Below are 72,089 nucleotides of genomic sequence, written 5' to 3'. Positions count from 1 at the left end.
GTCTAATAAGCCTTGTTTAAAACCGTCTTTAGTACCGCTGTCTATGGGGATCCATGACTATGAACAACTGGGCGATGTGAACCTTTTGTTTCATTCTTTATTCTTTATTTTGTAACTTTGCAAATAAACAATAAGGAGTGATACACTGCAAAATAAATAAATACATATGACCCCCCTTTTTTTGTGTTTCTTTTATTATCATTTGGTCTCATTGTTGATTTTGCGCAATGGAATGTATAATGTCAAACACGTTGGCTAACTGGCTATTAGTATACTAGTGCACTGAACGTTATTCCTTTTTATGGATGCATTGTCCGTACTATTTTTATTTACAAAAAAAAAAAGAAAAGAAAAATGAGTGTTTAAATTGTGAGTGTGTTTCATTAATGAGTTGCAAGTCACTGCAAATGTATATAACACAAGCACTTTAATATTCGGCGCGTAATTGATAAATTAGAATGTGATTCAACGTAAGCACTTTAATGATTTAATGACTTGCAGTTCATATGTGCACAGCACTTTCAAAATCGTTATAAAAAAATTCAAACAGGCGGCGGGGCCTGGCTGCCGAACAGGAAAGACGCACAGCTACATAGCTCCTGACCACAGCGACATATTCGGGGACAAAACCCCCCAAAATCGGAACAAATCACGTCAGAGAAGGCATGATGCAGGCAGGGGAAACCCGGGGGTATCCAATGACCCCAAAAACGAGACACACACCCCTCGGGAACCCTCAAAAGCCACTGTGGCCTACTCGAGACCGCACTGGGGAGAGGCGGACGCTCTCCTTGGCAGCAAAGGCACACACAGACCTCTCGGCGTCCTTGCCTCCTATCCCCCCCCCCTATGGACCGGAGGGGGTTATCCCGGTCCCCCCTGAACAACGGGGGCAGCTCAGCTAAGCCACACCGCAAGACTAAACCTGTAACACAGAGGGGCGACCCGGCACACGATGCCTCCAAGATGGCGGCGGACTGGGAGGCCTCCCACATCGCAGCGGATACAGAGCTCCGACTGGCCGCAATCTTTGACACTTTTTGGGAGAAGCTGGAGGCTTATTTGCGACCTTCCTACCCAATGACTAACTCAAAAGGCAAGCTACTAAGCTCAGACCAGGTGGCTGCTCAGCGGAAAACGACCGCGTCCACAAGTTCCATGTGCCCGGAAGGCCTGCGCCGCAGGGGCGCCATCCCGGAGAAACACCCAGGGAGACCCATTACCAGCAAAGGCATCCAGAAACCAACCCACAGGGTCAAGAAAGTGACTGAGACAGACCACGCAGGCCCCACACGCCGACAAACACTGGCCAGCAACAGACCCAGCAGGAACATAGCGACACTTGATCGGCAATGGAGGAGGAGAGAAACGAGGCCCAAAAAGGCGGCAACACCAAACCAGTCCAACAAAGGTACACAATCACGGAAGGGGGAACCTCCCGAGCACAAGCAGCGCCCGAAAACAAGACACGCCTGGGTACCTAACCGGGACCGTGAAATGCCTCCGGCAGGAGTCGGCTGACCGGGACACTTATCACTGCAGATGAGATAATTGTTTATACCTCATACTGCCCCCATCAGTGACTGATGACTATGGCCTATTGTTTCTATGAGTGTTTTCAGCAAATCTTATTCCAGCATGTTAAATGCTAGCTGTAGTGGTAATTATAACTCAGCAATCCATACATCAGGCTACACAGTAGGATACCACTGCTACAACACACTACTTGTAACTTAACACACACCTAAAGAATAGCGAGGAGATATACCCACATACCAAAGAGTTAGTTAACGAAGCAATTGTTTAATAATTTACCATTTAGCCAACGCATTACTAGCACTGAAGCGATGTAACTAACTTTAACCTACTGCTAATCAATGCATGCTTATTGCCTACTCATAACGTTTAATACCAGAATTGTTAATGCCTAGATTATTTTCACAATATATATTGTAAGCCAACACTGTTAAGATATCAAAAGCGTTGCCAACGCATAGACCTAGCTTAAATTAATCATATAGCTACTTATACCAGCGACTGTTTCTACTAATTGTTGTTATTATTATAAAATGTGCTTGTCCATCTTGTGCCCCGCACGTTGAGCGTGGGAAAAGCTGGAGGAATGCTCTTGGGGCACCTCTTACCTGCCTGTGATATATATATGCACAACAAAAATAAAGAATTCAAAAAAAAAAATTTCAAACAGAGCACTCCTCTCTAATTTTTATTCTATTTTTGTTTTTGATAATACTTTTGGTTATACACAATGGTTTTTGTTTATATGTATGTTTAGTATTAGAATGCTAGTGTTTATCTTACTATCCCCAAACTCTACTTTTTAGAATTCCAAAATTATCCTAAACCTAAATGTAGAGTAAAAATGGGTCGCAAGAGAATCTTGCGACCCATTTTTTCTCTCCACAAGTTTAAGGGATAATCCAGACGTGGACCCCTTGCTCACGGTGCCTAGGGAGATATCAGCTATGCCTCACTGATGATGCCTTACAAGGCTGAAACGATCGTCTGGGGTTGCTGTGTCTCTCGTGCAGAGGGAACTTGCTGGCATTTTGGATCTGGACTGCCCGTATGGGTGGGACCAGTCTGAGATGTTTCAGAGAAGTTCTCTCTGTAATGGCACAAGATGAGCAAAAAACAGCTTGAGAACTGAGCGGTGACCGACCGAAGGGCAGGCTATTTCAGTTGCTGCCCGTTCTCAGTATTCTCTTGCGACCCATTTTTTCTCTAAACCTAAATGTAACACTAAGTGTCACAAATCTCCAAAATTAAAGCTCTCGAACCATTCCAATATAATTTGTCAAACCATTTTAGTTTGACGCTTACTGGGTCAGCCAGGCACCTGCAGGGATTCCAATATTCTCTTTATCAGAGAAGCTAGATGTCAGTTTTGTTCAATACAAGAACTCACTTGACTCATTCACCGGCTGAGACAATACGAACATTCTTAGCCATTGAATGGATGCCTCCATTGGCATCTAGTTTCTCCTGCATGAGAAAAGCAAAAGAAGCGCAGACCCTGGTAAATGTCAAACTATCAACCCCAATATATAGTAAAAAACAAAGAAAAAACAAGTTACCTGTGCTCTCTCCTTAATCCCTATGTATTTTTAAAACAAATGGAGGTTTTTTAGTTACCTCCAATGGCCATGAGAGGATAAGCCAACCTGCCAACGTCAAGCCAGAACCAGGCTTTGGTGCTTTTGGCAGTGTGGGCAGGTGCCAAGTCTTGCTGGAAAATGAAGTCAGCATCCCCATAAAGCTCGTCTGTGGTAGGAAGCATGAAGTGCTCCAAAATCTGCTGGTAGACGGCTGTGTTGACCCTGGACTTAATGAAGCACAGTGGACCAACACCAGCAGATGACATGACTCCACTAATCAACACAGACAGTGGAAACATCACACTGGACTTCAAGCATCTTTCAGTGTGTGCCTCTCCATTCTTCCTCCAGACTCTTTGTCCTTGGTTTCCAAATGAGATGCAAAAGTTGCTCTCATCAGAAAAGAGGACTTTGGACCACTGAGCAACAGACCAGGTCTGTTTTTCTTTAGCCCAGGTAAGACGCTTCTGACGTTGTTTGTTGTTCAGGAGCGGCTTGACAAGAGGAATACGACATCTGAAGCCCATGTCCAGGATCTGTCTGTGTGTGGTGGCTCTTGATGCACTGACTCCAGCCTCAGTCCACTCCTTGTGAAAGTCCCCAACACTTTTGAATGGCCTTTTCCTGACAATCCTCTCCAGGCTGCGGTCATCCCTGCTGCTTGTGCACCTTTTTCTTCCACACTTTTCCCTTCCACATAACTTTCTATTAATGTGCTTTGATACAGCACTTTGGGAACATCCAACTTCCTTTTGAGGCTTTCCCTCCATGATGGTATTCTGCACAATTGTCAGGTCAGCAGTCTTCCCCATGATTGTGATTCCTATTGAACCAGACTAAGAGACCATTTAAAGGCTCAGAAACCCTTTGCAGGTGTTGTAGCTTACTTAGCTGATTAGAGTGGGACACTGTGAGCCTAGAATATTGCACCTTTTCACGATATTCTAATTTACTGGGATTGTGGATTTGGGGTTTTCATGAGCTGTAAACCATAATCATCACACTTATGACAAATAACGGCTTGAACTATCTTGCTTTGCATGTAATGCTTCTATCTCAAATATTAGTTTCCCCTTTTACGTTGCATTACTGAAATAAATGAACTTTTGCATGATATTCAAATTTTTCGAATATCACCTGTATATTGCAGGTACACACATTACTTTACACACACAATGACACACACAGTATATAGACACTTATGCACACAGTCAGACACAGAATACATACATTGTTATACACAAACTCAGACAAAATATACACACAATGATGCCCACACCCTCTCAAAGAGTCGAAGCTCAAGGCCAATGGTTAATCTGGCTCTTGTTAAACTTGGGGGGAGGGCATAACCAAAATGCAATGCTTCAGTGATGTCAGGATCGGGACAGGGATCCAACACGCAGAGTACAAAGAGTAGAGAGATACGTATACCGGACCTTAGAATGGCCGGACTTAACGTAAGAACTACGAATAGAATGGTCAGAGACAAGCCGAGGTCGAGGGAACGAGAAGACAGGTAAGCGAGAGACAAGCCGAGGTCAAAGGATAACAGAGAAGCAGGAGAGTAATAACAAAGCCGGGTCAGAACCAAAAGACAATCAGGATACAAGAGCACTGTGTGACTAGACTGGCTAGAACCACGACAGGGCAATGAGCAAATGCGGGAAGCTCCATTAAATACCCTGGCTCTAGAGAGTAATCACGCCTCCGACGAGTCCTGATTCGTGTTCCGGACTTGAGTGGCAGGTCGGACTGGATTAGCGTTATGACGTCGGCTATTGAGCGTCGCGTCATAAAAGGAAGTAGCTCCCTCGCGGCCGGCGTGTAAACGACCGAGGGAACCGCGAGGAACGGGAGAAACAGACCTTCTGGAAGGAGAAACGTCTAAGTCTCTACCCCTCTCAGAGGTAGAGACTACAGGTACCCTGACAGTACCCCCCCTCTCAGAAACGCCCACCGGGCGGAAGGAACCGGGACGAGACGGAAAGCGGGAGTGAAAAGCCCTGCGAAGACGAGGAGCATGGACATCCTCCTGAGGTACCCAAGTCCTCTCCTCAGGACCATATCCTTTCCAGTCCACCAGGTATTGAACCCTCCCGCGGGAGATACAAGAATCGACGATGGAGTTGATCTCGTACTCCTCCTGGCCCTCAACCTGAACAGAGTGAGGAGATGAGACCTTGGAGGAGAATCTGTTACAGATTAACGGTTTCAGCAATGAACCATGAAAAGAATTAGGGATATGCAAAGCAGGAGGAAGCGCTAAGCGATACGCAACTGGATTAATTCGAGTCAGAATCCTGTAGGGCCCAATGTAGCGAGGAGCGAATTTCATAGAAGGTACCTTCAAACGAATGTTTCTAGTGCTCAACCATACCCTATCCTCAGGCACAAAACTTGGAGCCGCCCTTCTGCGTTTATCAGCGTGTTTTTTGTACAGTAAGGAATTATGTAGGAGAATTTGTCGAGTCTGATCCCACAATTTCCTCAGATTGGCAACATGAACATCAACCGACGGTAACCCCTGGGAAGAGGGGACCGAAGGAAGAATGGAAGGATGAAAGCCATAATTCATGAAAAAAGGGCTAGAGTGAGTTGAATCGCAAACGAGATTATTATGTGCGAACTCTGCCCAAGGAATCAGACCAACCCAATCGTCCTGGTGTTCAGAAACAAAACAACGCAGATATTGCTCAATTTTTTGATTGGTATGTTCAGCAGCTCCGTTAGACTGAGGATGATAGGCAGAAGAAAAATTCAATTTGATGCCTAGTTGAGAACAGAATGATCTCCAGAAACGTGAAACAAATTGGGAGCCTCTATCAGAAGTAATTTCAGAAGGAATCCCATGTAAGCGAAAAATTTCTCTTGCAAATATTTCTGCCAATTCAGGAGAAGTCGGAAGTTTAGGTAAAGGTACGAAATGTGCCATCTTAGTAAACCTATCAACCACCGTGAGGATAACAGTCTGTCTTTTAGAAGCAGGCAAATCTACAATAAAGTCCATAGCTAAACAGGTCCAAGGTTTGTCTGGAATCTCCAAGGAATGTAAAAGACCATATGGAAGCGAATGAGGTAGTTTGGTCTTAGTACAGACCTCACAAGCTCCGATGAAATCCTTAACATCCCTCCGTAAAGAAGGCCACCAGAAATCCTTAGAGATCAAGGAATATGTTTTGCGAATGCCCGGATGACCAGCTACCTTACTCTCGTGAAGACACTGTAAGAGCGCAGGAGTCTGTCTAGGTGCCAGATGCTGCAACTTCATGATCTTGGCAAGCAGCGGAGAATGGATTTTGAGAGTTGTGTTAGCGATAATATTACACTTGGGTACTATAGAAGACAAAACCGGCTCCGATACTGCAGAAGGTTCATATTGACGAGACAAGGCATCGGCTTTAGAATTCTTAGAACCAGGTCTATATGTGAGTATGTAATTGAAGTGAGTGAGAAATATAGACCAACGAGCCTGCCTCGAGGATAATCGCTTAGCCTCCCCAATATAGGACAAGTTCTTATGATCCGTTAAGATAGTAACAGGATGCAAGGTCCCTTCCAATAAATGCCTCCACTCCTTTAAGGCCATGATAACCGCTAGAAGTTCCCTGTCACCAATGTCATATCTGCTCTCAGTACCGGACAATTTTTGGGAAAAATACCCACATGGATGTAATGGTTTATCCACACCTAACCTTTGGGACAGGATAGCACCTATCCCCGTCTCAGAAGCGTCAACTTCGAGTAGGAAGGGCAGAGTAGTATCAGGGTGAACTAAAATTGGTGCGGAAGCAAACAGTTCTTTGAGAGTCTTGAAAGCAAGGAGTGCTTCAGTAGACCAATTCTTAGTGTCAGCCCCCTGTCTGGTCATATTGGTGATAGGAGCAATAATTGAAGAGTATCCCTTAATGAAACGTCTATAGTAATTGGAGAAACCAATAAACCTCTGAATGGCCTTGAGACCCTTAGGTAAAGGCCAATCTAAAATGGACTGGAGTTTCTCCGGATCCATCTTAAACCCCTCCCCAGAAATTACGTAACCAAGAAAGTTTGTCTGGGATTGGTCAAAGCTACATTTCTCCAATTTACAGTACAAGCCGTGTTGAAGGAGTTTGCGCTGAACCCTTCTGACCTGTCCGTGGTGAGTCTCAATTGCTCTAGAATGTATAAGTATATCATCGAGGTATACAATAACACAGTCATGTTGAAATTCCCTTAGAACTTCATTAATTAGGTCCTGAAATACTGCCGGTGCATTACAGAGACCAAAGGGCATTACTGTATACTCATAGTGCCCATAACGAGTATTGAACGCAGTCATCCACTCGTGTCCCTGCTGAATTCTGACCAAGTTATATGCCCCTCTGAGATCTAACTTAGTGAAGATCTTGGAACCCTTTAATCGATCAAAGAGCTCAGTGATCAAGGGAATCGGATAGGCGTTTCTAATGGTAATTTTATTCAAACCTCGGTAGTCAATGCAAGGTCTCAAAGTACCATCCTTCTTTTTAACAAAAAAAAATCCAGCCCCAGCACGGGAGGAGGACCTCCTAATGAATCCCTTGTCTAGGTTTTCACGAATATACTCCTCTAGAACTAAATTCTCTTTCGTAGACAAAGGGTATACATGACCCCTAGGAGGCATAGTACCAGGAAGTAAATTAATCTTACAGTCAAAGGACCTATGTGGAGGTAAAGTATCGGCTTTTCTTTTGTCAAATACCGCCCTTAAGTCCAGGTACAAGGACGGTATTTGTACTTCTGTAGAGTCGGTAGAATTAGTAGGTGTGTTAACTGTGCAAAGCGGTGACACTCTCTTTAAACACTTCTCCTGACAATTCTGGCCCCATGAGACTCTCTCTCCTAATTCCCAATCAATAATAGGATTATGTCTCTTAAGCCAGGAGTATCCCAGGACTATGGGAACAGAAGGAGATGAGATGAGTAATAGAGATGTCTCCTCCTCGTGTAGGATACCAGTAGTTAAATTAAGAGGTATGGTTTCACGAAAAATCACAGGCTCAACTAAAGGTCTACCATCTATGGCCTCAACGGCCAAGGGTGTGTCCCTTAACTGGGATGGGATAGTGTGTTTGGTGACAAAAACTTGGTCGATAAAGCTTTCAGCAGCTCCAGAGTCTATCAATGCCATAGTCTCTAGAGTTCCCTTCTCCCAAGTTAAGGAAACGGGTAATAGAAGCCTGTGATCTTTGTAATTATGAGTAGAGGACAAAATAGAAACACCCAAGGCCTGTCCTCTAGAGAAACTTAGGTGCGAGCGTTTCCCGGGCGATTGGGACAATTCAAACGTAAGTGACCTCTGACTCCACAGTACATACACAATCCCTCCCTTCTCCTGTACTGTCTCTCCTCCTCTGAGATACGAGTATGGCCTATCTGCATAGGTTCTGGAAAAAGTGGTGTTTTGGCCTCAGGACTTTGAAAAGATGGAGCTAGTCTAAAAGAAGATCTACAGGTTCTATCTCGAGTGTTCTGCCTTTCTCTTAGACGTTCATCAATGCGAGAGATAAACGAAATTAAATCCTCCAAATTCTCAGGAAGCTCTCTAGTAGCTACCTCGTCAAGTATTACATCAGATAGTCCGTTTAGAAACATGTCTATATAAGCCTGTTCATTCCACTTAACCTCTGCCGCCAAAGACCTGAACTCTAGTGCGAAATCCACAAGTGTTCGGTTATCCTGTCTAAGGCGCAACAGTAATCTAGCTGCATTGACCTTTCTGCCAGGAGGGTCAAAAGTTCTTTTAAAAGCAGCTACAAAGGCATTATAATTGTATACTAATGGATTATCATTCTCCCCCAACGGATTAGCCCATCTCAGAGCTTTCTCAACGAGTAAGGTGATAATAAATCTCACTTTCGCTCTATCTGTAGGATAGGAGCGGGGTTGTAATTCGAAGTGGATACTTATTTGGTTTAAAAAACCACGACACCTCTCAGGAGATCCAGCATAACGTACAGGTGGGGTAATTCGGGAAGAAGCCCCTACAGTAGCTACCTCTAGACCTGAACCCACAGGAGAAATAGAAGTATTACGCATCTCCTCTGGTGGATTATTAGGACGAGATAACAACGCCTGTAGCGCTAGTGCCATCTGATCCATTCTGTGTTCCATGGCGTCAAACCTAGGATCAGAAGAACCAAGCTGACTGTTTGTACCTGCAGGATCCATTGGCCCTGTCGTAATGTCAGGATCGGGACAGGGATCCAACACGCAGAGTACAAAGAGTAGAGAGATACGTATACCGGACCTTAGAATGGCCGGACTTAACGTAAGAACTACGAATAGAATGGTCAGAGACAAGCCGAGGTCGAGGGAACGAGAAGACAGGTAAGCGAGAGACAAGCCGAGGTCAAAGGATAACAGAGAAGCAGGAGAGTAATAACAAAGCCGGGTCAGAACCAAAAGACAATCAGGATACAAGAGCACTGTGTGACTAGACTGGCTAGAACCACGACAGGGCAATGAGCAAATGCGGGAAGCTCCATTAAATACCCTGGCTCTAGAGAGTAATCACGCCTCCGACGAGTCCTGATTCGTGTTCCGGACTTGAGTGGCAGGTCGGACTGGATTAGCGTCATGACGTCGGCTATTGAGCGTCGCGTCATAAAAGGAAGTAGCTCCCTCGCGGCCGGCGTGTAAACGACCGAGGGAACCGCGAGGAACGGGAGAAACAGACCTTCTGGAAGGAGAAACGTCTAAGTCTCTACCCCTCTCAGAGGTAGAGACTACAGGTACCCTGACAAGTGATTATTGTGCTTCGCATATTTTTTTTCACCTTGGATTGTTTGCTGTCATTTTAATAAGCTTGTAAAATGCTTTGGTTAAAGGGACACTATAGGCACCCAGACCACTTCATCTCATTTTAGTGAAATTCCAACACAGTCTAATGACTATTTCATAAAGATTCCATCTTTATAAAAGTCAATTTTCGGGAGTTGACAGTGCCGCTTTAACCCTGCAAATGCCAATTTGGAGTTTTAGAGAAACTGAATGTATAAGGAGCTTGGAGCTTGTTCATGCTCTAGTAATCTCTTGCATCGATTACTGTAATTCTCTCCTAATTGGTCTCCCCAGAAGCCGTACTGCCCCCCTACAATCTGTGAAATGAATGCTGCTGCCAGGCTGATCTTTCTCTCTTGTCGTTACCTCTCACACCTCACCCCTCTGTTGACCCTTACAGTGGCTTCCTGTACCCTACAGGTGTCAATTCAAAATACTAACCCTTACCTAAAAAGCTCTAACCAACTCTAACCCCTCTTACATTTCTTCACTGATTCATAGGTATGCCCCTTCTCTGTCTCTCCGCTCTACTGGTGACCTTCTCCTTTCTGCTGCTCACACCCTTACTGCAAATTCATGGCTGCAATTATTCTCGCGGGCGGCTCCTTTCCTTTGGAACAGACTCTCCCCTAGTCTTCAATCCTTTAAGAAGTCCCATATTTTCAGGAATGCTTATGGCCTCCAGGAGTAAGTTCTATCTCTCAAACCTTCCTCACGCTCTCTCCTATAGGACCACACTCCACTCTCACCTCCAGTTCTGCTACTTTCCCACCATGTCTATTTGCTGTCTCTCTCAATACCCTTCCTATTGTGTTTTTTATACCCCACCTCCTCTAGACTGTAAGCTGATTTGAGCAGGGTCCTCAACTACCTATTGTTCCTGTTACATTTTGTTATTGTCTCATTTGGTAAATTACCCTTTTTTTGTAAAGAGCAGTGGAATAAGCTGGCGCTATAATAATAATAACTAGAAAAGCTACAATTTCTGGGGAAATTGTGTGAAGTGTTCTTGCCTCCACCAGTAGTCTACAACTGGAGTGGGCGGAGTAACTGTTATTATTTATTTATATAGCACATTTAATTGCAACGTTGTTGCCCAAAGTGCTTCACAGTTACATTAAAACATACATTTATAAAAACATTAGCAGGTGTACAAAAGGCCCTGTCTATGACATCACTTGCTGCTCCAGCCTGGCACAGGTCAGAGTATTTTGGCTGTTGCCATCTTCAAACGGTTGTATTTTAAAAACTATACATCCTACAGCGAAGAGCTTTATATTGTGAGAGTTGCAAGAGTTGCAAACAAATGGTCATATTGTGAAAACTATCTGGACTATGGCTTAGCCGTGGACATTTCTAGTGGAAGCAGGAATAGCGGAACGTTTTGATATAAGATTTGTGTAGTTGGGCTTGAAAATGAGGGAGTGGTGGCAGTTTAGAAATCATGTCCTGATTTTTCAGCTTTTGCCAGCTCCCACTCTAGTTTTGAACATTTTGCCATTCATTCCTATGGGACCAATTTCGCCACAAGAACGAGGATATTCCGTGAACCATTCGGCGAAACGTTCCACAAAGTAATAGCACACCAATCGGGAACAATCCGCACGTTTCGGTATATTACTGTAGTGTAAAAACTGTGGGAGGAGTTAGGGTGGTAAATTTGGCTATAATAAGAATAATAATATATATGTGAGATAACATTAAGTGGTCTTGCTATGCAAGAACACTTAATAATATATATGTGAGATAACATTAAGTGGTCTTGCTATGCTATTAAGTGGTCTTGCTAAATTTTAGGTTTAAGACTGCCTCTAGTGGCTGTCTACCAGTAAGCCACTATAGCCGCTTCCTGAGTTTGACTCAGTGAAATCACACTGGACTCCCTCATGCTTTGCAGCTGTTCAGCATCTTCAAAAAAAAAAACATAGGAAAGTATTGAGTCAATAATTTCCTATGGGGAAGGCCTAATGCACTGACTAAGGGGTTCCTTTAAGCATGCCAACTATAGTGTTCCTGTAAGCTTGCCAAATAGAAAAATGTAAACACCATTACTGCTGGTCACAGTGGGATCTCAGTAGTTTCTAGCCTTGTAGGTGCCTGCTTTTAGTGTTACTATAACCCTTTTAAAGCAAGAGGTTATTTTTAATCTCAAAATGTCTATTGGGCATTTCCATCAAATCCCCTTCTATGCATAAAAAAGTACAAAAAAAAAAGTTTTGCTTACCTGTGATCCAGTACTGGATAAAGTTGCTAGTGCTGATCTCCCTCCTTGATATGATGTCCTCCTGACAGCCCTTACACGATCCAATCACAAGCTTGTCATAGAGAAGACTATGATTGGACCGTTTCACAGGCTCAGATCGCAAGCACCTGCCATAAGCCAGCAAAGGAAAGGTTGGAGGGATTGAAAAACAACTGTAATAAAGTGAAGCGGGAGGTACAGGTGAGAATAGCGTCCCCCTGCAGGATCTGCCTCCGAAGGGATAATTTACTTATGTCTGTCACCAGCGTGCTGACGACAGCTGTAAAATATTCACAGAATTTACATTTGGCAGTCTGGAACTGAGTTCTGGGCTGCCAAAGTAAAGTGTGCCGGGGATGTAACTAGCCCCCAGAGCATAGGTGCAAATATCTCTGAATGTACAGTGTTTCAAGCAGAAACACTACACATTCTGCCTTCAGCCACCATGATTAATTAAAGGGAAACTATAGTGCCAGGAAAACAAACTCGCTTTCCTGGCACTATAGCTTTCCTCTCTGTCAAGGCCCCCTCCCGCAGCACTGAAGGAGTTAATAACCCCTTTAGTCACTTACTTGGATCCAGCGCCGATGTCCCTCGGCGCTGGCTCAGCTCCACCCACGCTCCTCCCCCGCATTAGGATTTCCCCATAGGAAAGCATTATTTAATGCTTTCTTATCGGGATTCAGGTGCCTCATGCATAGCGTGAGGACGTCCAGCGTCGTTTAGGCGACCAAAAGTCGTCTAAGAATTCAGAAGACCCTCTAGTGGCTGTCTGGGAGACAGCCACTTGAAGAGGAGTTAACCATAGCAGGTAATTATTGCAGTTTATAAAAACTGCAATAATTACCACTCTAGGGATAAGGGTGATGGGAATTTGCACCCAGACCACTTCCCTTTAAATCAATGAATTAGTCATGGAGGCTGGAGTAACCTTTTACAACCAATAGGTGAGAGACCTGAACGAGGGGACATAAAAGCTGCCTGGAGTGTGATCAGAGGGTGTAAATAAAATTATTTAACATTTGAACACCTAATTTTGATTCCGGTGTCCTAGCTCCCTCTGCTGGGCTTTAAAGCGCATTAAGATCCGGAACGAATTCCGGTAACATGTGAAAACTTACAGCTGCTTGGACCCTGCATGAGACGTGGAGAGAGAGGCCCATACTTTATTTGGGATACTGTATTGTGTCCAAAGATGGACAACCTGCCCCCTTTATTATGTGGTGATATGATGCATGGCTTTACATAGTGCATGGGCCACATTGTCACAGTGGGAAGCTAGGATAGCTGAGGGGAGGGTGAGAGGTTTGGTCAGGGTGGAGATACTGGTGACAGGAGATCGTGGGGGAAGCCCAGACACGTGGGACTCGGCGCTAAGGGGCAGGATGATGGAACTCAGACCTAACTCCATCCCAAAACTGGGTGTGACCAGGGTTTGGTCTCTAGAGGGTGTGTGACTATCCACCCCTGGCTTCCCGCCCAGGGGGCATCCCTCCAGAAGGGTGGGGGGAGAAGGGGTGCGGGGCGTGCAGCGGGGCAGGAGAGGGAGGTGATGAGGATTCCACGTGAAGAACTTGGTTCGTTCCATTCATCAGATACAGTGTAACACCGCATGCACTCGGCTGCTTTCCTTGATGGCGATACACATTGCGTGGGTGGAAATCAGAAAGGAGGCCTGATTACAGTGTTCAGGAAATCCCACTGCTTTTTATAATCCAGACTCCTCAACGAGATTTGGGAATTGACCCCCCATAGGGCAAAGTGACAGCTCTCAGTTATAAGAATCCTCCATGGTAGATATTAAACTAATTCTCTATGCTAGGGCTGGTTTTACAACACTTGCTAAGTGGATCCTTTCAGTTAAAGGGATTATCACCTAACTAAAAAAAAAACAAAAAAAACCTGCTCATTTTTCTTTCTGTTTGTTAGACTTAATCTTTTCTTAAAGGCTATTTACAAAGCTACCATGGCGTATCACGTTGCTGTATCTAGGTATTCTTTATTGACATGCATGATTTATGAAGATTTAGATCAAGTGTTGGAAGCCCTTTGTTTAGTTTCTCTATTGTCTTTTCGTCTCTCTGAAAATGAGCTCACAGATCTCAGAGAATTATTTTACATGAGAACTAAACAGTCACAGCAGTCCTTTGCGGTTTTGTTATACACCTCCAACTCAAGGTGATTCGCTATTATTATTATCGCCATTTATATAGCGCCAACAGATTCTGTAGCGCTTTACAGTATTATGAGATGGGGAATGTAACTATAACTAGGACAATTACAAGAAAACCTACAGGAACGATAGGTTAATGTGAGAATTGCTAGCAATACAAAGTGAATTTTAAATGTAAGGCCAAAATATTCTAACTGAACACAGAATTAACTGCGTGATTTTTAAATGAAAATGTTTGTTGAGTTTTATGCATTAAGAAAAAACAGCTTGCAATACACAAAGTGTAATGACATTACGTAGTCGTGTACATAGAGATCACTATTGTTTGTAAAAGATAAAGTAAATCAGAATAAATTAAATCAAATAACAACAATAGTGGGTAACAACAATAATAGAGATTTATGAAGGAGAAAGGAGAGGAAATTAACTACTTTTACATAGAATTTGAGATGGTTCCCTTTATACTACTAGCCCATAATCGTTGTAATATAGACAGACATACAACAATACTGGGTACAAAGGTTTTGTTTCGGACATGAGCTTTTTTTTTTTTTTTATATATAAAAAGGATGCATATTTTAGTTGTGTCATGGATGAAAATAATGTTAACAAATAAGGTTGATGAACAATACATTTTGGTGAGTGATAGTAACACACAAGTCTTACATTTGTTGATGGAAGAAAGTGACCCACAAGTCTCTTTTTGTCACCCTAGTTCTACCCCCTTGTTTAAACGTCATATTATTTGTAAGAGCAGTTTAGAGAAACCTGCATTTCTATATCTGTTTCTACAGACACTGTAGTAGATCTCCAGTTCCTAAAGATCATCATATTTGCAGCCATTAATATTAAAAATATAAGTTCAAAGTATGTTTAGGAAGGTTATTAGGCAACATAAACAGTCAATAGGTCTCAACCATTAGTGGCGCATTCACCTCGTTGCTCTAAGTAACAATGTATGTACTTTAGACCAATATGTGGATATCATTGACATTTCCACCACACATGTAGCATTGAGTCCGTGTCTGACAGACACCTCCAACACTTTCTTTTTTCAGTATATATTATGTGTTAGTCTAGCCGGGACCAAATACCATCTGTATGCAATTTGTCTCATAATGTCTACATGTCTTGCACATAATGTGAGCCCATTCTGAATCTAAAATGCCCTATTCCATCGATCTAAATAATTGTTATATCCCAATTCCTTGTGCCACGCTGAGATGATTCCTGGAGGTTGTGTGTACGTCCCATTCTTACAAAATCATAACAAATAGAAAGTACTTTCACAGCCGGTGTTACAAAAATTTGCTCCAATATTGTCAATTGTCCATTCTCCCCTCGTACAAGCTTAGATGCTGAGGTATTGTTTGTATTCCTAACGGTATAGTGTTTCTTAAGAAAAAAAAATAAATGTATTTATTTTTAAATCTAGAGTATTCAATTTTAGATTTTGGGCCTCCCTGTTAAAAATGATAAAAGTTAAAAAAAAAAAAAAAGCGTCATTAAAGGGACACTATAGGCACCAAATCAACTTTCGCTTAATTAATTAGTTTTGGTGTATATTTCATGCCACTGGAGTCTCACTGCATAATTCACTGCCATTCAGGAGTTAAATCACATTTGTTTCTGTTTATGCATCCCTAGCCACACCTCCCCTGGCTGTGCATGACACAGCCTGCATGAAAACAAACTGGTTTAATTTTCAATCAGATGTAACTTACTATAAAGGTTTTTTATCTCCTGCTTTGTAAAATGAACTTTAATTACCTACAGAAGGCTAATGCAGGTCTAGCAGGCTATTAACAGTGCAGAAGATAGGATATTATAAATTAGACAGGATTTGCAATAAAAGAAGTGCAAACATTAGATGACTCTTACAGGAAGTGTTGAAGAAGGCTGTGTAAGTCACATGCATAGAGGTAGGACTAGAGCAGAGATGGCTAACCTTGACACCATAAATTGTTTCTGGACTACATTTCCCATGATGCTTAGCTAGTTTTTAGAGTCTAAAAGCTAGCTGAGCAACATGGAAAATGTCGTCTAGAAACAATTATGGTGTCAAGTTTAGCCATCACTGGACTTGAGCAACATAAGCAAAGTGATTTAACTCCTAAATGGCAGAGAAATGAGCGGTGAGACTGCAGGGACATGATCTATACACAAAAACTGCTTAATTAAGTTCAAGTTGCTTAGGTGACTATAGTGTCCCTTTAAACCTATCTGTAATCCATTGCTGATACTGTCTCCTTGATGCTGCAAGTCTACCTATCTTTAGGTCCGTTGGATACCTGCTAGAGGCAGTTCAGGCAAAATGTATCTCTGAAAAGGGCCAACCTAAGCACAAGCACCAGTACATCTTAATGTAGTGGTTTTGTTGCACAGAGGTTGTCCCTTTGCTCAGACAATGTAAAACATTGCCATTATTGAGAATCGACAATGTTCACTTTTGTACCATAAATTGCCTCCTGTGGCTTCCAGACAGACATCCTCTATAGCCACTACTTCTTTAAGACCTTCAATTTTTGAAAGTCTTCATATTTAGCATCATCAATCACAGCATGATAGTGCTGAATACTGCTTCTCCTCTACGCGACAAAATGGGATTCAATGCTTCTTTGTGGCGTAATGGAGTGCAAGTATTGTTATAGACAGCAGTGTATGAAGATTAAGCAGTCATCCTTTTAGACTTGGAAGAAAGGAGTTTTTGGGGTAATACCGACGAAAGTGTTCTCATAGCAAGAAAAATAAAGTCGTCGTTAATTCTCAGCCAAAAGTGGTTGTGGCTTGGTACTTATAAGACTGACACGCCACTCTGGCATTCCTGTGCGTGCCAATCAGGATGCTCAGCCTCCCAGTTCTCTTCTGACTTTCCGATTGGCAATTGCATTCAGACTTCCCGAATGCGCTGATCAGGAGGTGAATGCATTTGGGTATACTGGTAGAGAGAGGGACGCTGCACGCTTGCGGCACCCCTCTACTTATATTAATATAACTAATAATTTCTGAGTCTAGGAATGCCATGCCATCACTGTGACCCCGTTCCCACACTATTTGGGGTCGTAGGGCTGACGTGGACCAATCAGTGTCCAGTCCACGTCAGGGTTATAAATAAAGTTTTCAGCACCAGAGTCTTTGCACTATCATATAGTGCGTTATATAGGATGGGCCAAAATTCAGAGTAAGATCTGACAGGTAAATAACTTATTTGTTAGTTGTTCAATTTATTTGTTGCAGGTTCATATTATAACTGAGTCTTGGGCGATTCATTATGTCTAATATTGGGTAATAATAGTGTATTTTTATTTTCAAAAGTGAGACAACTGTCTGCGAATTGATAATTTTAAGAAATTCCCATATTAATTGGCCGCCATGTTCACCCGACCTTTTCACCTTTTCAGCTCCCGATTACTTTCGGTGGGGATATTTGAAGGAGCGGGTGTACGTGAATAAACTGCATACACTTGAGCAGCTCAACGAGAATATCTGTGCAGAAATTCGAACACTGGAGCCTCAAACATTAAATAATGTTATGAACAATGTAATCGAAAGAGCCTGAATTAGCATGGTGGCAAATAGAGCTATTTTAAAAGATGTAATCTTCGGGACCTAGTCATACAAAACTCCATATGTTAAGCATTAATTGTATGTAATATCATTGAAATTGGTTCATTAATAAAAAAAAAGTAATTGACTCTTCAAACCCTGAATTTCAGCCAACCCTGTGTATTTCCTGATTTTCTGATTATTCGATTTTGGTTTGTTTACTGACCTCTGTAATCCATACCTGGCTTGTTATATGGTATTTCTGTATTTCTGGTATCCTAATCTTGGTTAGTTTCACAAATACACTTTCTATCTTTTTATATGGTATTCCTGACCTAAGTTGAGTAGTGTAGCTGTTACAGGTTGTTTAACCCCTTAAGGACACATGACATGTGTGACATGTCATGATTCCCTTTTATTCCAGAAGTTTGGTCCTTAAGGGGTTAATTAGATTCTATAGAATTTTTTTATAAAGGTCTGGATACAATTTTGGAAAGAAAAGAATCTTGAAAGATAGTTAATATTGCATAGCTGCTCATGAAAGCAAGGGAAAATGTGAGTGCCATTTTGAAGTCAAGAAAGATTGTTGTCATATTGAGGCACAATTGAAAATCACTTAAACTTTCACTTTTGTTTTGAACAGAGATGTGTTAAAGACTTAATTTGATGCACTCTTTTTCAACATAATTACTGTGTAACAATGTACTTTTTAATTTAGGCAGTGCTACGGCATATGTTGGGGGCTATATGAATTATAATTTTAATACTTACCAGAGGTTAACATATTCATACATTTTGAGAATTACAGGGCCGAAAGTTTAAATCTAACAGTTGTCCTTAATGTGGACGATTCTTATCTGAGGAGTAATTCCTTTTTATGATGAGTCACAATTTCATCTTGAGCAAGGTGAAAATGCTCGATTGAAAAAAGATGTGTTGTTAAAGTAACCACAAGGAAACCAAGAATAAAGAATGTGACTTGATTTATAGTAACTGTATTAGCAATAATCTGGGCTTGGCTTGTATTTTTTATTTTTTTTTACAGGGCTTTACAGAGGGGAAGAAGAACCCGGACCACTTCCCCTTTTGAGGTTCTGCGGATATTACTAAAACTATGTTACAAAAATTGTGATATATGAAAAAAATGCAACACATTTATTTCTGATAAATGTTTCTAAAAAGATATGCCCCATTGTATTTGTAGTTGTAGTAGTTGCCAAACGGTCTTACTCCTCCTATTTATAATTCCTGGGTTTTCTTGTCTGTGTGGATGCATGCACCTATTTGTACTTTGTACCATTCTACAGTAAAACCCCTTAACAATTATTTTTGTACACTTTTCGCTATTTCATGTCATCTCCAAGAATTAGTTTGCAAACATTAATTTTCCTATAAGTAACTGTAAAGAAAGTCTGCATTAACACAAATACTTAATGGAACACGAAAACCCCTATAACAACTTTATTTCAGTGAAGTTGTGCAGGAGCAGGAGCAGGAGCCGGGGCCCCATCTAATCTTTATAGGTAAACCTACAGCCTCTTATGTTTATTTTCTCTGCAAATCTTATATTGGAGGAAGTTTAGTCTTGGTGACCAATTATAGACTGAGAGTGTCATCTAGTGCTCTCAGTGTCATTGTTTTAAGAAAGCACTATTATTGGTCAGGGTACTGCCCTCCCCCAGTGATGTATTCACCGCGAGGGTAACAAGGCATTTGCCTTGGGCAGCACTTTCCAGGGGGCGGCAAAAAAAGCCACCCCAAACGCTCCGATAGATGCCTTGCTAGACTTGTGTCCTGGGGGGCCCAAGAGCTATCCAGCTGGGCACCCTTCGAGGTGGGCGGCAGCTTGTATTGCGGTTGGGCAGCGAGGAGGTGCTGTAGTCTGAGCTCTTCCTGCTCAGCTTCCTCGCACGCTACTTAGTGATGTCAGTCCAGCTCCTGGCATCAGTAAGCGGCGCGCGAGGGAGCTGAGCAGGAAGATCCCTCGCCACCTACTCTGCCCATCCAGCCCCTGCCTGCACGCACACCTGCCCATCAGCACTTGCAGCCCCACTGGACCCCAGGTAAGGAATCCGCTCCAGCTCTCCCAGAGTGTTGGGGGAAATGTGTATGAGTGTGTGTCTGTCTGTGAGTTTGCTTCTGTCAGTTAATGTGTGTGTGTGTGTGTGTCTGTCAGTGAGTGTCTGCGTAATAGTGTGTGTGTCTGTCTGTGAGTTTGCTTCTGTCAGTTAATGGGTGTGTGTGTGTCTGTCAGTGAGTGTCTGCGTAATAGTGTGTGTGTCTGTGAGTTTGCTTCTGTCAGTTAATGTGTGTGTCTGTCAGTGAGTGTCTGCGTAATAGTGTGTGTGTCTGTCTGTGAGTTTGCTTCTGTCAGTTAATGGGTGTGTGTGTGTCTGTCAGTGAGTGTCTGTGTAATAGTGTGTGTGTCTGTGAGTTTGCTTCTGTCAGTTAATGTGTGTGTGTATGTCTGTCAGTGAGTGTCTGCGTAATAGTGTGTGTGTCAGAGTGTGTCAAATCAGTGAGTGTGTATGTCAGTGTATCTGAGCGTGTGTTAGCTAAACAGTGTGCGTGCGCCAATGACTATCTTTCAGTGAGGGTATGTCAGTGCATGCATCTGTGAGGGAGTGTCTGTCAGCCAAAGTGCGTGCGGCCTTGACAGAAAGGGGTGGGGCAAATTTAAATTGGGGGGGGTTTGGTGGGGGGTGGTTTAGTTTCGTCATGCCTAGGGAAGCACAAACTAACAAAAAAAGAAAAACCGAATATAACTAATACCTCCTTTTCAGCACTGCGGCCAAGTTCTGTCTGCAGCCGCATCCTCAGTTGGCTTCACTCCACCTTACCGGTGTGGCACAGATGTCAGGGAGAGCAGGCTGAGGAGTGGACATGGGCGGCATAAAGGCGGGAACCAGAATGCTGTGCATTTTAGCGTCAGACAACAAATTTGCACAGAATTCACATGAATCACCTGAAACTCTTGTTGCGGCTGGCTAATGAAGACTCATTGACGTGACCGGAGGTGGAGTAACACCTCTAGCAACAGAGGGGCTACATTTTGTTTGTGTAGCGTTTCATAGAAAAACTTTGCACATACAGACTTCAGGTGCCATGACCAGTTCAAATCAATGAAGTGGTCATGGTGCTTAGAGTGACCCTTTTAAGAAAGATGGCACCCAGGCATTTCTGGGAGGGCTCCTTTAAAATCAAGAAAACAAGGAGTGGGGTGAATTGCCAGCCATGCTGACTGATTATATATTTTTATTGATTGGAATGTTGAAAAATAGGAAAAAATAATTAATTGTCATTGCACCACCTATCCTCTTCAAGGGATAATTATTATGGTCCACTTTGAAGAGCTTCCCTACATCCTTAAGCTTGAGATAAGATGAAGAAAAACAACGTTGTGCTTTTGCTCACTGATAACCTAGGCCAAGCATATCAAACTTGCGGCCAACCTGCCCTGGGGCCACTTTGTGCTGTGGCTGTGACCAGTCGCAAGACAGGAAAGAGATATTTCCTGCCTGATTCTTGTCTTCCTTCCCACGGCCTATTGCGTGCTCCCGCAGGCCAGCCACTCCCCCTTCCCTGTGTTTCAAATTAGAGTCCTTGGAGGAGGGACAATGTATTCAATTAGAGTGGAGGTAGGAGGGGCAGTGTATTGGATTTGGGGGCAATGCACTGGAATTGTGGGTGGTTCATTAGAATGGGTGGTGGGGCAATGTATTAGAATGGGGGAGGGGGCTGTATATTAGATTGGGTCTGCATAGAGGCTCTGAACTCTCCCAAAGGAGATGCTGATTAGCTGATTAGTTTTTTGTCACACATGCACAATAGCCTACCATGCTTTCCTATGGGAAAGCATTGGATTGGCTAAGATCATCAAGTTTGATGATCTCAGTCAAAGTGAAGAACACTCATAAGAAAACAAGAAAACGTAATTTGTTTTTTGCAGCTGTGTAACAGCATACATTCACCCTTTCAGTCCCGTTACCAAACTTCTTAATATGTCAAGGTAGTTTTAAAAAAACTACCTTGACTTTGGTAGATTTTAAAAAATCTTGTAACTAGATATAAAAAAGTAAATTTATAACTGAACTGTGGCTTGGAAGAATATACAGGGTTTTTTTCTAAACATAGATGACATAGATGATTCTTTTCAAATACAGGCTGACACGCATATACACTTGAATGAACAAATATACACAGACACTTATACACATACCCTTGTGCTGTGAGCACTTTAAATGTCTCCCTCGGGCCCCGGTAAGTCCCCCTGCAGCCCTGCCTTCCTCTATTTCAGCATAGGACCCTCCAGTAGCTGCATTGGCTGCACCACCGATTGTTCTGTGCCTGTACTGTACAGCTCAACCCACTGACAGCAAAACAACCTGCAATAAAAGCAGAGGACTTCCAGGAAGACATGTGTTTAGGATAGCTCTAGCTGTTTGTAGTTTGACTGCAGCCTGTGAATTAAAAGCAATTTGCATAGTGCTCTTAGGAGCTGAGCTATGTGCATAGATTTAACAAGGAAGAATTTCTGGCTTTCCCCCCCCCCTCCCCCCAATAAAAAAAACAAATCAGCATATTAATAACTTCAAAACCTATAAAATCCATTAACGTTGTATTGGTGCCTGGAACGGCTTTTTAAGTATAAAAACTGCTTAGGCTAGTAGAATTTGCAATTTCGTGAAATGAAAAGGGAACACGCAGTTCACACATAATTCACTCCAGCAGGCTGAAGTGCTTTGTGTGTTTGGACTGCTCGTCCAGTATCCACAGCCTCCTTGATGTGTAGTGACTGTTTAATCATTTGCCCCTGAGCAGTGGCGTACACACAATCCATGGGGCCCCGAAGCGAAACTGATCCGTGGGCCCCCGCCTCTTCCCCCCACACTCTCCCCCGACCGACACACACACACATACATACAGACACACATACATAGTACACACACACACACAGACAGACAGACAGACACACACAGGCACACACACATACAAAGACACATACAGACAGGCACACACAGACAGACAGACACACAAACGACACACATACAGACAGGCACACATACAGACACTCACACATACAGACACACACACACACAGGCATACAGACAGACACACACACACATACAGACAATGTTTAAGTCACCCTCCTGTTTCCTACCTTTTAGGTGCAGGAGGGTGACTTTCTCTGGGGTCCAGTGGTGGCTCAGCTTGATGGGAGTCAGAGTTCCCACTCTGACTTCCTGTTCTTCCTTCCACGCGGGCTCTGTCTGATTGCTGGGAGGAGTGACGTGCAGTCACAGGGGGCCCAGTTGCGCTGTTAAAGTGCTCAGGGCTGACCCGGCTCCCTGACAATCCATATCCATCAGGTGGCCCTGACAGCATGGGCCACCCGATGGACCCCTTGGATGGCGGCCCTGGCGGTTTGCGTGGGCCACAAAAGATGATGGCGGGTACCCGGTCGCAGGGGTCTGCAGGGCGGCCGGGCCCCCTGGAGTGCCGGGCACGGTCGCAGCTGCGACCCCGGTATGTACACCACTGCCCCTGAGTGGTTACCATGTATGGGTTATTCACCAAACTCAGCCTGGCTTATTTAAGGGCATAGCATTGCCAGAGAAGCATTGATCATGCTCAGCCTAATCCCTCACGCGATTGTGGGTTGTGTGGGCTGGGCCAACATTTACATTTATTACCCCAAGCAATCTGTACTGATTCCTTATGCTATATTAACAATCACCTTACTCTAATGTTCTTGCCTAACACCTTATTTTAAAAACCACAGTTCATTATTTCTCGCTTTTACATCTCATATACACATGTTCTACTGAGGAATACGTTAGCCTTTCTTGTGTAATAAACGGTGTTCTATATCTTGTCTGAACTGTGCAAAAATAAAGATTTAGAGAAGAGAAAAAAAATCCATATACCCTGAAAAAGGAGTATTAAAAAATAAATAAAAATAATGCAGGTGCATTTTTCATACTTGATGGAAGGGAAATGGGGTTTATCAGTATTATTAGTTCCTATATGTATGAAAGCAGACCATTGTGTGTCATTATTATATACACAGGGAATTCCCTGGTGGCCTGCCCAGATGCACCGCCTGATTTTAAAACAAACTTTCTAGGCACACCTTTTCTCATCTATCAACATATGTATTGGGTAATCAGACAGGAATCTACTTGTGTAAGGATAACAGTGCTTCATAGAACAATCAATATTATGGAATTACAATTATCTGTATTGGTCAAGTGAGTGATAGCTTGTACAAAGGATTTCTACAACAATTCCCAGGTTTTACTATTAACATGACGTAAAGTCATGATTTTATTAATGACACAGAGGCGAGTATTATGCTCTCTCTTTCCTTTAATTTCCCTCAGCAGCGAAGAGAGAGATGTATACAGAAGAGAAAAAAAACCCATAATATTGCAACCAATCAGCAACTAGTATATACGGTGTAGCAATCCACCACTCTTCCTCTTTCCGTAGTGATCCGAAGACCAGCATAAAAACCGAATACTGTAGAACTGTAAACTGGATAGCAGACGTATGTCCTTCCTCCGTGGGATAACGATTCAACCTCCTCAAGGTTTCCGAACTGTGGCGTATGCTTTCGCGCTAAGAAGAAAAAAGTAAATATGGTAACAACAAAATGCGTGGTTCGATTTCCGTGTGTATATCTCTCAATATGTGATGTATTACCAAGAAAAACTATTCAAAGTCATATAACATCACAAACCAAGTATCCTTTACCTAATATTCATGCCAAGAACCTACTGTGTGTACTTTCCAACACAGATCCTAATGTATGTTGTTCAGTAACAAAAATAAAAAATAAAATACCAAGGTCCCAACTCGAAGGAGTGTGGGAATACTGGCCTCTGTGTCATTAATAAAACCATGACTACGTCATGTGAATCATAAAATCTGGGAATTTTATTAAAGACATGGAGGCTCCTATTATGATAGTTTAAATCTGAGCCACAACTAACTGAGAAGTATTAAATAGGTATGAAGTAGTAACTTCAGAAAGTGTTTTCCGTAGACCAATCTGCAGCTTTCAATATATCCTCCACTCTACAACCTATCGTTGATGCCTTTGAGGCCATAGAACCTCTGACCGAATGAAAGAAGATTGTGGTATCCATCCCGGCTGAGGTTAGCAGCCATTTGGCCCAGCAAGCCAGAGTAGGTGTAGACACCGGTCAGTGAGGTTTCTTGAAAGAGATGAACAATGGGCTGTCTTGTGATGGGCGCAACTCATATTCCTTCAGACATGCGACCAGGCACAGGTTCGGTTGACCTGGGAATCTAGGATAGAAGACATTCTTAGTCACAGACTTCGTCTAAGGATACTCCTGGGGCGAATACCCGGGCTCCCCAATCCAAAGCTCTGATGTCAGATACTCGTTTGCATGAGAGTAAAGAAAACAGCACAAGTAATTTGTCCGATAACAGTTTCAGAGGTAACTGCGTTTTCGGGCCAGGTGTATAGGAGGTTGAAAAAAATCACATTCAAGTCCCAAATGATCTATATTTAGGCTTTGACCAAATGCCCTTGAATAGACGGCAAATCCATGGGTTTTGTCTGACTAGGAGACTATATAAACCCTTATGTCCTGCCGAGATTGCTGACCGGAATAGATTGATGGTATTAAAGACTTTTCCCGAGTAAGAAAATTCAATACCATCTTTACAGGAGCCGATATAGGATCCACTGACGTTCCAGGCACCAATCAGCCCACGTTTTCCCTGCTGCGTGGTAGGAATGTAGTGTTCCTGGTGCCCAAGCGCTTGCCAGGAGTTGGGTATCGTGCCTCTGCTCAGACTCTGGCATACCTACGACACAGCAATCAGGTTGAACGGAGGGAAGGCATACAACCGGTTTGTAGACCAATCTTGAAGAAACACATCTGTTGCCACGGCTTCCGGGTCCGGCCTCCATCTGAAGAACTTCGGAAGTTGAATGTCCATCTGGATGCAAAGAGGTCCACTTGTAAAGTCCCCCCAGAGGTGGGCAATCTCCCTGAATATAGATGGCTGAAGTTTCCAATCCCCCATGTCCTTCAGGTAACGGGAGTTCCAGTCTGCTGTGTAATTCTCCAGACCTGGGATGTGTTCTCTTGTCACCGATACGTTGTGTCGTAGACAATGGCAGAAGTCTCGGCCCAATACTGCTAATATTCGTGATTTGGTTCCACTCAGGGGATTGATGTAGCAGACGGTGGAAACGTTGTCTACTTTGAGGAGGATCGAACAAGAGATGTTCTTGGGAGAGAGACTGCGAATGGCAAACTAGGCTTTCAGCAGTTCCAGGCAGTTGATATGCAGAAAAGATTAGTCTATGGACCATCTGTCTCCGGTGGAAATGGGACTGCAACGTGCACCCCAGCCATGTAAGCTCGCGTCTGATTCTATCATGAGATCTGGGGTGGAGTATTTCTCACCTGTTCTATGCGGGCCAGCCACCAGGTTAATTCTTCTCTGGACTCCTCGTCTAGCGAAATGCGTGTTTCGTATGAATGGCCACTTCTTAAGTAGGATGCTTTCAGTCTCTGCAAAGCCCTGTAGTGTAATGGGCCCGGGAAAATTTCCTGGATGGATGCAGCGAACAGAACAATGACTCTCGCTAGTTGCCACATGGAGATGTTTGGGCGGTTCATCAACCGTTTTATCTCCTTTTTGATGTTCAGTTATGCTATACCTTTTGAATATTATTCAGATGATAATAGGGAAACACTCCTCAAACTATGTCAACACGAATCTGCATGGGTGACATACGAATGGCTATGCTGATTCATGCACTTTTCGCATCACTATTATCCTGTCAGAGTGGAAACAAGAACAGGATTTGTCAGACAAAGAAAGATTTTCCATTTCTGAGCTGTGTTTAAATGGGACTGTGATTTGACTGATTGTGCTCTGAAAGGCTGAAGGATTCTGCTTATCCCTACCAGGGTCTGATGATCTAAAAACTCCCATCTCCACTATTTTGACACAGCTGTCCACACTCTCTGAACACCGAACCATGCACACTTGCACAGTCATGGCTCCTGCAGTGTGATGTGGTGTGCACCCGACAAAGATATAGAAAACACGCTTCCTGCTCTTAAAGATCTCATTTTATTGTCAAGCGAATTCAACATATTAAAATAGGAACTTTATACCATGATGCATACAAACAAATGGTGGTAGCTTTACTACCACCACTTGTTTGTATGCATCATGGTATAAAAGCTCCTATTTTAATCTGTTGAATTCGCTTGACAATAAAATGACAGGGGGGAATGATAGAAACATTTAAATACATAAAGGTAATCACATTAAAGGAGGAGACTATATTTAAAAGAAGAAAAACTACCACGACAAGAGGATATAGTCTTAAATTAGAGGGGCAAAGATTTTAAAAATAATCATCAGGAAGTATTACTTTACTGAGAGGGTAGTGGATGCATGGAATAGCCTTCCAGCTGTAGTGGTAGAGGTTAACACAGTGAGGGAGTTTAAGCATGCGTGGGATAGGCATAGGGTTTTCCTAGCTATAAGATAAGGCCAAGGACTAATGGAAGTACTGTATTTATCGGCGTATAACACGCACTTTTTCTCCCTGAAAATAGGGGGGAAATCGTGGGTGCGTGTTATACGCCGATATCCCATAATTACTTACCTGTCTTGAAGCGTGGGCCGGTGTTCAGCGCGCACCGCGGTACTGGAACTTCAATTTCAGGTTCCGGTTTCCGGCGGGACTGAAAGGAAGTGTGCACACTTGTGCACACTTCCTTTCAGGTTCCGGTTTCCGGCGGGACTGAAAGGAAGTGTGCACACTTGTGCACACTTCCTTTCAGTCCCGCCGGAAACCGGAACCTGAAATTGAAGTTCCTGTACCGCGGTGCGCGCTGTGAAGCCGGCCCACGCTTCAAGACAGGTAAGTAATTATGGGACAAGGGAAAGTGCACTAGGGGACACTATGGGAGGGGGGGGGGAGAATACTATGGGAGGGGGGGAGAATACTATGGGAGGAGGGGGGGAGAATACTATGGGGGGGAATACTATGGGAGGAGGGAGGGAGAATACTATGGGAGGGGGGGGAGAATACTATGGGGGGGAATACTATGGGAGGGGGGGAGAATACTATGGAAAGGGGGGGACGACACTATGGGATGAGGGGGGGAATACTATGGGAGGGGGGGAAATTTCCTGGAATTTCCTTCTTAAAATGAGGTGCGTGTTATACACCGGTGCGTGTTATACGCCGATAAATACGGTAATTTAGAAAATTTGGCAGACTATATGGGCCGAATGGTTCTGCCGTCACATTCTGTGATGCACACAAAATGGGTAAAATGTGTTGGGAACACTTACGATATATGCCTCTTATGCAAGGCTCTAAAAATTACCTTCGGCACTACAGATGTTGTGGACTACATCCCTCATAATGCTCTTACACCAATAATGCTGGCAAAGCATCATGGGAGGTATAGTCCAAAACACCTGGAGTGCCGAAGGTTGCCTATGCCTGCAAGTCTAGCCCAATGCCCTCAGCCTGTCGACTAAGTAAATTCTGTGTTTTCAAGCTGGCTGAAGAAAGGCAGTGGGTACAATGCAAAACTAAAGATTGCGGGACTATGCCATATACTCTTGGCAGCATTGTCACCACACTGGGTTAAAGTGGTTAAGGTTTTAAAGTGATGTTTTTATATGTGTAGCTTTTAAAGGAAAAGTGTCAATTTTTTTTATTATAAATTATAATATGTACAATATAAACACACTGAGTGTATTTATGTAGTGTATAATATTAATAAATACCTTCTCATTGTACATCATGCCTTACTTCATTCTCCACTAACACTGCCATCTTTAAAGGCCCACTATTATTATTATTATTATTATTATTATTGCCATTTATATAGCGCCAACAGATTCCGTAGCGCTTTACAATATTTTGAGAGGGGGGGGATGTAACAATAAATAAGACAATTACAAGAAAACTGACAGGAATAATAGGTTGAAGAGGACCCTGCTCAAATGAGCTTACAGTCTATAGGAGGTGGGGTATTAGAAACATTAGGATAGGAAATATCAAGTAGGAGTGAAGCAGAGCTGGAGGAGAGAGCAAAGCACTATTCCATAGGGACAGGTATGTAAGGGAGAGATTACTCTGGGAGGCCATACGCTTTCCTGAAGAGATGGGATTTAAGGCCCTTCTTAAATGATTGAAGACTAGGGGAGAGTCTGATGGCAGTAGGCAAGTTATTCCATAGGAGAGGAGCCGCCCGTGAGAAGTCCTGCAAGCGTGAGTTGGCCGTACGGGTGCGAGCAGCGGTCAGGAGGTGGTCGCGGGCAGAGCGGAGGGTACGAGGAGGGGCATACCTCTGGATCAGTGAAGAGATATAAGAGGGGCTGGAATTGTTCAGTGCTTTAAATGTATGGGTTAGCACTTTGAATTGACTCCTATAGGATACAGGGAGCCAATGTAAGGACTGGCAGAGGGGCGAGGTGTGAGAGGACCGACTGGTTAGGAAAATCAGTCTAGCTGCAGCATTCATTACAGACTGTAGCGGGGCAGTACGGCTTTTGGGGAGACCAATCAGGAGAGGGTTACAGTAATCCATGCGGGAAATTACTAGAGCATGGACAAGCTCCTTGGTCCCACTATGCATCATAGCCAGTACAGTTTCTGCAGTCTATGGGTACGGTCATCTGTTCTTTTATTAAACCTTTCTATCAAACCATTTTGGAGAAGTGTGGCAACAAATAGGACTCTCCCCGGTCTCCAAAGGAACTCTGCAACCATTCGGATAATGTAATGTTTTACTCCTGCCTTGTCTGTCCAACCGTGGATGTTAGACTGAGTGCTCTGGACTGTCAGGTTCTTACTTGATGTAGAGTCCGACGTGCAGAGTTATATGCTCACCCTTGCAAATAAAAACAGACCAAGGTGACCAGGTAAGAAGCCACCTGGACTGTGAGTCTGTGCACAGGGGCTGTGCAGTAAACAGCTCCAAGTCGCAGTACAGGCAATGACAAGCAGAAGAGTAGTCGTAGAAAGCCAAAGTCAGGGGAAGCCAGAGGTCAGAATAAATGATGCGATAAACAAAGAGCCATCTGGAGAACACTGGATCAAGAACACAAATACAGGAACCAGCATCAATTAACTAACACTGCCCTCAGAGAGAGGCAGTGTTTTATACCTGGCTAATTAGCAATAAGCTTCAGGTGGGCCGAGCAAAACAGCAGGCCAAGGACACAGAAGGATCCAGGTTCATATCCCCTGTTGGGCACTTCTGAGGTGACCACGTCTGGATGCCGTGACACTAACACACACCCTGCGCTCTCGGTCTATCTTTGCCATTCAATGTTAGATGAATAATCTGTAAGTATAACATCTACATTATTTAAACAACTGAAGACAGGCTGCACTTTGGGTACCGAGTCGAGCAGTTTGACAGAAAGCCAGGGGAAATGATAAATAATATAGGAAGAGCAGCAACATTCACACAATGTGGGTTCATTCACGACCACCGAAATGCTGTAATTTGAAAACAGAATTGCACAGTTTAAGCAAAGATCAGTGACTATTACAGAATTGGAGAGTTTAGCTCAAGTGTTCCATTCAGCAATTTGATACAATTCTGACTTCAGCAAATAAAACCAAAAGTGGCCTGGCTTACTTGCACTAATTAATGGCAGTATCAATGCCTAGCTTTTCATAGGCATTTTATGTTTACTGGATTTGTAAATGTATATTATTCACAGCATAAGATTTATATGAACAATAAAGATTAGAGAATGAGCCTGTTTGTAATATAACAATAATATTTATTGTTCACATCATCTCTGTAAATATAAATAATGTTAACAGGCATACACTCAAGTTAAAAAATACTGTTGTGTAGAACAGTTTTGTGAGGCGCACAGCGTGCCATAAGTCAGCTATACGTGTGGTACAAACACATGGTCTTTGGAGCTTTAATCGATGGAATGCAGGCTTTCAATTATTTAAAAATAATAATAATTGTCAGCATTAAAGGAACACTGCAAGTTGCACTACAGCGGTCAGTAGTGGTTATTGTGCCCCCCATTGTAAGTGATTAAACTTTTTTTAGAATGATTTGATTTCTTACCTGGCATCCACCATGCCTTCACTACTTGTGACAGTGAGCTGGAAGCTCTCTCTTTGAGCTAAGACTGGCAGTGCAGGGATTAGCTCATTGGCTGAGATCGAGTTGCTAAGCAGAAGCTTCCAGCTCTCTGTTCACTGTAGTGGAGGCGTGGAGCGCAGCCTGGCGCACCCCAGGTAAGATGTCAAACGCTATAGTGGTTACGGTGTTTGGAGTGTTCCTTTAAAATTGAGACCCTTATCTGGCATTCTATTATACCTAATAGGTCAGTGCTAGAAGTGTGCATATCTTTGTAGTAAGGTTAATGTGACATTTACAACCTGGTAATATAAGGAACACTCCAAGCACAACAGCCCACTCTGTAGTGCAAAGTGAGCAGATGCAGGACTCAGGGCAGCTATCAATATAGGTGATATGGCATATATGGGCATATATAATTGTTATATGTATACTGTATACCCCCGGGCCACTAGCTGAATGTAGACTCTTGCGAGTCTGGCATTTGCTGGGCCTCCTCTTTACTCTACAGCAGCTGCAACCTGCACAATGTCACAGGATCACCAGGGAATGTAATGTCTGCACTGCCTGGCCACAGGTAAGTGGCAGGTAGCGGATAGAAAATAAAAAGTAAAAATATATACTTTTGCCCAAAGAAAACAGTCCCTATCCTTCATCCACTTCACACACCGCATCCATTGCACACACCGCATCTGTGAAGAAACTGTATAAAATTAGCCAAAATAACTAGTAAAGAACTACCTTATTGTGGCTCCTTACCCCTTCAACAGACACTCCCACCCCAAGCACCCTGGAATCGGACCACCCGGTTGCCTAAATATGTCAGAATGTGCTCCGTGGGAAAAAAATGCTACCTCGGGCCGGCCATGTGGTACTGTTCCTTAGACTGAAACTAAGCCCCGAACGGTCAAATCTTTAACCAGGTGGTGTTTCTACCACGGACATGGGATCAGGACCCTATTTTGCCAGACAGGGTGCACAGGGACAAACCATCCGGGGATACCAAATGAATAGGGGGTTATTACTGTTTTCGTGATATTTTTAGGGATATTCGTGGTAGGCTCCTGTGTGTCTGGAGGTAGATTAAATTAGTGGCATTTGGTCTGCTTATTTCACAGACACAGAGGCCTGAGTGGGACCTCTATTGTTGAGTTAATGACCCCCTGCCAGGGGTCTGTGCATAAAAATGTGTGTGAAACCTAATAAAGTATTGGGGTTTTCAACCTTGAGCAAGCATGGGCTTATGTTTGGGTGAGCTGCTATTAATCACCATCTACGTTGCAAGATTAAGAGTATTGGAGCTCCGCCACAGCATCCACCACACTAACACACTGCATCCACTCTACAGAAACACACATTCTGAATCCACTATACTCACTGCATCCAGTACACACAGACACTTCATCCACTTTACACACGCACACTGCATCCACTACACACTGTATTCACTACACATCCTCTGCATCCACTACACACACACACTCTGCATCCATCAACTATAAACACACTGCATCCACTACACACACAGACTCTGCATACACTATGCAACCGGTAAACTTGCTGCATCCACTAAACACACACAATATCCACTATACACTCTGTGCATCCACAAAGCACACACTCTACATCCACTATAAGCACACTGCATTGACTATACACATTGCATCCACTAAACACAAACTATATCCACTAAACAGAGCCTACATCCACTACACAAACACACTCTGCATCCACTCTACACACACTGTATCGTTGTGGGCAGACGGATGCCCAGACATTGAGCTGTGTAAGGGTCCCCACAATTTCTGATGGCAGTCTTGCACTTATTGGCTAAGACTGCTCAGCAGATGCTCTCAGACAGTGATTATGGTTCTGTAGTGCTGTAAGCAGTGAAACCCATCTTCTCCTGGTAGAGAAGACCGGATTTGGCACAGACACTTCCCAGGACTCGGGTAAATTATCACACTGTACTAAAACAGGTTGACACCTTACTGTGGGAAGGAGCCAGGCAGTAGCATTGATAGGTGGCAATAAGACCAGGGAATTTAGCTAAAACGTAAATTCTATGGCTCCTTTCACATATATTGACTTAAATCCCTCCTACAACGGGTCCTATACTGTGCCGTAAGTCCATCCTTAAAACCTACTCTGTTATGTGATTCCGATTGTGACACCAAATCTTGGACTGAATTCAGAGTCATGAATCTATATTTATATACTCTGGACCTACTGTATTGCCCCCTAACCATGCTGTATTAACCCTTCACCCCACTGCATTAAAACAGTGCACTCACAGCAGCGACACGGTGCCCATATTAGACTATGGACGCTTTCAGGACCCCTCTCCGGGCTCCAGCCCATGTTAACCCAACCCCAGTACTCTTGCCACCATAACAACTTCAGTGGGCTGTTGTAGTTATGGTTTTGGAATTGTTTTGCTAACTTAAAAAAAATAATAAATTGTGTACTTTGGACCTTTTTCTCTCACTTTTTATTATATATCAAGTGCCAAGAAATTCCATAGTGCTGTACAATAGGTTAAGGCCAGGTACCATTGGTGTATAATCTGAGAGAAAGGGATGATTAAAATATGTGTGTTTATTTCAATAGTTTACATTCAGTAAAAAAATATATGTTTATGGAGACAGACAGATAGATAGACATCAATAACAAAATAACAGTATTCGGTCATTTTTTTTATTGAACGAACAAAACACAATATATTTAGATATTATTCTCCATTTCCTCCATTTTATAAATGCTACATTGTGGGAAATGGATTAGTAATATAATATAAGAACATTTATGGGGATAACTGTGAATTATAGGAAATGGCGCGTAAAAGGTTTGAACGGTCAACCTAACTGTACTTCTTCCTCGAACGCCTAACATGCTGTTATAACCCTGCGCTGCCATTGGCTGGCCATAGTGTTGACGTTTACCATTCCGTCGCCTGCCATTGGCGATCAAGCCCGTCAATGGGACGCAAGGGGGCGGGACCAGCACCCAAGAGGAAGGGAGAGGCCGTTCGAATTCCCTCCTTCGCCACATTCCAGCCTCTCCCCTCCCCCACACTCCACCTCCGTGGCGAGGGCGGGACCGCTCGAACGCTCATTGGTCCGCACGGCCTGTCCGTCAACGGCCTAGGCCCGCCCGCCGCGCCACCCCATTGGGCGGGTGGAGCCGCCCCCTCCGCGGGAGTGGCTACGCTCGCTGTCGATCTCCGCCCGTGGCCCCGCCTACCATTCCCCTCCGCCGCGCGGCAGGCAGGTTACATTGCTGTCTTGAGAGGAAAGGTTCTGTGTGAAGCGCCCCCCCCCACCCCCTCATAGGACAAGATGAGCGGTAAGTACCGGGCGGGCCGAGTCCAGGGTAGGCGGGCATGATATCCCCTTATTACGCGCCCCTCTCATTACCCGGGGAGGGGTGTCCGGCCCGGTAGGCTGTGGGGGGAGGGGGCGATTGGTACCGGGCGGTGTCATGGCGCACTCACCGCCCCCAGTCCATAGCCCCGCACTCCCTGCTCGCCCCGTGTCCCCGACACACAGCTCCAGGGGGAGGGGGCGGCCATTCCCCTCCTCCCGCTCTCTCCTCCTCTGCCGCCCTGTTTTTCTGCCCCCCTGGGTGGGTAGGTGGGTGGGATGCTCGCGGCCAGGTGCCCTCCCCCCCCCCTCCCTCTCTCTGTCTGTGATGGGTTCCCTATGGGAGCGGATACAGTGTCTGTCTGTGTGTGTGTGTCAGTGTCTCTCAGTCTGTGTATAAAATGTCCGCCCGGGGCTCCCGGCCTCCATTTTCTGTCCGCACTGTGTACAGTCTCCTAGCAGGCCCGCTGCGCCCTCCTCACTCCCGGAAGTGGAGTCCCTGCCACCCGCCATGTTGATAGCGCGGGCCTGGCTGCCATTAACCCTCTTATCTCTCTTACATGGTGACCCGCAGACCAGGAGCACACATCCGAAGACCTGACTGGAGGCAAGTCCGACAGCCACTCAGAAGGAGGAGATGGATACACGCAGAAGGGGCAGGTATGGGCACCCACCATTCATCTCCCTAATATAGCTGGATCCTGCCTATCCAGCCCTCCCCCTCCTTCACACACACACTCTGTGTTATGGCAGGTGGGTGGAGGGGGGAGTTGTCTTTCCTGTGGCCTGCAGATTATGCTCCCACCCTGTGGTTGCCAACCCACCCTGCTGACTGCCCATTTGAGGCAGGATCCAGAGACCCATCCTCCTTGTCCCTCCTGTTCTGTGACTTGATTCCCTCGACATGCTGTTTTGTTTATGTGTTGGTACCTTTTGGGGTGTTACATGTGTTGGTACATAAACTGTGTGGTTTAAAAATAAATAAATAAATATATATATATATATATATATCATTTTTTTTTTTTTTTTATGGATCTTTTGTTGGAAAGTACAGTTGTACTAAAGGTTACCATCTCTTAGCAGAGTCGTTAAATCTAGTAACATGAACCTTTTTTTTTTTCCTTCTACATCGAACTCCTTGAATAATGAGTTGTTTTAGCATCCTAACCAGTCACCAGGCACACACAGCACTCAATAAATATTGTTTCTTATTAAAATGTTTACAGCATGGAGAGTCAATATGTATGCTTGTGTCCCCCCCCCCCCCCTTTTTTTTTTTTTTTTTTTTGTGTTACTGTTTTCTTAGCTTTTTGACTGCAGGATGGTGTTTTGTACATGCTCCACTATGAGCTAGGCTTCTTTACAGCTAGGCTTCTACTATTGCAATGTTGAGCTCTGATGGATCAATAGATTTGTGGGGGGTGGTATGTGCTCTCCATTTACACACATGGTTAATGAGACATACCAGTGGGATTTACCAGTATAATTCATTATAAGGTGTATTAAAACATTAATAAATACTGCCACACTGCTTCATGCAGCAGATTTGCTTTAGTTATGATTCAAGGAGTGCTCTGGAACTTCACCTGTGTAATTTGTCAAACAATTTTACCTTTTGCATTGGAACTTGCACATGCAGCCACTGATTCCAGGCTCTTTGCAGTAGATTCTGATTAGCTCCATAGAGCTAAGCAGGGACATACTCAATAGCTGATTGTATTATCTGAGCACTCTCAGCCAATGAGTAAGGAGGTCCTAAATTGGCCAAGCTTTGGATTTGTTTGTTTTTGGTAAGAATAGTCTAGGCTAGGTGACTGTACAATGGTATATGGGTGAAGGCTCGGTGAGCATGGAAGCAAAGATGTTGTTTGGATTAAGGCTGGAGGTGTTTAGGTACACATTCATTGCGTATATAGATGCAGAGGGTTATTAACAAGAGGCCTGATCTATACAAAAAATCAGCTTTATTAAACTCAAGTTGTTTTTGTGACTATAGTGTCCCTTTAACAAATCCAAATTGTAAACATTTTCAAGCATCCATCTGCATGTTAAGACCAGTTTGTGTTATATTTCCGCCCCCTACTTAGTCAAAGGACAGGTTCTACAGACCTGCTTACCAATACTTACAGGATCAAGATAAACTTAAAGTATCATACCCAATACGTAATGCTATAGTAGTTATAGTCTCACGGACTGTCACAGCATTATGTGTCTATTGTAACACAGTTTGACACTTACCTGGACCTCATCAGACTTCCTATCTTCTTAAGAATTATATTCCAGGTGCTGGTGTGGGTGTTAATTTTCTGAGGGAGTCTTTCTAAACTCTCCCAGCCATTGAGTAAGTTCCTATCTTGAATAAACTTGCATTGGCCTTTTCTGTTAAAGAAAACAGGAACCAATGTTGGTGCCTGTCAGGACTCTGGTACATTTCAAAATTATGCTAAAGCTCTGTAACAGATTATTCTGGGGTGGCACCAGCTGGTAATGCTGCTTGTCAGATCCAATCCATAATCTACTTCACAGTGTTCCCTTTTGAGCAAAGCACAATCTGGTTGTGTTTTTATTTTTTTGTGTAAATTTCTGAAGGTTATATGGTACCCTTTCTAATGTGGGTTATGCATTTGGTGTGTCTGGACATTTTTTTTTAAATTTTTTTTTTTTTTAACCTTCATAAACTAATAATCAAATTATCCATGCTATTGTAGGGGCAGGGGACAGCCATTCAAGCCTCTCTTTAAACTGTGCCAAGCAGGCCTCTTGCTTTAGGCCCCAGAGATGTCATGGCCAATAATGAATATTCTCTTAAAAAAATTTAATAATAATAAATCTTGCGTTTTGGACTGTAATCACATTCAGTGTAAATTCTGTCAAAAGCAATATTCTTTACAAGCGAGTTTGATAATTTTTTAGACCTATTTACGAAGACCTGAACTTTCAGGTGCTGTTATGTGAGTGTTTTCTATGATAATGGAGCAGTGAGGTGGGTGGTATGTAATACAAAGGGAAGTTCAGAGGCTGTTCATAGAAACAGCAACATTGTCAAGCCTTTATTTAGTAACTTTATTTTTCTTCTAATGTGGTTTGACCATGGAGGGGTGGCGTGTCAGAGCCTTTCTGGCAACATATTCACTACAGTGCTGTGGAGTGCTAATGCCTGGGCCATCATTTGCCAGGTACTTTTTTTCTTACCTGTATTGCATTATGTCAATGCAGCTTTAATGGCATGAGTGTAGGTTCACTAGAGTCAATTACCCATTGCATCAAATGTAATTTTAACATGCAAGGAATAGATACCATAACTGATCAATTGTTGATGTAAATGTGAGGGCCTGTGGACTTGAAAGGCTTTGAGCTTTTACATAATCACACTTAAAGGAACACTATAGTCACCTAAATTACTTTAGCTAAATAAAGCAGTTTTAGTGTATAGACCAAGGATAGGCAGCCTTCGGCTCTCCAGATGTTGTGGACTACATCCCCCATAATGCTCTTACACACACAATGCTGGCAAAGCATAATGGGAGGTGTAGTCCAAAACATCTGCAGAGCCGAAGGTTGCCTATCCCTGGTATAGACCATTCCCTTGCAATTTCACGGCTCAATTCACTGTCATTTAAGAGTTAAATCACTTTGTTTCTGTTTATGCAGCCCTAGCCACACCTCCCCTGGCTATGATTGACAGAGCCTGTATATAAAAAAAAAACTGGTTTCACTTTCAAACAGATGTAATTTACCTTAAATAATTGTATCTCATTCTCTAAATTGAACTTTAATCACATACAGAAGGCTCTTGCAGGGTGTAGCAAGCTATTTAACATAGCAAGGGATACGAAAATCTTAATTAAACAGAACTTGCAATAAAGAGAGCCTAAATAGGGCTCTCTTTACAGGAAGTGTTTATGGAAGGCTGTGCAAGTCACATGCAAGGAGGTGTGACTAGGGTTCATAAACAAAGGGTTTTAACTGCTAAATGGCAGAGGATTGAGCAGTGAGGCTGCAGGGGCTTGTTCTATACACCAAAACTGCTTCATTAAGCTAAAGTTGTTCAGGTGACTATAGTGTCCCTTTAAGGGCTGGACTATAATCTTCAGTGTCTTTTTGGTAATTAAACCTTCACATTGCTTGTCTCTTATATAGCTAGTTAAATATTATGCATTGTCTGGGTATAAATGTATGTACAATTTAGCCTCTTCTAACTGCAATACATCTGTTAAGTGGTTTATTTCATATGGAAGTCATTGTGCCTTGAAAGTCAACACACGTTAAAATTAACTTTTTTTTTTTTTTTTTTTTTAAACATTGTGCAGGACTCTCAGCCCTCCCCTTTGGCTTTATTGGCTGCTACATGTAGTAGAATTGAACCCCCGGAAAATGGTAACGGAGGAGGCCAGCAGCAAAATGCAACGGAGCTAGATTTAAGTACTGCTCAAACTCAACAGACAGCCAATGGATGGCAAATCATATCCACTTCTGCAGCTTCATCCAAGGACCAGGCTGGTGGAGATTCTTCATCTAAGAACCGTCAAATAGCCCCTGGGCAATTTGTGGTTACAACTGCCCCTAATTTACAGAATCAGCAGGTTTTGGCCAGTCTGCAGAGTGTCATGCCCAATATTCAGTATCAAGTCATACCACAATTCCAGACAATGGATGGACAGCAGCTTCAGTTTACCACTGGTCCTACTCAGGTCAATGTCCAGCAGGATGCCTCAGGCCAGTTACAGATAATCCCAGCTTCTAACCAGCAAATAATCACAACAAACCGCACTGGTGCAGGAAACATACTTGCCTCAATGCCTAATTTACTACAGCAAGCTGTCCCTATTCAAGGAATGAACATCTCCAACAATGTCCTCTCAGGGCAGACTCAGTATTTAACAAATGTCCCTGTTGCTCTCAATGGCAACATCACACTGCTTCCTGTGAATGCAGCATCTCTAGCACCCACATCGCAATCTGTGACCCTTAGTGGTTCTCAGGAAAATGGCTCACAACCAGTTACTTCTGTGGCTATTAGCTCATCTGGCCAGCTGGTCACTTCCCAAAGTAATGCATATTTTACCAATGCCAACAGTTATTCTACCAGCACCACTCCTACTAATGCGTGCATAGTGAATTGCAGCAGTACAAACACACAAGGGACCAATGTCCAAATCCAGGCATCTCACCGATCAAGTGGCCAGCTGAACTTGGTCAGTGACTCACAGCAAAATAGCGGCACTCTCCAAGGTCAGCAGAAAGACACAGACCAAGCGCAGCAGCAGCAAATTCTTATTCAACCACAGATCTTGCAGGGAGGTCAGACTATTCAGACTCTGCAGGCTGCTCAGCTGGGTGGTCAGACATTCAGCACACAAGCAATCTCCCAAGAAGCACTTCAAAATCTCCAATTCCAGACCGTTCCAAACACTGGACCCATCATTATTCGTACACCCACTGTTGGGCCTAATGGGCAGGTCACTTGGCAAACTATCCAGCTTCAGAATCTTCAGGTTCAAAATCCTCAAGCTCAGACAATCACTCTTGCTCCTATGCAAGGAGTTTCTTTGGGGCAGTCTGGCACTACATCCACCCTCACTTCCATGCCTGCTGGCACTGTAACCGTTAATGCTGCTCAACTCTCATCAATGTCTGGTTTGCAGACCATTAACTTGGGTGCCTTAGGAGCTTCAGGTATTCAAGTGCACCAGCTTCAAGGAGTTCCTTTTACAATCACTAATACAGGTAATTTTATTTTTTATTTTTATTTTTTATTTGTATATTCAAATTAGACAAGAAAATCTGACCATTCTCTTGATCTGAGATCTTCCCCTTAAATTATAATGGGTATCTTACCGCCTAAAAGGTTTCAGTATTGAGCAACTGAGAACTTTTGTATCTGATTATTTTAAATAAAAGTTAAGCATAACCTTTATTGTTTAATATCTAAAACTTAGAAACTATAATATGCACAGTCAGGAGACTGGACCTGGCACATGCTAGCACTAAAACCGTTATATTAATAGTGGTGTTTAGTGTCCATTTAATGGCCATGAATCCATCACAATTCGTAACCTAAGAGCATGAAAATGAATAGTACGGAGACAAATATTTTATTTGTATTCCTTATATTTTTATATAATTTGCAGGTATATATTCCATTGTGAAATTTTAAGTTCTGTGTGCGTGCTCTAAAAGATTTAAACTTATGTGTATTTAAAAACTTTAAATATATATTATGCATCACGTGCATGTCCTGAGAAATCATAGACCTAGTGTTTCTGCAGTCATATCAGAGATCCTAGCTTGACATGCAAATGAGCACAGACAAGCATTGTGTTGACCTTACACTGAATTTCTGCAGGTATCCTTTACAATGGACACTGTTTTAAACACTGTAGATTATTTTATATATTTACTCCCCATTTTTTGAACGGCCTGCCTCTTCCTCGGGTATTCCAAAAGCCAATGGATTTCCTTGACTTATGTCTCACTAGGACAGTAAAGAGGCACTCTAAGCACCTTTGTTTTGCCAATAATGATAGGCACTAATTTCTAAAGACCTTAAAAAGATGAATAGAAAAAGTATGCTTAATGTTAATGCACTGGCAAAACAGGTACATTTACAGGTTATTGATTTTTTTTTTTTTAAACAAGAGTTGGTGGACTGAATATAAAAGTGTAAAACACTTTAAAAAAACAAAACTTAATTTTTCTGACATATGGTGGCAGTACGTATGGGTTGTGCTTCTTAACTGGGACAAGCATCTGCAAGATAGGTGAGTAAGAAAAGTCCCTCCCCTCTACCATATAAATGGCCTTCTCTGGCAAACCTACCTCAGTTCTTCCTTGTCACAGCATGGGACAGATCAAGCGTCTGTTGAAAATAAGACACACAAGACACACGGGTTGCTGTCTGTGGGAAGAAGCCCGGTGGCCTCCTGGGTGGTAGGCTAAGTGGCATGGCTCCATCTGTGTAGGTTCCAGAGCCCTTTCTGTTTTACTTTGCGCTCAGTATGTTCCAGCTCGTTGAGTTTGTTGCAGGCCGTGCGTCTGCGCACAGCTGTGGAACGCACGCTCGGGTGGCAGCAGGAAGCTTGTCAGAAGGGTTCCCTGTGTCACCAAACTCCCACATGGCTCAGAGATTTTCAAGGTAAGATTAGCTGATCTTTGCTTTGAAAATCTGTTCTGATTAGAATTGCAAGTTATGGATGGAATTGTTTTGCAGAAAGTGGACTGTTTGTACACTGTGAAATGCCTCTGCTATACAAGGCTTTTGCTTATTGTATCTGTGCTACTCCCCTCAATATGGTTCTGGGGTTTATAAATATGACAACGGTGCTGCAATTCTTGGGTAAAATTTAAGCAGAGAATATGCAATCATTCCGATCTCTTGAATTCTTATAGAGAATCAAACAATCTTACACAGAGACAGAAGAGAAGCGTCTGATTACCTCTAATGTCTGGCGAATGTTTATCTACCTCTTTTTAAGACATGTCTGGTTCATGATACTGTGTGGAGTTGGTTTTCCACCTGTTGTACTGAGAAGGTTTATCAGGAATGAATCAGTCATGGGGCAGGATAAATCTGCTAAACTTTAATGAGGGTTATCTGTTTTCAAACCCCATGTCGTTTTTTTGGGGGGGTTTTTTTGATATGCAGAAACGGGAACACTGTGTAACAAGCCTTTCTTGCCTGGCGTCTAATGTTTACCATCAAATGGGTAAATGTTACACCCCCAGATACACTGGGAATTCATAAGATTCTGCAGGAGTAGCTGCTTTAAAAACCCCTGTCATCAAGAAGGCTGAGCCCTTTTGCAGACAAGCTTTCCAGACTGCTGTTTTCGGTATGGGTCTTTGCTGGCAGGTGCAGAGGTCTCCAGAACTTTTAACTTTGTTTACAATCGTTATTGGAGGCTATTTAAGTCTCCTGATAAGCAACTCGCCAGTTTCCGGTTTTATTTGAGATTGTCACATACTTTATATGGATTTGACAATGACTGGTTGATCTGCTGTTTCCCTTATATCCTGGTGGCTTAAGCTTGGACAGCAGATCAGCGTCCTTTTCGTTCCCCTGTTTACTCCCATTAGGAAAAGGGGTATCTTTTATATGAAAAAACGTTTCGGACGCCAAGAAGCTTGGAGGTGTAATCCTACATTTCTATACTAAGTGTGGATAGCTCAGTGTGTTCAATCCTCGGGGGTTCACAGGTTCATTTCCCCTGCAGGATTTACTTAGCCCTTCATCCCTTTGAGGTAGATGACTGGAGTGCCATTCAATTGAGTCACTTAATATTCCAAGGATGCATTTGGGAACCAGTATATATCTGAATGTCTCTTGTCTTGCTTTTAAGTAGAACCTACTTGCAATCCCTGGTTTATTGATCTAGGTAAAGAGGGCACCGCTTGCTCTTTTCAAATCTGCCCAATCCATAATATTCCGAACATCTGATACTCTATTTACAGAAACAGTGTTCCTGTTGGATTCAAGAAGTTTGAGATATGGTTCTGTGAACCATGAAGTTTGTTGTGTTCCTCAGGAATCTCTTGGTTATCAATTTCGGGTCATTCCTTTAAACTGGTTATCAATTTAAATTAATTGGTTCCTCTCCTGAGGTTCAGAATCGAAACTTCTGCAGAAAGGAATTTCATGGTGTATATAGATCAGAGATATTCCCACATCCATATTGCGGCCCCTCAAGTTTTCAGAAAATGCGCCATAACAAGTGGATTGAAGAGATTTCATTGCTCTTCTAAATACAGCAATTTTTAGGGAACTAGGCATTCCCTACTTGGCAGTTTGGCTACTTCTTACTAATCTGGACGGTTACCCTTTAAGTATGTTCAGGTAGCTAGCAGAGCGCTACAGCAACACTGTTGGATACAGACACTATAATGTAGTTTCTTCTTCTCCAGGAAACATAGGTTCATGTTAAACATAAAACATTACCTCTGCATCTACTGCACTTATAAAGGAAAGGTCCAAATCTAATATAGCGAAAATTCCTAAATAAGAACAGGAAATGAGATTGCTGGGATGTCTGACATCTTCAGTTCCTGCGGTCAACTGGGCAGAATCTGGCTTTGGCAGCTACAGTGAAGAATTTTCTGCTCTGGGTCAAAGTGTGAAAATCTTGGATTTCTGTCTCATAGAATCTCTTCAAAAAAAGTGGAAGATCGGCTTATCTGGTGGACAGTGTCAAGTATTTTTTGTTTTTCCGGTCAAGTCTGTCTTTTCAACCTATAAAAGGAGTTATTTTCACCACTTAATGCATCTAACACAGGCTGGGTCGCTTGTCTAAATTCTCTAATGTGCCAGTGCTCTTGATCCATAGAAAAATAGTCCTCTAATTTCAGAGATCTTAAGGCAGTTCTTCACTCCCTCACCGATTCAGATCTTGGTTGATTTGAGGGACCTATTACAAGGTGGTCAGACCACAACACTGTTTTCCTCACGTCAACAGACCCGGTGGTGCCAGAGGCAAAGTCTGTTTCAGCTATGTACCAAAACTGTGTACTGGGCTCAGGATCTCTGGGAGGTCCTCTTCATTCCACTCATGTGTCGACAATGTCCTCACCTACAACCTCAGCACCAGAAATTGGGTTCAAGAGTAATGGTCTATATATCCGATCATGTTTATAGAGAGATTTCGAGTGCCCAGATAGACCTTCTGGCAGAGGGAGAACATGAAGATTCTCAGGTTTGCCTCTCTGTACAGAACTGTTCATGTTGAATAGTTGGTCTATCTAAGGCAGGGGTCCTCAAACTTTTTAAACGGGGCGAGTTCATGGTCCTTCAGACATTGTTGGGGGCCGGACTAAAAAAAATACACATACTGTGTATGTACCTACATGCACACTGACATACACTTTTTTTTTTTTTTTTTTTTTAAGGGGGAGGGTGGCTGTGGCTGATGGGAGTCAGTGTGGCTCCTGCGCCTGGCTCTTCCCTCCCAGAGGGAGCTGGGAGGAAGTGACCACCGGCCGTCATTTCCTCCCAGCACTATTTTGCGGCTGCCGCAGTGCTGACCGGGCCCCTGAAGATATTAGGGCCATCGGGTGGCCCTGAGTGCTTTGGATAGGTTCTGGACCCTGGCGGGCCGGGTTCGGCCCACATGCCGTAGTTTGAGGATCCCTGATCTAAGGGTATTTCTCCGGGCTTACATTTTTTTTCTCCTATAGACTGTTCCCAAGACTTCTTCAAAAGAGGTGAATGGACAGCGCAATGGTTCTGCCAGTCTTTCCGTACTGGCCAAACATGAGCCAGTTTTCGGCTTTGGTGGAGATGACTTTCAAGTTTGGGGATCTTCCGATCGCGAAAACTATTTTGGAAGACAGGATATCCTGCTGGAAGTGAATAGGTTCTTACTGACGGTAGGGCAAATGCATGGTGGATCCTTCATCTCCTGAGTCTTTATGAGTCAGAGTCCACTTGTTGCATATAAGCTTGTAGTCGTTCTGCCTCTAACTTTTACATGAGTATTTGGGTAGTTTACATTCTACATTGTTGTAAGGAACATCATTGTCTTCTAGTTAATTTGTCTGGTTCAAATTAACACTTCCTGCAGGAGATTTCCACAGGTTGGGCGTTTCCACGTTAAGACCGAATTGTATTCCCCAAGTTCTTTCTGAGAAGGGATTGGTCTTCGTTTGTACTGGTTAGAAGTTTCTTTAAAGCAATGGGCTTCTTAGGCCACCCAGGAAGTTCTGTTTCCCTCCTGGGATCTTTCTACATTCTTTCAGGTCCTCTCTTACTTCAGAGGGGGTTTCTTTTAATATGCTAAAGCTCAACCAGCATTCTTAGTGGCCATTACCTCTGCCAAGAGAGTAAACAAGCTTCCGGATATATCTTCTTCAGTGTAATTTCTTCTATTCCATCATTCTAAAACTTCAATTCTTCCAGAGTTGTCTTTTTAGAGCCGTTAACCAGCTCATCCTTCTATAATTATGCCATCTCCTCGCTGGGACTAGAAATAAGGCATTTCAGATGTACCTATCAATATCAGCTGAGTTCAGAAGATCAGGTCACCTGTTGTCAACTTCTAGGAAGTTTTAAGGGGAATTAAGCTTCTCTTAATTCTAGTTCTCATTAATTCGTCAATCATAAGGCCTATGCTTCAGTAGTTTTGATTTGACAGCGCATTCCACAAAGGCAATAACCACTTTGTGGGCAGAGAAAAGCTCTTCACCCGAAGAAATCCGCATGGCTTTTTTTTTATCTTTATTTTTCATTTCATGCATGATAGCGGTTTATAACATTAAGAAGGGTATAGGCGTGCCTGGTTGCACGAGCATATGATATGAGTTTGTACAGGTATTTTGACATTTGGCATAGTTATACAATCGCACAGTGCTTTCGGAGGCATTAGCAATTCTGAGTTGTTGCCGGTTAGTGCGGGGTAGCTTGATGTTTTCTTCCGTTTTGGCGGATCAGCAGTCGCTTACTTCCTGTTGTCTCCGTGCACCTGTGTGCTCTAGGGGTTCATGTATTTATCATACGTATCATTTCATATAAATCCTATACACTCTGTTAGCATGAACATTTTTAAACATGACCTTTAGATTGGTCCAGATATAGATGAAGAAAGAAAGGGGTAGGGGTGGGAACGGGTGGAGTCTGGGCTTTGCCAATGTGGGGTGGACGACACGGGGGGCCACACCCTCTGACCTTTGTGAGTTATTGGACCCTTCTAAGGGGAGCTAATCAGCGGTTGGTATAGTCTTCCCATGGCTCCCATGTTTTAAGGAACAAGGGATATGTGTCTCGGATTTGTGCTGTTAGTTTATCCATGAGGTGGGCTTCCTGGATGTTGCGGGTGATCCTTTCCATTTGCGGCACATCTATTTGTAGCCAGGTTTGTGCCATGTATCTTCTAGCTGCCAGTGGGATTTCGTTGTACAGTTTCTGCTCTTTATTAGTCAGGATGTCAACTGGTCTAGCTATTCAGAATGACCAGGGGTCCGGTCTGAGTGGTTTGTTTAACACTGCTGTCAGAAGGTGAGCTACCTCCTCCCAATAGGTCACCACTTTGGGACATGTTCACCACATATGTAGATATGTGCCTTGCTCTCCACATCCCCTCCTGCATGTGTCGGTAATTGTTTTACCCATGCGGTATAGTTTGACCGGGGTGGTATACCACCTCATAAGTGTCTTCTTGTAACACTGTTCTTGGTGTATCACACATATGGATGCCTTTGCTGCTGCCTCACAGATATTGTGCCATTTCCCCCCCCCCCCCCCCCCTCCAGTGTTTGTTGTAGGTCAGTTTCCCATTGTGTAACATATGAGGGGGTGTATGCCTTATCTGATGGTGCGCTGAGCTGGGCGTATAGGAGAGTGATAAGGCCGGTACGTGGTCCATCCGATATGCATAGTGTTTCAAAGAATGTGAGCTTGGCATTGGCGGCTGTTTTAACCTGTGTCGTGCTGGCAAAGTCCCGTAGTTGGAGGTACCTGAAATGATCTTTAGTGGTTAGTGGGGCTAGAGTTTGAAGGTCTTCGAATGTTCTGGTTGTGCCTGCGTGGTATAGCTGGTGATATCGTTGTATGCCCGTGTTTTCGATGCCCCTGAAGTCTCTAGCAGTTAGGCCAGGTGGGAACGCCTTGTTACGTAGATATGGTGTAAGTGGTGATATTGGGTGAGTGAGAGCGTGTTTGTGGGCTGTGGAGTCCCAGATCCTGATTGAGTTCAGGATTGCTGGGCAGGTTGTGTTAACCTTTGGTCTGTCAGGTCTTGGGACCCATATCCAAAATTGCGTTTCTAGGTCAACCCACCTGTGGGTGTCGGGTGGTGAGTGCCACTCTATTATTTGCGCTAATTGTGCCGACAGGTAGTAGGCGTGTAAATTGGGGAGACCCAGTCCCCCTTTGCTTTTGGGTGTATGCAGGGTTTGTCTCGCTATCCTGTGCCTCCTCCCGGCCCAAATAAATTCGTCTATGGCTGTTGTGGTTTGAGGTCTCCCTTGGTGACCCTCACTGGTAGTGCCTGGAAGAGGAACAGTAGGCACGGGAGCAAATTCATCTTTACACTATGTAGTCTTCCTATCCATGAGATGGGTTTTTCGTGCCATGTAGCGAGGTCTTTCATTAGAGTGGACAGTAAGCGTTTGTGGTTTTCGGTGTATATGTCGTTTGTGTCAGGTGGGAGAGTAACGCCTAGGTATTTGAGAGGTCGGTGGGTGATGTTCAGTTTGTGGGTTTGGGCCAACCAATTGGTGTCTGCTTCATTTAAGCCTAGTGGCATGCCCATCGACTTCTCAACGTTTATCTTATACCCCGAGTACTCTTCTAAAAGGTCGAGGAGGTTTGGCACTGAGTCCTTCGGGTCGGTGAGGGTTAGCAAGATGTCATCGCCGTACGCCGAGACTTTAAAGTCCTCTGTCGCTATTCGGATGCCCCTGATCCCTGGGTGTTCCCTTATACGTATTAGTAATGGCTCGAGGGCTAGGATGAATAGGAGGGGGGACAGTGGGCATCCCTGTCTCGTTCCATTTTTGAGGGCAAAGGGGCGAGGCGCTGTACCAGGCACCAATGTTTGCGCTCTGGGGTTCACGTAGAGGGCCTGTACTGCATTGACAAATGTGTCTGGCAGATGCATTTTGCGCCATAGCATGAACAGGTAGGGCCAGAGTACTCTGTCAAATGCCTTCTCCGCATCCAGGGCGAGGATCAGGGCAGGCGCGCATGGCTGCTTCTTGGTCCGCTTTTAGCACCTTAAACGTCTGACATTTTCAGGCTAGATGTACACTCTACCTCTAAAATTGTGTTAGGGCGTAGGTACTTCAAGCTGTTTAGGCATAAGGTCCATCCGATTTGGAATCTTGCTTTAACCCATACGTACAGATCTCCCTCCCTCTAAATTACAATTTTGCTTAGTGTGTGTATTCTTGCTAAGAGGTGGGTTTGCCGGAGGAAGCATTTTATAGGGTAAAGGGGAGGGACTTTTCTTAATCCCCTATATTACAGATAGATGCTTGTCCCAATTAGGAAACAAAACCCATACGTACTGCCACCATATTAAGAAAAGAATTTATGGTGAGTAAAAATCTGTTTTTGCTTGTTACTTTAAGGAAATATTTGTATTTTCCATTTCCTGTTGGTCGTATTCAGTCTGAACACCCAGTCCTCACATCTCTCGCTCTTTGTCTTGTCAGTCACAACCATTTCATTTCTCAGAATGTAATGGTTTCAAGGTGCAGGTTAATGAAAACTTGACCAGGACGCATGAATGGTTTTCTTAGCTGAAAGCAAGTTAGGTTAGAGATTTACTTCAGATAAGTTTCAAATGTATCCTTTTCTGTTATTGGTATTTATATGGTGCCAACTAATTCCGCAACGCTTTACAATATAATGAAGGGGGTGGGGGGAGGGGATTTACAATAAATCAGACAATTACACAAGAACAATAGGTAGATGAGGGCCTTGCTCAAACGGGCTTACAGTCTAGATATCATTTACTTGAGCCACAGTTGACCAATACTTTAGACCTGCAATATTATAGCTATTTTTGTGTACCACTGGATATTATCCTTCAATTTGTATTACACATTTCTTGCCATGTGGATTTATTATCCACTCATTTTTATTGATCAAAACTTAATACACCCAGGGAGCCAGGTAGTAACAGTTTAGGAGCTCTATCTGCCTGTGTTTTTTGTGATTATTCAGTGCAAAGTGATGGCTTTAAATTTAGTTTTAGGAAGCAGAGCCAAAACTTGAGTCAGGTCTCAACACCATTCATAACATAAGTTTAAAGGGACACTATAGTCACAAGCACAATTACAGCTTAATTTAGTTGTTCTGGTGAGTATAATCATTCCCTGCAGGCTTTTTTGCAGTAAACAATGTATTTTTAGAGAAAATGCAGTGTTTACATAACAGCCTAGGGATACCTCCAGTGGCAACTCCTTAGATGGTTACTAGATGTGCAATGCTGGAGACACTGACCTTTCCTCATAGAGATGCATTGATTCAAAGGCTCTCTATGAGGAGATGCTGACTGGCTAGGGTGTTTGGCTCCTCCCCCCACCTCTTTGGCTGAGATCTTCAGAATTGACAATCTGAGCCAATCCACTTCTCATCACTTCAGGAGCAGAGCCAGCACCAGCAGACTGGAATAAAGGTAAGATTTTACTATATTTGGGGGGGGGGGGGAGGGGTCTGGAAACATGTTTGTATTCTTGACCCAAAAGTGTTCCTTTAACTTCTGCACTAAATTTCTGTGCAAAATTGCTCGGAATATAGTTTCAATGCTGTATTGGCATTTCCTAGTGATTGTACCTTATACTGAAGAAAATCTTTGTTCATTTAAAAAAAAAAAAAAATCATCAGAAACTTTCAACACGATACATGTTGATGACATTTTCTTATGTTATCTAGATTTTCATGACTCTGTAACTGCATAATAATTACTGCTGATACTAAGTAATTTAAACATGTAATTTTCTGACTGTATTAAACTTTATGCATTTACGGAGGCTGTCGATGTTTCTCAATAATGTGATGACCTCTCTAGCAGCACAGGTTTTTCTGGTTCTTTATACCAGGAGGTCATCACATTGTTTACGCCTGCAATGTGATCCACCAATAATTAACTTGTCAGCTGCTTTAAAGGTACTCAAGCTCCGAAACAGGAAGTGTTTTTTATATTTTAAATGTCATCTTTACTAGCACCAGTATGTGAACGGTACTGTTTCCTGAGTAAAAAAACAAAACGCAAAGTCCGTCTGTGATGCAATCCATTTGCTTTTCGGAAAATATGTATGTCAAACTGACAAATGATACATTACTGAAACTCTTCTGGGAAAAAGGGTGAGGGCTTTCACTTGCTGCAGATATTAGATCAGCAGCTGTGGAAAGAAAACATGCCAAGAAAATTGTGCTTTCTTTAAGGGTATAATCTAGGTATAACTGTAAAAAAAAAAAATAATTTCCATGGAGCATTCTTTTGAAAATTGTTGGTGCATGTCTACCAACATTTCAGATGAACAAAGAGTAACACTTCAATTTTAGTGGTGTGATGTGGCCAGGGGCGGTGCTGTTCTGAAACTATTGGGTGAGTTGCTAATAAAAGTTTATGCAACTAAATAGTCTTTTAGATCAAGAATAATGTACCTTATTTACACATACTGACACACAAACGTGAACATTCTTGCTGTCGAGTTTTGTTATTCACTTGGACACCAACTGTATGGAGCAGATAGAAAAGATACGGAGGGATTTGAACTTAAAACTGTCCCTCCTAAATAGGTCTGTGGCGTATATTATGTTGCCGAGCCTTCCACCATCACCATGCTTTCCTGTAGGAAATCTTTGGATTGGCTCTAGATTGTCAAGGAGGCAGATCAGGGGCAGAACCAGCACAGGCCAAACACAGCATCTTCTAATAGACATGAGTATCTTCATGAAGAGGATGGAGACGCTGAATGTTGTGCAGCACTGCCCCAGGAAGCACCTCTAGTAGTCACCGAAGGACTGGCCAGTGGAGGTATCCCTAGGCTGTAATGTAAAGACAGGGTTTACTGCATAATGCTTGAAGGGACTGATTATACTCACCTAAACAAATACAATAAGCTGTAATTGTTCTGGTGACTAGTGTTCACTGATCAAATTAGCATAAATCTATGCAAACGTTTACTGCTCCACTGTATTAACTCTTCTAATAAAGGAACACTCCTGAAGTACTTGTGTTTCAGTTGATGGTCATATTTGACCGTTTATCTCTGTGCCGATCTCAATGGAAATTGGTACTTATTTATTTTTTTAGTGTTTGTAGGTAGAAACACCTTGTGGCTCTTAATCACACAGAGCTAATGGAAGCAGCAATCTCGCTAAGCTAGCACGTATCTGCTTTCTCAGTGGGAAGCCTCTAATTGGTGTATTCCCCAGCACAGACAAACTTTGTCAAGGGAAAAGAGGGAGGGGTTGCAGAAAGGTCTACATCTTTTAAATCTGGCCATTTCTTTTGGGAAAATAAAATGAATGCATGATGCATCCTCTACGGAGGTATATCTACAAAACTTGTGTAAAAAATGTCTACTTTCTATACTGTATTGTGACTTTTATAGAACTTCTGTTGTACATATTTGACAATTGACTCTTTTTGTTTTATGGTTTAATTTCTCATTATAGGAGATGGAAGTGGTCATCTCAGTCTCCAGACTGGTACTGATGGACTCCATAATAATTCAGCAATGGAAGAAGGTGAAACCAGCCTAGAACCTCAGCCCCAGCCTGGTCGTCGAATGCGCAGAGAGGCCTGTACATGTCCATACTGCAAAGACAGTGAAGGAAGGTGTGTGACAGGAGTCCTTCTAATATCTTCACCTTGTTATGAAGAGTTTTCTTTGTGTCAAGTAAAACTGTTGTGTTTTATAGTGTTCAACCCCTTAAGACCGCAGGGCGTTCTATGCCGTCCCTATTTAGATGGCTCTAAACGCCGCAGGGCGGCATAGAACGCCCTGCGATCTTATGTACTTACCCGGTCGCCGGCAATCCCACGCCAGCGATCGCGGTATGGAGACTCACCTGGGAGCCCAGGGAGTCCCCCTTCGTCTTCTTTGGCCCCCCTGGGCCATGTGATCACGAGGACCTTGACAAAGGTTTCCTTGCACTCACGCTATCTTGACTAATGCCGGGTGCATAAGTCAGCAGGCTGTTTTCATACAAAATATCCAAAATGATGGTTGCACTCCTCGGACTTCATTAAAATCTAAAAAATTTATTAGATATACATTAAAAATACCATCACTTATATAATAAAATTAAAAAAATAATAAATAAATATATACACGTGTAATTACGTTATAACTGTATTTTAAATGTTATATATATATATATATATATCTCAAAATACATGTAGAACAAAATAATATATCTATATACATAAGTATATATGTATATATCACACGTGTGTGTATATATTTATGTAATAATTTTACATAATTAGGTCATTTTATTAATTACAATTTGCAGGACCTGCCTGACAACCCAGGCCGAAAGTTCAGGGAATTTAATATGCTAGCACTATATTTAACCCTGCAACTTTCCAAGACACCATAAAACCTGTACATGGGGAGTACTGTTTTACTCGGAAGACTTCGCTGAACACAAATATTAATGTTTCGAAATGGTAAAGTGTATTAAAACGACGATATAGTCAGTGACAGTGAAATCTTTTGCATTTTTCACACAAAAATGGCACTTATACTGACAATATAATTGTTGTGATACGTTTTACTGTTTTTGAAACACTAATATTTGTGTTCGGTGAAGTCTCCCAAGTATTACAGTACCCCTCATGTACAGGTTTTATGGTGTTTTCAAAAGTTAGAGTCAAATATAAGACTTGCATTTCAGTTTTTTCACATTAAAATTGCCAGGTTTGTTATGTTGCCTTTGAGAACGTACGGTAGCCCAGGAATGAAAATTACCCCCATGATGGCATACCATTTGCAATAGACAATAGACACCCAGGGTATTGCAAATGGGGTATGTCCAGTCTTTTTTAGTAGCCACTTAGTCACAAACACTGGCCAAAATTGGCGTTCAAATTTAGTTTTTTGCATTTTCAAATATTAACACTAACTTTGGCCAGTGTTTGTGACCAAGTGGCTACTAAAAAGACTGGACATACCCCATTTGCAATACCTTGGGTTGTTTACTATTGCAAATGGTATGCCATCATGGAGGGAAATTCTTATTCCTGGGCTACCAGATGGTCTCAAAGGCAATGTAACCAATCTGGCAAATTTCGATGTTAAAAACAAATGAAAAATATAACACGCTATATTTGACCCTGTAACTTTCCAAAACACCATAAAACCTGTACAGAGGGGGTACTTATTTACACGTGAGATGTCACTGAATACAAATGTGTATTTTATTGCAGTAAAAGCAAACTGCATTTTGACATTCACAGTTAAAATGTCACGTAGAACTAAGAACATTTTTAAAAAATCTTATTTTCTCCTTTTTTTTTTATATATATTTTATTCATATTAAATAATGTTCCGTGTGTGTGTGTGTGTGTGTGTGTGTTGAAAGAGGTGAATTACGTTTGGACAGACATATAGCGCAAATGCCAGGTTTTGTTTACGTTTTGTTTTGATCACAACTTGTAAATTTGGCTGAGGTCTTTTTTAAGGGGTTAAAAAAAAAATTTCATTACTTTTCTTGATAAAATGTTTATCTCCCCTCCCCTCGTAACTGTAGTGTTTATAATGCTAGAAATAACTCTGGCGCTGTTCTCCAGGAATGGGGCAAATCGTTAGGTCCCCAGTCTCAGGTCGGCACGAGCTGCAGAAAACGTGTGCCGATCCTGCCAATCATTCATTGGCTGAGAGTGTCAAATGAATGCTGTGGGCCAGTAAATACAACTTTTTGCAACTCTGCATGGATTTCGTATTAGTTAACTTGGAAACTTAGTGGCGACATTCTCCAACTCTGAACCAAGTCGCTGCCGGAGGTTTAGCAAGTGTTGAACTCCGTGCCGAGTCTCATACTGAAGCAATGCACATAGACTAAAAGCACCATGACCACTTCAAATCACTGACACTGTCATGGTGCTTGCATTAACACTTTTAATTATTCCAAAATGGCATACCTGGATGCCACCAATATTTAGTCTTTTTAATTAAAATCTACTGTTAGGAAAGCCTTGCCGACCTTAACATTGATGCCTGAGAACTAAATTTCCCTTGATAATGAGCAAGCCTGACCAGCACATGAAGTATAGCTTACAAATATCTTGGTGTCAGTTAGCCATCACTAGTAAATTATCTTTTTTTTTGATAAATCTCTTTATTAAAGGATTAATAAGAACGGCATGTCAGAATGATAGGACACGCAGGTCCAGCATTTTGAGTGAAAACAACAAAATATAACATGTAGATAATGGCTTTTAACATTCACTAGGTATTCAATAGCGGTCTAGACAATAAAATATCTACGACAATTAAGACTGGTCCTTTATAAGTGTATTTTCAAAATGTGAAAGGATTTAAGCGGCGGTAATCCAGCCGATAAAACGCTTTAAATACTAGCTTCTGGGTTGAAGCGTCTCAGGTGTAAACAGGTAATGTCCGGGATCGAGCCCTCCATTACGTACCGTACACGTTATAAATATCTATTATGTTGTTTGCTCACCTACACGCTTATGTTTGGGAATGCTATATCTGAAAATTAAATGGCTAGTGGTACCGATACCAGGGCAAAGAAAAAACAAGCAAGGAAGAAACCCCTGGTGTATGAAGGGTGGATTCACGTGCCTTGGTGAAGACCTCAGGCCCCGTGTAAACTTGGGAGACAAGACCTATAACTAATAAAGGCCTCATATGTGACCCATCGATGGTCCCCTCCAGCTCAGCTCTGGATCTGGCCAGTTGGCCATTTCAACGCGCATGAAAGAAGAAAAAACAAAAAGGGGAGGGGGACATAAGGAGGTTCACCATCTCAAGTTTCAGAAGTAAAGTGTGTTATGTAAGTTGTAGCGTGTGCTGTCAGTGCATAAGCAGGAATTGTGTCGGGGGTGTATCACATCTATAACCCACGGTTCGGTGGATATCATCCCTTCATAAGATAGGTAATAATCAAATTCGATAGTCAGGTAGTTCAGTCCGTGAGCGATTTCTTTATAGTGTTGTTGTCGTGTGTGTATCTCGGATCTCCACATCATGTATTAAGGTCGAAGTGTGCAGTCATTATCTCACAGTGAGCGTCTAAAGGACTCCTCCGGTCTGAGTCCGGAACCTCGGCAACCGACATGGGTAAGGAAGGGGGTGAGGGGGGAGAATAGGAATGGGACAGAAAGGGTATTGCTCCCTCTGCCTAGCTCGGCTCGGCCCCCGCGCCAGACGCGCCCCTGTCCCCGCGGCATCGAGAAATATACATGAACCACGGCGTCCACATCTCCGCATGCTTCGTTTCCCTGCCAGTTAGAGCAGAGTAGGCTGCTTCAGCACTTTGGATTTCCTCCACCCTAAGAATCCATTCGGATTTGGAAGGTGTATCAGGTTTTTTCCAGTGAGCTGGTACGTTGGCTTTAGCGGCGTTGAGTAAGTGCCGCAAAATCGATTTCTTGTACGATGAAATAGAGGACGACGTGATATGCAGAAGGGCGAGTTCCGCCGACCAGTCCGGAACATCCCCCAGGATCTGTACGATCGTGTCCCTGATCATCTCCCAATACGGGGTAATAGCCGTGCAGGTCCACCAGATGTGTAGAACCGTTCCGCTCGCTTCCTGACATCTCCAGCATACAGAAGGTATGGAGGGGAATATACGGTGCAATAAGGTCGGCGTCCTATACCAATGGGAGATGAGTTTATAATTCATCTCTTGGTAATAAGAACTCATGGAGCTCTTATGCTGCCATAATAATGCTGTATCCCATTGTTGTACCGTGAAAGATGTTCCAAGTTGTTCTTCCCATTGTCTCTTGAACGTCTGAGACGTCATTACTTGATTGGTTTGGAGGTATGTATATAGGACCGAGATAGCATGCTCCACAGCCGTGCCTTGGTCACAGAGGTTCTCGAACCATGTGAGGGGCCTGTGCAGCTTGTCTTTATGAGGTAGTGTTTCATAGAAGTGCTGTAATTGGAAGTATCGAAAGCATATGAGAGGCGTGCGTGGTCTGTCGCCCATCATCGAAGGCAAGGTCCGCAGCCTCCCGCCCTCAAGGGCTCTGTGGATGGGTATATACGTCCCTGTGTCCTGCAAGGGCCAGGGTACGGGGGGGAGTCCCCCACCTATGGCCTCATTATGCGAGATCGGGAGCATCGGGCTCGGGGATGGGGATATGCGGTCCAACTGTCTCACAGATCTCCAGCCCACCAAAGTCTGGTAGGTCAGTCCCTCGACCGGGTGGCGGGTCGGCGATCGCCTCGGGGAGCCCCATATGTGTTCCTCCAATGTCGGGCCTATAAGACCTTTATCAAGTGTCACCCATTGCTTGGTGGAGGGTGTTATATGCCAATCCAGGATGCGCTGCATTATCGCGGCTTGGTAGTATTTCTTGAAGTCGGGTAATGCCAACCCACCCTGGGTTCTAGGTCGACAAATGATTTCGTGCCGGATCCGAGATCGACCGCCTCTCCAGATATATTTGAGCACTGCCGTCTTCAGGGTAGAAAAGAAGACCAGCGGTAGGGCTAGAGGTATGGTTTGCATTAGGTACAGAATCCGCGGCAGGATGTTCATCTTGATTACCGCGACTCTGCCGTGCCAAGTGATGTGTGGGTGTGCCCATCTGATGAGGTCCGAAAGTACGGTCTTTAATAAGGGTGCGAAGTTGTGTTGGTACATGCTATTTGGGTCTTCTGACACCCAGACCCCCAGGTATTTCATTTTGTCATGACACCAATGAAATGCGAACTCTGTTTCCAGTGAGCGGAATTCCTCTGAGGGGAGCGTGATGTTCAAGACCTCACATTTCGAAACGTTGAGCTTAAATCCGGAGATTTGCCCGAATCTATCGAATTCCTTAAGTAAGCACGGCAGCGTGATCCTAGGGCTGCGGACAAAGAAAAGAAGATCATCCGCGTATGCTGCCACTTTGTGTTGTGTCCCTTTCCAATCGTAACCATGGATGTCTGGGTTGTTGCGAATCGCTTGTAAGAGGGGTTCCAGAGTGAGGGCGAACAGTAAGGGCGATAGCGGGCATCCTTGTCGGGTTCCGTTGCTAATTGCGAAATCCCCGGTTGTAGCCCCGTTCACCCTCACAGACGCTCGTGGGCTGCTATATAGCGCGGATATCCACGCAAGTAGTCTCTGTCCACAGCCTTGTAAACGGAGGGTCTCTAGCATATACTTCCAGTTGACACGATCAAATGCCTTTTCGGCATCGGTGGACAGCAGGAGCAGTTGTGTCCCCGATTTTCTAGCGTGGTGCTGGATGGAAAAAAGTCTCAATGTGCTATCTCGAGCCTCCCTACCTGGAATAAAGCCTGTCTGGTCAGGATGTATAAGATCCGGGAGCAGATGTTTAAGACGGGTGGCTATGACCTTCGTGAACAGCTTGGCATCGATATTTAGTAAGGAGATCGGCCTGTAGCTACCACATTGTAGGGGGTCTTTCCCCGGTTTCAGTAAGACCGTGATGGTGGCAGCCAAGGATTCCGTCCCCAGGGATCCGCCTTCACCAACTGCATTGACTGCCTTAGAAAGCCAAGGCAGCAATGTATCAGTAAAGTTTTTGTAGTATCCCGTGGGGAAACCGTCTGGTCCGGGGGCCTTGCCCGTTTTGGAGGTCTTGAGGGCCGCTGATAGTTCTTCTATGGTTATCGGGGCATCCAGAAGTGTGGCAGACTCTTGGTCTATCACTTTAGTAATTGTGTCGGTCAAATAGTCCCGTGACGAGTCGTGTATACTCGGGACTGTAGGGGTTCCATTATGACCATAGAGGTTATATAGTCGTTCATAGTACAATCGGAACTCTTCCGCAATTGTCTGCGGGAACTGGGATACTTCTCCCGAGGTCAGCCTGATCTTATGGATTTGTCGTTGGGGTTGGGGGCCTTTCAGTAGTCGTGCCAGATATTTGCCCCCTTTATTGGCGTGTGTGTAGTAGAAACCCTTGGTACGTTGAACTGTGCTAAGATGTCTTTTAAGGATAAGGTCCTTCAACTTCCTCCTCTGTTCCATCAATTCGCCATACGTAGTATTGAGTTGGGAGCGTTTATGTTGGCGTTCCAAGGTAGAGATAGCAGCGTAAACTTCGACCATGCTTTGCATGAGGGCCTTACGCTTCTGGGACGCGATGCGAATGAGCGTGCCCCGAATTACACTTTTGTGAGCCTCCCAAATGGTGATAGGGGAAGAGTCTGAGGTGTTGTTTTCTCTGAAGTATTGTTCCAGTTCCTCTTGGATTAGCGTTTTAACGCCCGGGTCCAATAGTAGAGATGGGTTGAGCCTCCAGGTCCATTTTTTCGGTCTGTACAGAGGTGAGTTCAGCTCAATCTCGACTGAGCCGTGATCTGACCAGGTGGTCGTTCCAATGTCGGCCCCGCGGAGATGGGAGAGGCCTTCCCTCGCGATAAAGATATAATCTATGCGTGAATAACGATTATGGAGTGCGGAGTAATAGGTGTAATCCTTTGTTGAGGGATGAAGAGCCCTCCAGCAATCCACTAATCGTAACGAGTCGAGTGACTGCCTTATTGACCTAATGTTGCGTTGTGGTATGCAGCTATGACCCGTGGAGGAGTCCAGGGTCGGATCGAGTGGGGCGTTGAAGTCCCCTCCCATCACCAGTATCCCATCAGTGAAGTCCTCTAGTTGGAGTAAGACATTGCGTATGAATGATGCTTGTCTTTTGTTGGGGACATAAATATTCGCTATCGTATATATCTTATCCGCTATGGTGCCTTTGAGGAAGAGATACCTCCCCTGTGAGTCCTGAGTGCGTTCCAGTTCTTTAAAATCCAGTTCCGTCGCAATTAATATGGCTACACCAGATTTGTGAGCTGTAGGGTGGTTGCAAAAGTAGTTAACCGGGTAGTGTCTACTTCGCAGTCCTGGTGCCGAACCCTCCTTGAAATGCGTTTCTTGTAGCAAGGCAATTGAGGTGCGTTTCTTCCTCAATTCACGTAGCAGGTGCGTTCGCCGTTCCGGGATGTTGAGTCCCCTGCAATTCTGGGTGAGGAATCTCAGAGGTGCACTCTGGAATGCCATACTTCCCTATTCGTGCCGGCAGAGCTCCCGAACGGAGGAGGACCGTATGGTATCCTCAAGAAGCCGGGAGGCTAAGGGCTACCGCGTACCCGGCGGGCGGGCCAGAAGCCGAGCGGCAAGAAGGGGGGGGGGGAGGGTGTGTGTAAGGAGGACAAGGGTAGTGCGGGGAGGAGCGGGCAATAGCAGTAGTCGGACGCCGGCGAGCCGGAGACAGTACAGGAGGGTCAATCTAACAGTGTCTTGTGTGTGTGTGGTTAGTCGTGTGACTGTATGTAGGTAATTTCCCAGGAACCAGTGAGCGTCCCCAGTTAGGATTCCCTAAACCGGTTAAAGAAAAGTCTCGCGCGGTAACCGGTTGCGGGTGAAGTTAGCTCCGGGTCCAGCCCAGGAGACCAAGTTCCTTCCGTCCGGTCACCAATTGACTTGCGCGAGTAGATGTTGCAGAGAACGTGGGTCAAGCCCCAGCCAAGCGAGGTGTCAGAGAGTCGATGGGTCAAGTATGAGGGCTTCCACTCCACCACACCCCTCAATTTGAGCTTTGAGCAAACAGTAACAACATGGGAACGTTGCACGCCATAAGTGGAGCGAGCCGTCAATAACTTTAAACATCAGAAATATATATACAATACACAATTCTCCCCATGACCCAGCCTGAGGATCCCCATTGGACCCGTGTCCCTCTAGCTCCTACTCCTAGGACCAACGCGCCAGTGGCCACCCCGGGCGGGAGTAATCGTAGGTGTATCACCACATGGGGGGGGGGGGGGGGGGTTGGATGGGGGAGAGATGTGCAGGCTGCACTTGCGTCAGGTGAGTAGAGTTAAGGATAAATGCTGTGCCCACTGATGTGAGCCCGTGGGCCTGGGACGTAGCGGGTGGCGAACCATGCAAATGCTCCCCCTACTGGGGAGGGGAGGGGGGGGGGGGGGGGGGGGGGGGAGACACGCCAAGTAACCATTGGTAAGTATAAGTTTTCATACGCTTTCATGAACCCTAGGGCTCGGAGTATGGCGGCGGTCCTTGTATGTGTTCCATCAATCGGGGGAGGGGGGGGGGGGGGGAAGGTGCGCTAGAAATGCTATGGAAGTGAGACGCAGGCCTTCATAACTTTTCATGCAATACTGATTAACAATGTACATGGATACTGGCCCAAAATGAGATGCATGTATTAAATCAATAAAACATCACAATGCGTGGAAAAAGCATGAAACACAATTCACATTTCCCCCCATCTCCCCTCCCAAAGCCAAACAAGATGGAACCCGCAGTTCCCCGTATGTCCCCGTAGAAGAGTAGTTCCCCGCAAAAATTGGGCATATGAATCTAGGCTTGCAACACCCGGGTGGAACTTGTAAGAGGTGCCATTCATAAGGCAACAAGTGTGGACATCCCTCAGTGCCCCCCTATCCCCCCACCCCAAGGCAAGGCGAGCCCGTTTCAACCCTTAAGGAGCTAGCGGTTGGAGATACGTATGGGCCAGTGCCGCTATACCCATGGCACCTCCGCCCGTGCCAGAAGCAGGGTCTGGTTCCCCCCCCATATATGTGCCCCAATCCCCACCACCCAAAGCCCGTGTCCTCTCTTATTAAGCCCAAAGTACAAGGTACCTGAAACTGGGTCATAAATCAAACCTGTGTCCTGCAGATTCTGAGAGGTAGTAACAGCCCTCCGGCAACCGCTTAGGGGCGCATCGTAGTTGGTTAAGAAGGGCGTATGAGGTGTTGGGGATGCAGTAAGGAAGGTCGTCCCGGGGCTGCATCAGGCGCGTCTGGGTCCAATTTGGCAAACGGTATCACTCCTCTGGAGACAACGGATCTCTGTGGCTTCCCATATGTGGAGCAGTGGGTGCTCTCCCGCCTCGATGTCTAGGCCCCCTCTGCGGCCTCGGCGGCGGGTTCAAAGGACCAAGGATCCAGTCAGGAACCGGCGGTGAGGGAAGGCCCAATTCTTCCATGAAGCGTGGCACCTCTTCAGGCCACCTAAGTGAGAGCCAGCGGTTTTGATGTCTGACTTGCAAGGAGAAGGGGAATCCCCATTTATAAGGTATGTTGCGGTCTCTCAATATCGTAGTGACCGGTCGTAAGTCCCTTCTGGCTTCAAGCGTCATTGGGGAGAAGTCATTATAAAGAGAGACCTGGGTCCCCCGGAAGGGCCAGGTCTGCCTTTCCCTGGCCTTCAACATTATGGCATTTTTTATCGGGAACGAGTGTAAGCAGCAAATTAGGTCACGTGGGCCCTCTTCTGCTGAGCGGGGCCGCAAGGCTCTGTGTGCCCTCTCAAACTTGATTTCTGTCGGAGGTGATGGTTGAAGGAGAGAGACAAAGAGGTCAGTAAGTGTAGCCACTGCATCCTCCGGCCCCTCAGCCTCAGGCACCCCGCGGACTCGTATGTTGCATCTTCTCCCCCTATTGTCAATGTCTTCCATCTGTCGGCGTAGAGAGAGCAGCATCTCGCCCTGACGGGCTACCGCGGTGTCTGTGGCCGTAGCCCTGGCTGTAAGGGCCTCATTCGCTTCCTCCACCACTGTAATGCGGCCTGCCTGCGCGGTGAGGTCGTTGCGCATCTCCGCTATTTCGGACCGCATGGTGTCCCGAATTGTGGCGATAATGGCCTGGAGGTCAGCTTTCGTAACCACTGACTCCTTTAGGTCTTGCAGGGAGGCCTCAATGCGGCTCAGGGCTGGTACCTCCGCGTCCGGTGCCGATGTCGTGGGCGCCGCCATCTTGGGGCTTGGAGAGCCTCCGCTCGATCCGGTTTGCGGCTGTAAGAAGCCGTCCAGCGGTCTCTGTTGTGGGTTCTTAGGGGTTTGGGGGTGCTCCGGGCGTTTTGTGCGACCCATGAAGTCAATGGATGCGTGCTTATGTAGCTATTTGGGGTCCGGTGGAGCGGAGCTCACTCTTCACGCGGCCATCTTGGCTAGAGCCGGAACCACGCCCCTCCACTAGTAAATTATCGTGTTCATTATTCGGTTTCCTAGTTGTCCTAGTAGATATTTTATCGATTGGTAATTTTTTGATTGCACTTTTTTCATTTGGTGTTTTGACCGTATAAGCATGTACTTACATATATTTTGTTTCTTCTACTCAGTTGAATGTATTTCTCCTCACAGTTTAAGGAACACTCCACCAGAATAGGCCATTCTGTTGGTTATGGTGGCAGTACTGCCCTGGCACTTTCCCTAGGCATTATGTCAAACCATGCTCAAACAGTTTGACAATTTAACTGGATCCCATCTTGTGCCCACACCACCTCCACATCATCTGGTCTTTTTAAATTGTCAAAGTGGGATGAAAAGGTTTGAAATGGTTCAAGGGCAATTCTGGCACCATAACCTCTATAGCAGGCTGTAGTGCTTGGAGTATTTCTTTAAGCGTTGTTTTGGAGATAATCTCCCTTTTAATTTGAGTGACTAGCCATGTGGAAAATGTATATAAATATCTAGTCCACTTTGTGCATCCAGGTTGATTCTTGCCTGTAGCAGAAGAACAAAGCGTGAGAAAAATATATAATCTATTTTTTATTTTATTTTTTTATTTTAAGGGTTTCTGGAGAGCCTGGGAAAAAGAAACAACACATATGTCACATTGCCGGCTGTGGAAAAGTGTACGGGAAAACATCACACTTGCGAGCTCACTTACGCTGGCACACAGGAGAGCGCCCCTTTGTGTGCACATGGGTGTTCTGCGGGAAAAGATTCACTCGAAGTGATGAGTTGCAGAGACATAAGCGCACACACACCGGTGAGTAAATATTTTCAATAAGCGTATTTGGAATTTTTATCAATTGCATACAGGTTTTGTGCCTGAACAATTTGAGAAAGCATAAGTGGTAGTTGGTGCCCGTTTGAAAGTTTCCAGAATATCTATAACCCAATGTTTTATTGGCCATTACATGTTCTCATTTTAAAGGCGCATTATAGTCCCTGGACCATGTTTTCTCAATGAAATGGTCTGGGTGCAGTGGGTCCTGTCTTTTCAACCATGCAATGTGAAACTTTTTTTTTTTAATTGACTGCTTATAGAACATTGCAGGGTTAAATCCATCTTTTAGTGAGCATATTACAGTTTTGGTAATACTTGGTCAGATAGCACCATAATTACTACATCTTGTAGGGCTGGAGCTCTTAGGCTGCTCTTTTTAACATAGTATTTTTAATGGATTTTTTATTTTTATTTTTATTATAAATATGCATGATTCTTGTGCATTGATTTCCGTCTTTTTACTTTTTTTTTTTTTTTCTAATAGGTGAGAAGAAATTTATGTGTCCAGAGTGCCCGAAACGCTTCATGAGAAGTGACCATTTGTCTAAGCATATAAAGACACACACGAATAAGAGAGGCCAGTCTGGTCCTGTTGCCATGACCACTGTACATATGGACACCGGAGCGGGTTCTGATGGCAGCACTGTCTCCACACCAACCCCCCAGGCCCTCATTACCACCAACATGGTCGCCATGGAAGCAATCTCCCCAGAAGGCATTGCACGACTGGCAAGCAGTGGCATAAATGTCATGCAAGTTGCAGACCTCCAGTCAATCAATATTAGTGGCAATGGTTACGAAGAGCCAATGTACAGGCAGGACAGTAAATAATGATGGGAAATAAGTTTGGGTCTGGAAATAGGGGTAATCTTGTAAAACTATGATTGTGGGTCCAAACAAGATACATGGAAAGTATAGAATCTGCTCTCACTACTAGTTGGATGTTTGCCAATTTGCCTTATCAACCTTGTTGAGAATTTTCTTCCACTCTGTTGCAATTGTTTCCCTAACCTCATCATTGAGCATCAATTGTGGAATTTCTAGGTTTCCATTTTTAAGCCAAGTAACTTGGGGGCAGAATGGACTGCATAAGCCCACTTAGCACCATGATGGTTAAAGTTGTCATCTTGGTAGTGAATTGCAATAGCTATAATATACCAACATGGTTAAACATCTTGAATGTTTGAGGTCATTGTCAGAACTTATCCTTTTTTTTTTTTTTTTTATATAATATATATACACCTATATATAAATCTATTTTTTCTTTATATTTGAGACGAAAATACAATTACACCCTTTGCCATCATGCCTTGATAATATCCTTTGTCAATGCAATACATTTTTGACCAAGCAATGCTATATATGAAATATTCAAAAGCATTCAATAAAAGATGCCAAAAATATAAGAAGTGCTTAGACCAAAGGTTGCTTTGGTCAATCTATAGCCTTACTTTTTTTTTTCTCCCGTTTATTCTTTGTTTTATTTCTTACAGTTTCAGTCTCCTAATAAATTTAGATAAAATATTAGTAACATGATTTTATATGCACCACACAACCTATAATTGTTGCTTTATTTTATGTTGTATGTGAGTTTTAAAGATCTTCCCTTCTGTGTGGCAATATTGTCAGCATTGCATGTTTTTTTTTTGTTGTTTTTTTTTTTGTAATTCTTTATTTTTTTATTGTGCACAAGTTAACAGATCGTTCTGCACTGTCCCAAAAACAGATGCAAGAACATGCATAAATCAAAATGAAACATGTCATATTAAGGTTTATACATTTAAAGTGAGATCTGAGTTTTATTTCGTTTAGTCGGCACATTTTTGTATTAAGGTTAATGTACGTTTGAGACAGTCGTGCATATTGTGGTTGAAGTAGTTTACATGCTTTCTATACCATGTCAAGGTAGTCCAGCGTTTAACATAATTGAGCTAGGGTCTGAGACATGGCTTGCTAGGAACTTGCATTGTTACAGGCTATGATAATAAGACTGTATTAAACTACAGTTTTCACTATCCATGGTTGCCACTGGGAGGCCAGGTCCCGCTGCAGAGACTATTGGGGCACTTTCACAGATTATTACAAGGTAAAACATGTTATAGTGAAGTGGCTACCAGAGGCCCAGCAGAGGCTTAGCGGCTGAGCTAAGTTATACTGATGGCACAACACTCTGCAAATATCAAGCTTTTGCAGCCCCACCGTTTTATAAGATGAACGACATCAGGCCACAGTTCTAGTTTGTCATATGGCTGGTGAGAGCAAAGGGTTTAAGGGCATAGCTGCTGCTTCGCAGCTATGTAGGTAGGGAGAGTAGGTAGTCACCTCGGGAGTCCCTTCGGCCAGGCTCTGGGTCGGTTGGTGACAAGTTGTCATGGGCGCTGGTTCTCGCTTGTACAGTCCCCAAAGCATGCGGGTTCAGGTCAGTGGGACACTTAGGTGGAACGTCCGTGGTTCTTTTACTGCAGGCTGGGGAAGGTTGGCTGGCTTTACGGCAGAAGTGTGCGGCACTCCACGGTGGAGACCAGCTCCCGGTCTCGGTTGGACGGTCGGGTTTCTTGAAGTGTCGCCTGTCTTTTCCGCGGGGTGAGTTTAGGGTCAGGCTTTGCTGTCAGGCTTGGGCTTGAAGGAAGGGGTATTCCCTTTTCTCCATCCTCAGCGCACGTGGCATCCGCCATTTTGGTTGAGGTCGCTGATCAAGGTGGTCTCGTTGTTGGGCCTTACTTGCATGGCAGCAGTCCGGGTCCCAGGGCAAGGACCGGGATCACCCCCCTGGTCCGGGGGGGGGCAGGGCCATCTCCATTCCGCTCCGGGCTCCCAGGTCAGGCATCTTTAGGCAGGATAGTGGAGTAGGCCCCATCTGGTGTGTTGACGATACCAACTCCAGGGGACTGAAGCTCTTGGAGCCAGCCTCTCCCTGGGTCCAATGCCTCATCTGGGTCACGGATCAGTGCTGTCGGTCAGCTTTTAGGTTCGTAGGTTTAGAAGCTTAAGTTGTGGAAATTTGCAGGAGCTGATCATTTTTGTGACCGTCCAGCTCGGCGGTCCGGCCCCGCCCCCTGAAATGGTTTTAACACAAGTTGAGATGATAAAGTTGGACAATTAACTGCTGTTGTATACTGCCAGCACTTAAAATAAATTGTTTCTTTTTAGATTGCCATATTGCATTGGCATGGTTAAGTAGATGTTGATGAAATTGATCTTAATGGGTTTCACTGGTATTATTCAGTTGAGGTGTCTATCTTGATGGTTTATCGTTAGACTTGGAAAAAGTTCTACTGACTAGAGAAAGATTCACATTTCAAACAAATGAAGATGATCCAGTGTTCGATTACAAATGCAATTCATGTGTTCAGCACAAGCCTTCTCAAAACCGCAGACAGAAGGAAATACTCCTTTTGTATAAAGCTTAAAAAGCAGGGTAAGCAATTGTCAGTTGTTGCTCAGGTCCCATATAATTAAATGAGATTGGTTATTAGACCTTTACATCAGCCAAACACACATGCCACCCCTTGAGAAGAATTAATGTACAATAGTAATTGTTTGGTTTCCATATACACATTCAGAAAGTGTGAGGATTTTGTTCTATGGGAGGCTTTTTTACATACTTTCTCATTGGTAATAACAATGTTAATGTTATTAAATGTTTTTTCATTGAATATATTCTTTTTTTTTTTTTTTTTTTTTTTTTTAATATATACTTCCGATTGAACGTTTGCTTCCTGCACTGTTTAGTCATCTTGGCATGGATAATGATAAGAAGGTGTAGACTTGCATGTTTCTGTTGGGTGGAACTCATTCCCCTGTTCTCCTCCCTTTTTCCACACTTTTGCTGTAAATAGGCCACTTTTATACAAATTGCTCTTGTAAATATGCATATATATATATAGCTTTTTATTTTCAAATTTGCCTTTGGTGGGATATTTTTCCCCCATACATATTTTTATATATTCATGCATAACCTACTCATAGAAAAGATATGAATTGTATTTTTATACAGTTTTGCTACCCGTGGGGATTTTTGCATTCTGTATTCTTGTAATTGAGGTTCATATTATAATTAGGAAATGCTGAATAGAATGTTGATTGCAGGTGTCTAATCAATGTCTGTTTATTTTGCTTTATCAATTAATGTGCCGTTTAACCAGATCATACTGTTAGTTACTGTTCAGTGCTTTTTCTATTGTTCATTATTCCAAGTCATGTGGGTGAAGAGATGTTTTTCAAGCCATAGAAGAATCAAATCGTGTTTGTTGCAAAATTATCCTGCAGTTTTATTCCTTTGAATTCATCTGTGCCTTCATTTTAAGAAATCCTAAACTATAATGAATTGGTTTGCTGTTATTTGAAATGAACAAGTATCCCAGAACAGTTTATCAGGTCAGAGATTTATTTTTTGTTGCTTTAATTTACTAAATATATTAAAACCACAAAATAAATGTTTAAATGAAATGTTTAAAAAGCAGTTTTATAAAAATAAAAAACATATATATACCGGTATATCAGACATCTGCTCTGAAACAAAATTTAAATCTGTTTGCATCAGTGTTAACATATGGAATGAAAATGCCCATTTCTGTCAACTCCTTTCTGCACCGCTATTTGGAGCAGACATGAAGTATGTAAGCACATAAAATAACAGGTTGCCTTTTTATTGAACTTATAATTTTCTATGTAAAAATCAATAAATGTAAATAAAACACTGCACCTCATTTCTATGAAAGACTCCACAATGTTTGTGTAATGCAGTCCACACGTTGGTATATTTAACTGCGAAGTGTGTCTCTGCCGTCCTTAATCACATTGCGTTTTTATTTCTTTGCGTTACCTGTCCCTTGTCTTGAATGGAATTGTTTACCAGGGCTCTTAATCACTTCTGCTTGACTGTTGCATCATCCGGGTTAGCAAATGGGTTGGTTGGAAATAACAATGTGTCACAATTGTATTCCTGCCTGCATGCAAGGGAACTCACTATCAGACTTCATTCCATTTTTTTTAAGAAAACAATGTTTTAAATTAAGCTAGTGCTTATTTTAGGCTATGTTGAGACATCCTTCAACACTCCATATGTTGTGTACTACATCTCCCCTGATGCTTTGCATCATTACGACTGTAAGAGCATTATAGGAGATAAATAGTCTACAACATCTGGAGCGCTGAAGATTACCTGGCCTAGGTCAACAAGAACTTCAATGATTGTCATCCTAGTAAAAATCCAATGCGTCATCAGGTTGACAGTCTCCCTAATCCTGTTGACCTATAAAATGACGCTTTGTAACAAAAAGGATATTTGTTTATGATGGAATAATTTCCCTGTTAATTCTATTGGAATAATAAATTGCATGTTAATTTGAATTTGAAAGCAATGTTTGTCTAGGGCAGTGGAAGTACAGACTTTGCTCCAGAGCGGAGGCAGGCAACCTTTGCACTCCAGATGTTGTGGGCTACAGCTTTTCTAATGCTTTGCCAGCATTATGGGAGATGTAATCCACATCTGGAGTTCTGAAGGTTGCCTACACCTGCAACCGGAGGGAGAACCGTTAAACTTCCTCCAGTAAGGAGTTCTTTAAACAGATTTAGCTACTCATACATGCTGGGGGGAAAAAATCTCTCCATTACTGTTAATGAATTAGGATGCCATGACACTCTGAATTACAGCTTTTCACCACCAACAGACTATTTCTAAATGCAGTGTTAGGATAATACTATATAATCTGCTATAAAAAAACAAAACATACCGTAACCATTTTAATTTCAGATGCTTAGCAATTTGACACTCCGCCTTAAATGAACACCATTGTCAGGAATACAAACCTGTATTCCTGACACTATAGTGTTAAGCTATTTTGATCCCCTACCCTCTTTAGATTGCAGTAAAAAGGTGTTTAAACTTGCCTTTTTTCCCCAACCCTGCACGCAACTGACTCTGCCACAGTGGAGGAGATCATCAATCTTGATAATCTCCTTCATACCAAGGCTTTCCCTCAGGAGGCAATTGCGCATGCGTTGCAAACCACCACTCTGCGCCAATCCTGCTTATCATAGAGATGCATTGAATCTATGCATCTCTTTGGGGAGTGTTCAGCTGAACATAGGTGCTGTACACTGTCTGAGTGACTGCCACTAGAGATATTATTAGGCAGCAAACTAAACACTGCCTTTTCTCTGAGAAGACACTGTTTAAATTGCACAGCATGCAGGGACATGTTATGGACACCAGAGTCACTACATTAAGCTGGCCCTTTAAGTGTTATTGTTAAATAGTAGGAAGAGCTGAATTCACACATTTATTTAAAGAAACACTATAGTCGCCTAAACAACTTTAGCTTGATTAAGCAGTTTTAGTGTATAGATCATGCTTCTCGGGATTCACTGTCATTTAGGAGTTAAATCACTTTGTTTCTGTTTATGCAGCCCATGCCACACCTCCCCTGACTCTGACACAACTGTATCTCTGTAAATTGAACTTTATTCACACACTTGCAGGGTCTAGCAAGCTATTGACATAGCAAGGGATATGAAAATTTAAATTAAAGAGAACTTGCAACAAAGGGAGGATAAACTTTAGATGACTCTTTACAGGAAGTGTTTGTGGAAGGCTGTGCAAGTCACATGCAGGGAGGTGTGACTAGGGTTCATAAACAAAGGGATTTCATTCCTAAATGGCAGAGAACTGACCAGACTGCAGGGACATGATCTATACACCAAAACTGCCTCATTAAGCTATAGTTGTTTTGGTGACAGTGTCCCTTTAAGCTAACTCTCTACCTTTTTTAAAGGTAATGAGAAAAGTGCTGTTAGATTCTTGTCAATATTCTGTAAGCATTTACTTCTGCAATGTGCCAAATTGCTCTACTATGCAACAAAAACTAGCTATATTTGGCTTTCTACACACTTCATAATACTGGGTTTCTTGGATTATCTGGTTATTTGTAAGCATGACTGGTGAGGTGTAAAAACCTATTTGTGAAAACCAGGTCTCTGTGTGAATATTCTTTTTTTTTTCAATTCTTTATTTTATTTGTGCTAAAGGTAACAACCGCTTAGCAGTGCCACAACAGCATCTGCAGGCGTATTCATTGCATCTTACAGTATGGCATGTAAACAGCACATTTTGATTTTTATAATATAACGTAAAGGTCATAAGCTTGAAAACATTCGCAATTAGTACTAGACGTATCAGGTCTAATGTTAGTTGGACAGTTGTACACACATAAGCTTGAATTTCGCTGAGTAAGTCAGAAGATTAGTAAATATATCGAGCTATAGCAGTGTGAATATTCTTAAGTGAATAAAGTAGCGTTTTATTTATTTGCAAATATATAACAAAAACTATGGGAACAAGAAATGTTTTATTATGCTTTGTTATATTTTGCCACTGCAGTGATGGTGTAAGAAGCCTGGTTCTCCTTTCCTTGGAGCATTTAGTTTGAATAGTTCTCAACTAGCCGTACAAAGATCATTTTACAATGCAAGTGAAAACTAGTAGATAAACACTGCTGCTGTGATTAAAGTCCCATAGCTGAGAGGTGTGCCCAATAATGCAATCTGACCAAGTTTGTAGTAAGTTTGTAAAGTATGTCATGTACGTCTATAACATTTCTTGCTTTATTTTGGGTTGTATATTTGCTCAAAAAAAAATTGTCAAGTGATGCATGTCCCTTTTTATTAAGCATGTCATTGCTGCTTGCAATGTGACATTTTATTGGTATATGAATTACATTGATATATTAAAAATTACTTTTACTTTAGAGGAAGTAGAATAATATTTTCCTGGAGGTGTTGATCAGATATTGGTAATTCATATATTTTGCAACATGCACCTTACCCAACAGTGCCACAGGATGATTCTGGGCATCCAATGTATGTTGGATTCCTTTCTCCCAGCATGACCGTGGGGATTATTCCCTAAACAGAACTGATTGAGAGATTTGTGCTTTTAGGCTTTAAGAACGCCAAGTTTTCCAGTTAAGCTATTTAAAGCCTAAATTTTGTCAATGCAATATGTTTGCCTGATAAACTGTGCTGTGGAGATCATTGGAGGTGTGTAAACAATTGGCTCCTAACAATCTGTAGGTCTCTAGGAACAGTAAGCCATGTCCTTCTTACACTGGCAATAATTAAGATCTGTATTATTTTTATTTATTTTTTCTAAACTTGTGATAATCTTGAATTAGTTTTCTTTTTCTGACAAACATTTTAAAGCGTTCCCTTTTTTTGTACAAAGATTATAACTATTGTTCATAACTCCTTTGTAAAAAAAGAAAAAAATACATTTTTAATAAAGTGTCTAAACTGTATCAGATTAAATGTTTGTTTTCATTCTCTGTGGCTAGTTGTCTCCAGAGCAGTGTACAGGAAATATTTGCAAACTTTTCTGTTTTAAAGGGACACTATTGTCACCAGAACAACTACAGCTTATTGAATTTGTTCTGGTGAGTAGAATCATTACCTTTAGGCTTTTTGCTTGAAACACTCTTTTCAGAGAAAATGCAGTGTTTACATTACAGCCTAGTGATAACTTCACAAGCCACTCCTCAGATGGCTGTTAGAGATCCTTCCTGGATCATGGCTGCCTAAAATGCATCCAAACATTCAGTATCTCCTCCCTCTGCATGCAGAAATGGAACTTTCCTCATAGAGATTCATTGATTCAATTCATCTCCGAGGAGATGCTGATTGGCCAGGGCTGTGTTTGAATCATGCTGGCTCTGCCCCTGATCTGCCTCTTTGTCAGTCTCAGCCAATCCTAATTGAGAAGCACTGTGATTGGATCAGGCCACCACTTCTGATGTCAGCAGGCAGCTTGTTATTTGGAGGCAAACGGCATGCTGATCTACAGCTTCAGGCTTGAATACAAGTAAGATTTTGCTATGTTTAGGGAGGCATGAGCGGCCATTTAGTTTATTACACCATCTGGTCATGACCGATATGCCAAAGTTTTTATTTTCCACCATTGCTATAGGGGAGAATAAGTGTGAGATCTCCTCCAAACTCATTACCCATCTTGATTGTCAAAGACTTTGCAATTTGAATAGTTCAAAGCAAATTTTTTTTTTTTTTTTGTGTACTCTGCTAATCTTTGCACATGTGGGGGAAGAACATGTCATGGAAGTAAAAGGGACACTCCAGGCAGCTAAGCAAGTTAAGATTAAAGCTAATAGGCTAAAATACCTGTGGTTAGTTTTTATTTCAATTCTGTAGTTTTCCTGCAGTGCTGTAAAATGTTTTGCTGTTTTCAGCAGTGTAATCCACCCTCCTTAGCCAGCCCCTCTCACATTTCTACAT

General features: G+C 43.3%; 2 protein-coding genes across 2 annotated transcripts in view; one reads left to right on the top strand and one right to left on the bottom strand.

The window, feature by feature from the left end:
* SP7 (Sp7 transcription factor) overlaps positions 1–12,212 on the bottom strand; it is a 112,062-nt gene extending 99,850 nt beyond the window's left edge. The window contains exon 1 of the mRNA XM_063444817.1: positions 12,142–12,212. The gene's annotated coding sequence lies outside the window, so the exon portion shown is untranslated. The remainder of the gene's footprint in view (positions 1–12,141) is intronic.
* A 22,047-nt stretch (positions 12,213–34,259) lies between these two features.
* On the top strand, positions 34,260–64,494 carry SP1 (Sp1 transcription factor). The gene is made up of 7 exons (XM_063428464.1): positions 34,260–34,365; positions 34,957–35,042; positions 38,693–40,109; positions 46,902–46,904; positions 51,502–51,664; positions 62,584–62,783; positions 63,289–64,494. The coding sequence occupies exons 1-7, from the start codon at positions 34,359–34,361 to the stop codon at positions 63,633–63,635; spliced, it is 2,223 nt and encodes a 740-aa protein (XP_063284534.1). The 5' UTR covers positions 34,260–34,358; the 3' UTR covers positions 63,636–64,494.
* Positions 64,495–72,089: the final 7,595 nt, after the last annotated feature.

The sequence above is a fragment of the Pelobates fuscus genome, chromosome 1 (genome assembly GCF_036172605.1).
Source record: "Pelobates fuscus isolate aPelFus1 chromosome 1, aPelFus1.pri, whole genome shotgun sequence".
NCBI classification, from domain to species: Eukaryota; Metazoa; Chordata; class Amphibia; order Anura; family Pelobatidae; genus Pelobates; species Pelobates fuscus.
The sequence above is the reverse complement of the archived record's forward strand: the minus strand, read 5'-3'. Positions and strand labels throughout refer to the sequence as shown.

Bases quoted from the DNA above. Each gene is read 5' to 3' on its own strand.
- SP1 (XM_063428464.1), top strand. The intron at 35,043-38,692 runs GTATGGGCACCC...AACATTGTGCAG, and splicing joins GATACACGCAGAAGGGGCAG to GACTCTCAGCCCTCCCCTTT. The intron at 62,784-63,288 runs GTGAGTAAATAT...TTTTTCTAATAG, and splicing joins ACATAAGCGCACACACACCG to GTGAGAAGAAATTTATGTGT.